The sequence below is a fragment of the Hevea brasiliensis genome, chromosome 3 (assembly GCF_030052815.1).
Source record: "Hevea brasiliensis isolate MT/VB/25A 57/8 chromosome 3, ASM3005281v1, whole genome shotgun sequence".
In the NCBI taxonomy this organism is placed as follows: Eukaryota; Viridiplantae; Streptophyta; class Magnoliopsida; order Malpighiales; family Euphorbiaceae; genus Hevea; species Hevea brasiliensis.
This window is the reverse complement of record NC_079495.1, coordinates 100,928,144-101,000,232: the sequence shown is the minus strand read 5'-3', so window position 1 is coordinate 101,000,232 and position 72,089 is coordinate 100,928,144. Positions and strand designations below refer to the sequence as shown.

At 32.9% G+C, this 72,089-nt stretch overlaps 3 protein-coding genes and 1 non-coding gene across 6 annotated transcripts; 2 read left to right on the top strand and 2 right to left on the bottom strand.

Moving 5' to 3' along the window:
• Positions 1–3,738: 3,738 nt before the first annotated feature.
• LOC110646123 (G-type lectin S-receptor-like serine/threonine-protein kinase SD2-5) lies at positions 3,739–5,868 on the bottom strand. Of its 2 annotated transcripts, XM_021799470.2 has the most exons (3): positions 5,415–5,868; positions 5,022–5,325; positions 3,739–4,932 (listed from the first exon to the last, which is right to left on the bottom strand). In XM_021799470.2, the coding sequence occupies exons 1-3, from the start codon at positions 5,435–5,437 to the stop codon at positions 3,934–3,936; spliced, it is 1,326 nt and encodes a 441-aa protein (XP_021655162.2). In that variant the 5' UTR covers positions 5,438–5,868; the 3' UTR covers positions 3,739–3,933. The 2 variants fall into 2 exon arrangements, with proteins under 2 accessions (XP_021655162.2, XP_021655161.2); XM_021799469.2 differs by having other exon boundaries at positions 5,022–5,868.
• A 34,638-nt stretch (positions 5,869–40,506) lies between these two features.
• LOC110646118 (uncharacterized) lies at positions 40,507–44,706 on the top strand. Of its 2 annotated transcripts, none has more exons than XM_021799463.2 (4): positions 40,507–40,681; positions 40,925–41,518; positions 42,375–42,719; positions 44,259–44,706. In XM_021799463.2, the coding sequence occupies exons 1-4, from the start codon at positions 40,538–40,540 to the stop codon at positions 44,532–44,534; spliced, it is 1,359 nt and encodes a 452-aa protein (XP_021655155.2). In that variant the 5' UTR covers positions 40,507–40,537; the 3' UTR covers positions 44,535–44,706. The 2 variants fall into 2 exon arrangements, with proteins under 2 accessions (XP_021655155.2, XP_021655154.2); XM_021799462.2 differs by having other exon boundaries at positions 40,508–40,681; positions 40,919–41,518.
• Positions 44,707–60,930: 16,224 nt separating this feature from the next.
• On the bottom strand, positions 60,931–62,385 carry LOC131178428 (uncharacterized). Its single transcript, XM_058143383.1, has 4 exons — positions 62,203–62,385; positions 61,822–61,843; positions 61,319–61,538; positions 60,931–61,171 (listed from the first exon to the last, which is right to left on the bottom strand). Exons 1-4 carry the CDS (start codon positions 62,383–62,385, stop codon positions 60,931–60,933), a joined length of 666 nt encoding a protein of 221 aa, XP_057999366.1.
• Positions 62,386–68,911: 6,526 nt separating this feature from the next.
• Positions 68,912–69,018, top strand: LOC131178867 (small nucleolar RNA R71). The gene has a single exon (XR_009147875.1). It is a non-coding gene; the product is annotated as a small nucleolar RNA R71 (small nucleolar RNA).
• The last annotated feature ends 3,071 nt before the right edge of the window (positions 69,019–72,089 follow it).

The window sequence follows — 72,089 nt, the reverse complement described above, 5'->3', positions numbered from 1 at the left end:
ACACTGAAACAGGCAGGAAAAGGTGACAAAAACTCATTAGGATATGATATGATTCGAGCCACGTACCAATGCTACGAAGGTATGATGATCATGCTGTAGGCTCTAGCATAGGAAGCATCAAAAATTCAAAACTGTGGGGCTAAGCGACTCTTTTCCTATCTATTTGTCAACAATGAGAATGTCATTATTGGGTTGTGTTTGGCGCTGGGAATGGAAAAAGAGGAAAAGAATATATGGCTGATTTATGGGTTGGTTTTTTTTCTTTCCCCAATATATATGCTAATGATGAGACACCGAATACAATTATATAATTGGCTGCATTTCCCATGAAAAATTAATGATATGTCTCCTCAATACTCTCCGATGAATAAGAGTAGAAATATATGTCGGCCCAGGCTTAGCCTAGTGGCCAAGATAATGCCCTGAGTTCGAGCTCCCCCAACAAAATGCCAGTTTAAGGTTTTAAAATGCAAAACGCAATCCAAAAAAAGAGTAGAAGTATATGTGTTTTACCTAGCTCCTCGCCTTTCTAGACATTATTTCATAATTAAGGTACAAATCACAAATGAGATGTGAAAACTCTTGAGTTGATTGGACTATGAGTGTTCTACTAAAATATACAGTAAAAGCTCAATATTTCTATATATATATATATATATATATAATTAACAATTGATTGAAATAATTTGACTTAATTCAATGTTAAAAGTATATCATTATTGAGCAGATTTATTTTGAATATTCACTTCTCTATCTCCTTACTAAAAGAGAAAATAAGAAAGAATTGGGAGGATGCTAAGTGAAAGTCATTACCCAAATCACCCAAATAGAAGAATCACTGATCATTTCCATGAGAATAAAGTTGACATTTTTTGAGGGAAGAGGATAAAGTTAAATTTTGTCAAACCAAAAAAATATGAAATGTAACATTTAAATTTTAAATAAATATAATTAAAATTATAAAATTGATTTTTAATATTTAAACTACACTTTATAAAAAAAATAGTGATAAAAAGGAAAAAAATAATTATTGACCATTCAAAACTGACCACATGGCAATTAAATATTTATTTTAAATATTACATTTTTAATAATAAATTTTATAATATTATTTTACCGATAAGAGCTTGACAAGTAAAATAAATAAATAGTAAATGGTTTTGGAAGTAAAATTATAACATATTTTTATTAATTATTATATGTTTATATATTTATATTGAAATTATTATGAAATCCATTCATGAATGAATAATAAAAAAGAATTAGAAAAAAAAATCATTCATTTTCCAATTTTACCCATTTCATTTTCAATTCTAGTTTTGATTCTAAAATTTTTACCAAGGCGTTTATTATAATAATTACAAATTGATGACAATCTTTTATTTACATTAAAAAATACTTTGCAGGATATATATGTTTCTTTTTAAATTTATTAGAGATTTGATAAATTGAATAATAATCAATAGATTATATAATAAAATATAATAATTTTCCTTTTAACTATAAAAATGAATTATCTTAAAATAAGTAATCGATAAAGCTCGAACTAGAGACCTCTCTCTCTTAAAAGTGAAAAAAAAAAAGGCTACGCCTAATTGACGTAGGAGTAGAACACATCATGAATCCATTACATTTTTAATTGTAAATATTTTATTAATTTAATAAAAGATATAAAAGTTTAAATTTTATTAGCAATTGATATGGCATATTTTTATTATAAATTAAAATAATTAACTCTAGCCATTTATTTTGTACTTCTTAGTGAAATTTAGCCTGAAATAATAATAAGAAATTTTCTAATATTTAAATTATTATTATAAGTGATTTTTAATTAACAAATTAAAGTTTAATGACATCTAAATATATACTAATGAGATTTAACTTAATAATATTAGAATCTACTTTAAAATTATAAAATTTTAAATTTAAATTTCAATAAAAGAAAATTATAATAAAACTGTATATTTATAAATGATGGATGATAAATCAAAAGAATTTATAGTCTCGTAATATAATACTAATAAATTAATAAAATAAAAAAGATAAAAATATGTGATTAAATATTTAGTATCTTAATTTTATTTATTTTTCAGGTCTCAAAATATTTTGCAGGTATTGCATAATTTTTCAAATTTTTATGATTTTAAAATATTTAGTGAATATTATTATAAATTTCCCTCCAATGTAGAGAGGAGAGAGTGTGTGACGAAAGAAAGGGAAAGAAGCAAACCTCTCCCCTCTCCCCTTGCATTCCACCGCGCCCATCCCTGTATCCCCCTCCTAGATTAGGGGTAAGTAATATTTGATTTCAATTGAATAAATTAAATCAAATTATTTTTATTCGTAATTTAGTTCAATTTTTATTATAATTCAGTTTGATTTGATTTTATATTCTAAAAATTTTAATTATTTCAGTTTGATTCAGTTTTAGAGAGAAAAAATTGATTAAATCAAACCGAACCTAATTATTTTATTAATTTTTAAATTAATTTATTTATATATAGAATTTATAAATTATATATAAATAAATATAAATATATATATTATTTAATTTTATTGATGAATGATTATTAGATTCAAATCAATATCAAAATCATACTAAATAATTTAATAAATCTAAATTAAAAAATTCATCAAAATTCAAAATTAATCAGTTCAAACCGAATTAAACTGAAATAGAACAATTCGATTTGATTTAATTTTTTATTTATTTTAATTTAATTTTTAAAATATAATAATTTAATTAATTTAATTTTAATTATTTAATTTAATTGATTCAATTTGAAGCCACCAACAGCTTGGAGCAACTTTAAAGAACCCCTAAACGCGACAAGACAGCAGTGACAAAACTATTAATTAATTTATTGTAAAATTTAAAATTTATTATATATTTTTATATCATCCCTCAAATACAAAACTATGTCAAGTTCAATTAAAAGTGCAAGATATTATATTATTATATTCTTATAAAAAAATATTTAAAGAAAAATAGTTAATAATTATTTAAAAAATAAAAAATTAATTTAATTTTTATAAGTATATAATTATTTAAAATTTTAACACAAATTTAAATTTTATATACATATACCTTAAAATATAGCTTAAAAAATAAGTCATATGGCTTCTTAAAAAATCTTCAACTTAATAATAATAATAATAATACATTAATTAACTTATCAACTTATTTTAAAATTTAAAATTAAATAATACATATCTTTATATTATTTATCAAATATATATTATTAAAAATATAAAATATATTATTATTATTATTACATTCTTGTAAATAAATATTTGTAGAAATATAAAATATGTTATGTCAAAACGCAGGAGCAATGACGATTGGTGCTACTCTTATAGCTAAAGGAAAGTTGACAGATAAAAGTTGAATGGAAAATTTGAAAATTATTTAAGAACTGAGATTTCAATTTATAGAGAATTTCGTTGCAATTGAAAAAGTGATAGAAGAGTACAAGTAAATATGTAAATTAAAACCCAAAGCCCAATATATGTAAATTTGGATCCTTGAATTGACAACTGCAAATGCGAAGGGACTCAACCCAAATTAAGGATTGGAAAATTCTCTATAAATTGGGCCAGAATGTTCTGGCTCTGTGCTCGAACTAACATTTCAAACCCAAACACCAAAGACAAATCCAGCATCCTAGTTTCTACTTTAATATTGAGAACCTACAGAGTGTTAAAATATAATTTCATATACACTACAGGAGAAAAGAATTGGCTAAAAACTTGTATTCTTCCTTGCTTAAAAACATAAAATTCGATTTCTGCAATATGAATGATCAAATATAAAATGTAGAAGACATCCAAAATCGTAATCCTTGTCTCTTTAAACAAGGGTATAAAGGAAAAGAAAAGGTAAAATTGCAATTCTCATCGCAGAAACTTAGAATCACACTTCCATAGGCAGTTTTAGGTGGTGTTATCAGCTGTGGTGGCAGTGTTATTTCTTCTCTTTCGAATCAAATAATAGGCAAACCCCCCAAAAACAAGCAAAATAACCAAACTATCAATCAGTCCCACCATAGCCAAAACCCATTTCTTCAATCCAGAATTCTCATGACCAACATGGCTTCCTTTTTGAACCTTTACCATGTAAGTCCATCTTGTTCCCCTCTCCACCTGTTTGACACCCATCACTACTCCATAAAGGTGGCATTCTCTTAACTCCTCAGAGGAGTATAATGCAGCAACACATTTACAGTTTTGCAGGCAAAATTTTGCACAAGCTACCTTGCTAATATTGAGCTTTGTAGGAGCAGCCCTTAGAACGCTGCTAACGCCATATAATTCCCGCATTTCTACCTCACCTCTTCCACAGAACCCACCGGAAAAACCATCGCTACAATCAGAACCCATCCCCTTTTCATTTGTTAGAAATTGGATACATGAACAAGTACCATAGAATGTACAAATACCGTAAGGTTTGCATGATAGAGGAAGATCACATGTGGTGTTTAGCGCTTGAAACGCTGCCTCAAACCTTTGCTTGTCAGGCGAGTAAAAATAGAGCCCCAAGTTTCCTGTTTTATTGCCCAGAGCTAAAAATCCCAGGGGATGGTGAATCCTTTTCGACAACGAGATCTTCGCCATCTTGTGATGGTTATCATTGAATAACGCTAACCCTTTTGAGCCTAATTCAGCAAAGGTGATGTTTCTGTTCTTGGAAGGCTTAAATTCCCAGTAAGAATAGTTCCACCGACCCGAATTCAGGTAGAGAGCAATCTTGTTGTATTGAATTTCCAAGGAATAGAAAGCAGTTGAGTTGGTGGGGAAGGAAGTCAAGCGAGTGGCCACATTCAGTCTCTGTCCCCTTAGCATTACGTCGGTTGGAAAGTTGAAGCTCTGCCACTTTGTAAGGTTCAGGGCATCCACCAGGACTAGATTACCCGTTCCCAGTATCTTTAATATCTGCATCAAAGGGGACAGAGAAAGATTAGTCTCATGGATCTTCAATTTGTTTATGGACTTTTTGCCTATCCTAGGGCTTGTAGTATTACCTCCACACCTTGTCCAGAAGTCCCAGTTCGCCATCCCACTCTCTCTTTCTCTCCCTTCAACTGCAAATCCCCTTGCTTGGTTAGCTCAAGCACGCACCTTTCTGACGTGAAAAATGGAGAGTAATGGCCAGAATTCCAGACCTTCACATCACCAAGAAAAACTTCCAAGGAACACGAATATTTTCCATCAATTGGTTCCACACTCAGTGCAGCCTTAAAATTGGGCTCCATTTGGTTCGTCTCCATCAAAAAAGCTCTCCCAATGAATCCCACGCTGTACTCAACAGGAAAAGCAAGGGCAACTCTGTAGCCAAGGTGAATATCTGATTTGCAATGGGCATGAGCAAACAAAAGAATAAGAAGAAGAAGAAGAAGAAAAGAGAAGAGACACACCTCCATAGCAAAATTAAACACATTCAGCACTACTGTTACTTAGATTTCTTTATGGGGTATGATTATTTTACAAGAAAAAGAAAAAACCAGAAAATCTGGTGGGTAGAAAGTGAGGGACAAAAGTTGGCACGAGTATTGGGAACTTTTGCAGGTTCCACCCCACTCCGGAAAACAAGAAGGGCCTGAGCTTTCAATTAGGTTAATGGAATGGTGTTGCTGTTGAAATTATGGCGAGGAAAGATTATGTTAATTTTGGTAGTCTATTTTATTGCCTAAGCCTAGCTTGATAAGCATTAAAACAAAAGGGAGTTGGGCACAGGCTGTCCATGTGGGTGTTGTGATGATGATAAAAATTGGAATTTGGACAATTGATTGCGTCCCTTTTACCCAGCGCGCAAGCCTTTCAGCTTCCCCCTTCTTCTCCAGTTCTCCTGGCATTAGGAAATTTTATTGTGATATGTGCTTGCCACGTTTAACATTTATATTTAGCCACTTGGTGAAATGGCAAGTGCCGACACAGCTTCCACGCGGGTATGGCATGTCTGTAACCCAATACAAAGGAGTTTAAGCTTTAAAGGATGCTAATGGGCTTAGAAACTAAAATTGGAGTGGCCCAATTTCTTAAACGGCTGCTCCTCTTGGTCGTTGTAATGCAGGCTATGCCACTGCATGGCGCTTCCTTAGTCAGAAAATTCGATTATATGTTGCTGATATTGCTGTGAAATAGCTTTCGTAAATGTATAGATCATAGTATAATTTTAAAAATATTATTTTCATAAAAAATTATGTTTAAATTGAAATAAAAAAATAAGCTAATAAAATATTAAAATTTAAAGATATTGATAATGAAATTTAAAATTATAATTGATATTTAAGGAATTTAAGTCCAATTAAATAATTAATTAAACTAATTAAATTAGATAACTAAAATTCAAATTGAAATCACTAATTATGAAATTGAAAGAATTAATTTAACTTCAATGAAAATTAAAATGATTATAGAGATAGGATTTTCAATATTATTTGTATGTGGTTTATTTCCAATTTAGCCAAACACATGAGAATTAAAATTTTGAGGGAAATCAATTCTTAGTTCTTTGAAACCTTTTTTAAGCATTTCAAAGTTGGTATTCATCAAATCAAACCCTATTTTCACGGTATTTCAAACCTAACAAAAACCTAATTAAAGCTCTATTTGATTTTAAAAGTCCCCTTAATACTCTTAGCTTATCTCTAACACTAAGAAAAACTAAGCTTATTACAAGATTATCTATCCTTAACATTCACTTTTTAGTCTATTTATAAAGGATTAAAACTTAACTTAATGAGGGCCCTTTCATCAAGCAAGGTAACAATGCAACAAATCTCATTTAAATGGCTAAATCAGTTCAAAAATCACAATACAAAACAATATTTATAGACCCATCTCTAGAATCTCATGGATCAACTCACAAATCATGATTTCAAGACAAACCCAAGTATAGAAATAAAGAAGAAATGAAAATCTAAGCTAAGGGAAAGAAAAAACCAGTAAAATGATGAAAAATCTGCTGCTAGAGTGCTGCAGAAGGCGTCATCTGCTGTTGCAAAACTTGATCTCACGTGCTTCTCTTCCTTCTTCTCTCTCTTGTAAAATCTCCATTTTTTTCTCCTTGTGGAAAGAAAGAGAAAAAGGTGTTTATATATGGTGCAGAGGTCTGCCCTAGAATGGGATAAAAAGACAGAAGATTCTAGAGAAAATGATGTATTAAATCAGAAGGACGAAAATGTCACGTCAGCAGTTTTCATTAAACATCACAAGCTGAGTCGGTTGTGTTGCGCCTTGTGTTGCAAGTTGTGTAATTTTCTCTCTGAGAAAAATTTCATATCTGACAACGACACAACCTGTAACATAAGCTGTGTCATAGGTTGTGCAACTTTCTGTTTCTTTAAAACTTAACTTTAAATTTTCTTTTTGAAATTTTACAATTTAACTTTAATTTCCTCCAAATAACTGCTCTGATCAAAATATCACCAAAATTTTCTAAATTTAACCTATAAAGCAAATAAATTCTAAGAATTAAACTAAAAAGTGTAAAAAGACAAAATTAACTAAATATATGCTAATATCTACAGTAATAGCTATAAATAAGGGTAAATTATATGCAAAAATTATACTTAAATGATGATATAAAATGCATGCATCAAATTCCTCCATACTCAAACTCTTGCTTGTCCCCAAGCAAAATTTCATTAAAACTCATTTGGAAGAGAATAGAATCAGTCTTTGAAAACACAAAAATCACTAATTCAAACCACCAACTTACCTCTAGCCACCAACATTCTAAATTCCCAACAGAAAAGCACAAAGAATGAAGCAATCACTCTCAATAATTACAGAATAGCGAAAAATTAACCAATCAACCCAAGCAATAAATACCAATCAGCTATAAGAGTCAATTGTGCCTAAACAAACCTAAAAGAAATAGATAGCCAATGTGTCTTAAATAGATGATGAGTAATGTATGGAGGATTATATTGCCAAACCCAAATGTAAGCATAAAAGATCTAACTCCACTAATATAACAAGCATTTTTCAAAGAATTATTAGGTCTTTTTAAGGGTTGTAATGGGGTCAAATGGGGTAAAATTATGAATAACAAATAAAGGGAATAAGGAAAACAAAATATGAGAATAATACTAATCATGAAACTTAAAGTGCATCCAATATATATATATATATTTTTTATAACTCAAGAGGAAAGAAATTCACAATGAATCTCAAGTGCTATCATAGTGATTATATAAAGGGACTACTTTTTATACTCTTTTGATTTTATACTTATCTTTATTTCATGTCACACCCAAAATTACCTTTGGGATATTTTGGTGACCCTTTTTTTTTAATCAGCTTTTCACAATTACTCTAGCACTTTTCAAGATGTTTCAATCCTCTAAGTTTTTTTATTTTTTTAATCATCTTCAATTTTTTTTATGTGCACTTAATTGCTAAAATATTATTTTCATAAATGGGTGGTTGTCACACCTTACCCCTCTGTAAGGCATAACATGATCCCGTAGTATACCTAATAAATTATCGAGTCCGTCTTTCGATAACCCATTAAATACACTACAAGAGATTTTAAAACAAATTTCTTACTTTTTGAAAATGGTGAGCTTTTCTAGCAGGTATTAAAAACATTTACTTGAAGTTTAAAGATTTGGTAAAATTTTTGTCCATTTTTATTTTTCTGCAAATTTTGGAAAAATTTCAGCAAAGTGTGGGCTGTATTTGAGAAAACTGAAAATTTAACCTATAGAAAACACTTTCAATATAACACTTCATCAACTCACAACCACCATTATAACTCAAATCAGCACAATTTCCTTCAAACTCCACAATTCAATCAATATTTCACAACTCAAAATTTCAATTTAATTATTTTTGAAAATAGTAATAATTAATTTCATACATGTTGCATTAAAGAAAAATTAATTTACATTTATTAGCCCAAAATTTATATAAGAAAATCCAAAATAATATTATTACAAAATCTGTACAACTGTTCATGACCACTTTACAAATGTACATATAGTCAATTACATCAAAATAAACATGTACAATCAGGGTATAAAATTATACCTGACAAAAGGTCCAGAAGTAGCTCTAAAATCCTCAGCAGCTCACTTCGCTGCTCTATTAATCTCTCTATCTGCGATAGCAATAAACAGTCATCGCTGAGTACTATGACTCAGTGGTGCACAACATACTAAAATAAAATTTTATGCATAAATCAAATCACATTTATTCAAGTATGGTACTGAAAATGAAAACAAATATAAAACACAATTTATAATTTTAGTCAAAACAGTCTCATTTCGGAAGTTCCAAAACATATTTCATAAAAACACACAGTTATATCATGCCATCAATACAATGTTCATCTCAATAGCCGGAGTCTTATGAGGAATCTCAAGGCTAGCTAGCTCAAACTATGGGCACCCATTCAATTTCTTCCTCTACAGGCACACACCTCAATACTTCAGCCAGAGAGGGAATTCAAAATTCAAAACTAATTCCTCCCACTAGGCATGCTAGTGTGGCATTCAGATATATGGTCATAACACTGTGGTTTCAAAACTATCTTAACATTTTAGTAAACATTTATTAACAATTCAAACACATATAATTAAATTTCCAACAATTTAAGTCAAAAGTATAATATTCATTTCATTCACAAATTTGAAATAAAAATAAATCATAATTTATTCATCAAAATAAATTGTCAAGAGAATTTACAGAAAAATTTTATGTTGTGCACAAATCTTGTGCGAGTCACCTCTAGGACTTGACTCGATGTCTTGGGTTCTTTCCCGGTATTCTTTTCAACTAAAATACACAATTTTACAATGTTTCAATATCATAACGTATAATAAATTCAATAATAAATTCACAATTATTTATGTCTAGTTCTAATATACTTAATTTAACGTTCTTTGAATTTTGCATTTCGAGGTTACTATTTACGATCTATTCAAGTTAAATTATTGACTTTCTTATGCTTAATAGGTATGAGAATTTTAATTTCACTCACATACCATATTTTGGTTGCTTAATCTGTTGATTTTGGTTGTCCTTTCAATTTTTAGATCTCCTAGGCACAATTTCAAATTTTCATTTTTGATGTCCTGTTTTGCACTGTTCCATTGGTCATATTGCTGTGGGAATTTGACTAAGTGTTCTTCATAGAAAATTTTCCTTATTGTCTTAGCTTTATTCTCCTTTTTGAATCACTCCATTCGAATTTTTTTAGCCCAAGATATGGCCATTTGAACATGGCTGGCCGGATTGGTTTAACCTAGATTTTCTGGGCACCTAATTGGTTCTAGCAGTTTTGGATCTCTACATTTGGATGGAAAAATGACTTAGTTATGGGCAGAATTTGGGTTGGTATTCTTCATAAAAGTTGTAGTGTTATGTCATACCTTTCCAATGCCACAAAAATTAGGTCATTTGGACCTGTCTAGCCCAAGTTATTGCTAAATGAACAAATACTGTTTATTTAGTCATTTTGGTACAATGGCAGTGCACTACACCGGTTTGACCTAATTGTTCACCATGTTAATGTCATTTTCTGGGTATGGTTCCTGAATGAAAAATGTGCTATTATGTATCTATTTTTATTTCCAATTAGTCTCACACCATTTGAGTTGGTAAATTTTCAGTTTTAGTCCCTGAAAAAGACTTAGGTCAAGTTGCTAGAATAGTGTCCCTAACCAATCCGAATTGCAATTTCATTCTATCAATTCATACACATAACAAATGGTCCCAATTGACCATTTCTAACCTCAATTAAGGTCATTTGCCTCAATTTACCATTTCCTTCAATTTTTTCCCAATTTTCAAGATGCTTAAGAACCCTAATTACACAATTATGCAATCTAATGCAATTAAAGTTTATAATTAACCTCTATACACTCAAATCAACTTAACTAATACTTCAATTCCATCAAAATCATGAAATTTCAATCCCCCTTAATGTTGGCCAAATTTCCTATCTAGTCCCTCATAATTGTTTTCTTTTAATTTCTAGGTTAAATGAACTAAAAGCACAAGTATTAAACTAGAATTTCAAATTAAACTACTAACCTCAACTTTGATTTTCCAATCACCAATTTTCTTCACTTTTCCTTCTTGGTTTCTTCTTCAATCTCCTTCTTAAGTTGAGATAACAAGCTTTTATGAAGTAATTAGGGGAAAAATTAGGGTTAAGTGAGAGATTTCAAGCTTTAAACAAGCTTTAATGGAGGTTTGCACATGGAGGAGCTATGCGAGATGGGGCAGCCAAAGTGAGTGGGGAAGAAAGAGTGAAATTTTTTTTAATTTGTTTGTATTTTATGTCTTATTAAATGTTTTTAACTTGGTCAAAAATGTAGAGAAATTAAAATTTCATTTATGATGTCACATATATGAGGTAAGGTGATGTAATAAAGTAGTTTTCCTCACTTTTTCTTTTTCTTTATTTTTCCTTGTTTCTTTAATTTAATTCCCGATTCTGAAATTTTCGTTTCTTCAATTTTATTGGACAGTCAGGTCAGGAGTAAGCTCTAGGGGTGAATTGACCAATTTACCCCTCGCCGGTCTGATCCGGTTTGTTAATTATTCAATATTTCTTCTGGATTCCTAACCTAATTATTTGACCTGCTTAACAATTCTTTTATGTGATTTTCTTTTTTCCACTGTGTTAGCAGTAGTTCTTAGGACCACAGCATCACATTTTCTAGTTCAAAATTAGGGTTTGGATTGACTTCACAGTCACTTTCCGGTAAGGTCACCCATCGCTGTAACCCCTGGCTCATTTAACTTTTTATACATTGTTTTTCTTATTTATACTTAACCATCTGGCAATCACTAATTATTTGCATTCAGGGCTTATCTAGGTATCTTAGATGTGGTTTTAATTCCCTTAATTGTGTGGATCGACACCGATCACTGGAACAGTAAAATATACTAGGCTATGCATATAGGGGTGCTATAATCCCCTCCCTCCCCCCACCTAAAATAAATTTCGTCTCAAAATTTTTACCCGGTATCAGTCTCTAAACAGCTGTGGGTACTGTTTTCTCATGTCCTCCTCTCGTTCCCAAGTAGCTTCTTGGCCCGAATGATGGTTTCACAGCACTTTTGCCAATGGTATCTGCTTGTTTCGTAGCTGTTTTACCTCATAAACCAGAATCTCTATGGGTTCTTCTTCATATGTGAGGTCTAGATTTACTTCAATTTCTTCCACTGGTAACACATGAGATGGGTCAGATCTGTACCTCCTCAACATAGACACATGGAAGACGTTATATATCTTCTCCAACTTTGGAGGTAGTGCCAAATGGTATGCCAAAGGACCCACTCTCTCTAAAACCTCATATGGCTCGATGAAATGAGGACTTAGTTTCCCTTTTCTGCCAAATCTCATAATTTTCTTCCAAGGGGAAACCTTGAGGAACACTTTTTCACCCACTGTATACTCAATATCCCTTCTCTTCATATCAATATAGGACTTCTAACGGTCTGATGCAGCCTTGAGTCGATCTTTAATCACTCAGATCTTCTTCTCTGTTTGCTGAATAATTTTTGGGCCTATCATTTTCCTTTCACCTACTTCATCCCAACACAGGGGAGTTCTGCACTTCCTGCCATACAAAGCTTCATATGGAGGCATCCCAATGCTTGATTGGTAGCTGTTGTTATAAGCAAACTCAATCAGAGGCAAGTGCGTGTCCCAACTACCTTCAAACTCAATTACACAAGCCCGTAGCATGTCCTCCAAGATCTAAATTACCCTCTCAGACTGGCCATCTATCTGTGGGTGGAATGCCGTGCTGAAGTTCAATCTAATTCCTAGGGCTCTCTGAAGACTATCCCATAATCTAGAAGTGAACCTAGGATCTCTGTCAGATACAATGGATACTAGCACTCCATGCAGTCTTACTATCTCATCAATGTACAACTTGGTCAATCTTTCTAAACTATAGTCCATCCGGACAGGCAGAAAGTGAGCAGACTTGGTCAGTCTGTCAACTATGACCATATTGCATTATGACTCTTCTGTGTCCTCTGAAGTCCCATCACAAAATCTATAGTTATCCGTTCCCATTTTCATTCAGGTACTGGCAATGGATGTAACAAACCAGCTGGTACTTGATGCTCTGCCTTTACTTGCTGACAAGTTAGGCATTTGGAGACAAAATCAGCTACATCCCTTCTCATACCCATCCACCAGTAATGCTCCTTTAGCCCTCTGTACATTTTAGTGCCACCAGAGTGCATAGCAAAAGGAGACTTATATGTTTCCTTCATAATGATCTGTCTTAAGTCAACGTTATTAGGAACACACATTCTGTCCTGGTTTAGCAGTAGGCCATCATCTCGCACTGAGAATTCTGGTTTCTTGCCCTGCCGAACTTCTTCTAATAGCTTCTGATATTTCTGATCATTCTGAGCAGCCATTCTGATTTGATCAATCAACACTGACTGTACATGCCATGTAATTGTTGTCTACCCCTCATCATTAATCTCTATGCTGGCATGCAATGCTCTTAACTCATGTATCATAGATAAAGGAGAAACCCTTAGACTTGCCATAGTCTTGTGACTTAAGGCGTCAACCACAACATTAGCTTTCCATGGCTGATAGTCTATCAGACAATCATAGTCTTTAATTAATTCTAATCATCTCCTCTGTCTTAAATTCAACTCTCTTTGAGTGCCCAGATACTTTAAACTTTTATAATCTGTATAAATATAGCACTTCTCCCCATACAAATAGTGTCTCCAGATCTTAAGAGCAAATACAATAGCTGCAAGCTTCAAGTCATGTGTCGGATAGTTCCTCTCATGCGGTTTCAGCTGGCGTGATACATAAGCAATGACATTTCGATCTTGCATCAATACACAGCCTAACCCATTGTGAGAAGCGTCGTTATAAACTGTGTATTCTTTATCCGGTGTAGGTAAAGTAAGGACTGGAGCTTCAGTCAAATATTTTTTTAACTCATCAAAACTCTGCTGGCATTTATTCGTCCACTGAAATTTCACATCTTTTCGAAGTAGCTTGGTCAATGGAGAAGCTAACATAGAGAAACCCTTCACAAATCGACGATAGTATCCAGCTAAACCCAGAAAACTACGAATTTCTGTGACATTCCTGGGTGACTTCCAATTAAGGACGGCTTTTATCTTACTGGGATCTACCTTAATGCCTTCTACCAATACTATATGCCCCAAGAAAGATACTTTCTTTAGCCAAAATTCACACTTTGGCAATTTTACATATAGCTGTTTCTCCCTTAAAGTCTGCAGTACAATCAGCAGATGTCGCTCATGCTCCTCTACACTCCTCGAATAAACTAATATGTCATTAATGAATACCACCATAAACTGATCGAGGTATGGTCTGAAGATAGTGTTCATCAAATCCATAAAAGCAGCTGGAGCATTAGTTAACTCGAATGGCATGACCAAAAACTTATAATGGCCATATCGAGTTCTAAAGGCAGTTTTAGGAATACTCTGCTCTTGCACCTTCAGCTGATAATAACTCGATCTCAGGTTAATTTTGGAGAACACAACTACACCCTTCAACTGATCAAACAAGTCATCAATGCAGGACAATGGGTATCTATTCTTTATTGTTACCTTATTCAACTGTCGATAGTTAATACATAAATGGAGAGTGCTATCTTTCTTCTTAACTAACAGCACTGGCACTCCCCAAAGTGATACACGAGGGCGAATGAAGCCCTTATCAAGCAACTCTTACAACTGTATCTTTAATTCTTTCAATTCTGCTGGTGCCATTCTGTATGGTGTTATGGAGATTGGGTCCACACCAGGCATGACATCAATCTCAAACTGCACCTCTTTTCGGAGGTAATCCTGGAAACTCATCAGGAAATACATCCGAAAAATTACATACTGTAGGGATGTCCCTCAATGCTGGACTTCCCACTTCGATGTCTATCACATGTGCGAAGTATACTTCACACCTCTTTCTGATCATCTTTCTAGCTAGTGCAGCCGAAAATATATTTGATGGCAGTAACTACCTCTCCCCATGTATTACTACGTCACCATACTGAGGGAGACCAAAAGTGACTATCTTTAGTCTACAATCAATCATGGCATGATGCCTGGCTAACCAATCCATGCCCAAGATGATATCATAATCTCTAAAGGGCATTTCAATCAAAATCTCTTAAATAAATTGCATCTTATGCAACTATTTAAAATTTCTTAAAATAATTGCCCCAATGGAGGGCCTATGTTATAATTACTTTAATTATAGCATTTCCAACTTAATCATTTGTTTGGAAGATTTTATGGTCATTCTATTTACTATTAAGGTCTCACTTTGCACATTATCCATTTAGCATGCATATATCATATAATTGCATACATTCCCATACATCTCATGCATTCATGGATAAGCAGTAAATATGGTATGATCATGGACTTTCTAAGGGATTCAATTCTGAGCCACCAAGAATTGAATCAGGGCATTCCTAGGTGCATTTCATTCATTCATTTTACAAGAGTTGCTGAAGGAGTACATAATCAACACTTGATCTTGAATTCCTCCCACTGGTCCCACCAATGCTCTTGACCTCCTTGAACTTCTTTCAATCCAATATTACATAGTAATCCTTGGCATACCAAGGCGAATTTACAAGAACTTAAATAAATGAAATTACAACCCAAAAATTATTACAAACTTAATAATACATGCCCAAAATAAATTAAAATAAATTAATTAATTTACAATCCCAAAGAAACATAAAAGAAATAAATCCAATCACATTGGTCTTTTATAGTCCATGATCATCCATCATGCATATCACTATTTAACAATTAAATAAAACATACATACTTAAATTAAATTGAATATCTCATATTCAACTTAAAAATCCAGATTTGAATATGATTCAAATAAATTTAAAAATTCAGATTTGAATCTCATTCAAACAAATTTAAAAATTCAGATTTGAATCACATTCAAACAACTTCAAAAATTCAGATTTGAATCACATTCAAACATTTTTTAAAAAATCAGATTTGAATCACATTCAAACATTTTTTTAAAAAATCAAATCTGAATTTTATTCAATCAATTTTAAAAAATCAGATTTAAATATGATTCAAACAACTTTAAAAATTTAGATTTGAATCACATTCAAACAACTTTTAAAATTCAGATTTGAATCACATTCAAACAATTTTTAAAATTCTGATTTGAATCATAATTTAATTGTGTGATAAAAACTACTAATTAAACACTTTAATTAGTCAAAGAATAGGCCTTAGATCATACAACAATTGCAGAATTAAAAGCCAAACCTTAAACCACCCATGGAAGCCAAACCATGTGCACCATTGATGGTGTTTTTTCAAGTATGCCGCCAACTTGCTTTGCAACCAGCAATGAACTTTTGATCTCATGATCAAACACACAATTAAATCATATAATCAACAATCTAAATGGCAAATATAGTAGCTCTGATACCAATTGAAGGCAGGCGTGAAAAACACAAGTTTATACCATTAAATTCAAAAATTTTCACCTAGGGTCACATGCATCATGCAAGATTTATTTTTATCTATTTGATTTCAATGATAAACAACATATTAAAACTCTTTTAATATGTTTTTGGATCTGTATTTGCCATTTAAGATTTTAAAATTAATCAGATTAATTTTAGAACCCTAGATTAAATCAAGAACGATTACACTAACCTCTTGATGCACTGCAGCGTGTCTGCGCCTTTGAGATTCGTCTTCAGGACACCAGATGTTGTCCCTCTAGCTTGTCCACACCAAGAACACCTATGGCAGCCCTTGAACAGCTTCTAAAGCCTTTTCTATTAATTAGAAATTCAAGTTCTGCCTTTTAAGAGATTAGAGATGTAAACAGGACACTAGAAACAATTTCTAGTGTTCTTAATTCAAGAGATTGATGGCTAATCTCTTTGAATTGATAAGAGATGAAGAAGAAGAGATAAAAACCCTCAAAGTGGCGTGACAAAGGAGTGTGGCTGCTGGTTGTGTTTTATTTTCTCATAACAACACTTAAATAGCTAGGTTAACACATTAAACCCTTGCCACATGTCACCCTTTGATTAGCTCTAGGTTTAAGTGACCCAATCACATTGTGCTAAGTGTCAAACCTATATTTAATCTTGATTTTAATCATCTTACATGATTAAAAAACATTTGGCAAGCTTATGTGTTATGCCATGTGTCACCATCTCATGGTGCCACGTGTCACACTGTGAAATGACCAAAATGCCCATGTGTCTTAATTTTGAGTTCTCAACCCAAAATAATTATTTTTCTTCTTCTAATTAATTTATATCAAATATAAATTAATTAATTAATCTCTATTAATTAATTTCTCATTAATTAAATTCATATTTAAACACTTTAAATATAAATTTAACTTATATTATACATCTAATAATCTAGATTTGGTTTCAAGTCATGCTAGGGACTTTGCAATCTAATTGCAAACCAAACCTATTTAATTAATCAATTAAACTCTTTAATTAATTAATTAAATCATATTTAATTAGGTGATAACTTGTGTATGTGTGTGACTTACTAGGCTCATCACTAATTGGCAATGAGACATGATATCAATTCTTAATATCATCAGAACTCTTTCTTACCATAAATGATTTCTCTAAATCATTTTATGAACCTCATAGACCATGGTTAACACCTAGCATAGCATGCCATGGCCACCCAATTAGTAATAAAGTTTGCCTTAAATGAACCTATAATCATATGTTACCATGCACTAGAATCTCTCTATTACAAAATCTCAACTCAAGCTGGAGCCATGGTTTATGTCAAACTCCATTTGCTATGAATATTATGTTCTCTTTTAATTCCAGTTCTTGATTAAAAAGATTTTCTCATCAGAAACTCTTTTCTGAATAAATCTATCTGTCCTGGCCAGGAACTTGAAACATCAATAACAATCAAATGAACATAGGATTTTATCTCTATTTACTTAGAGGAACAGATTCCATCTTGATTAACACCTAGCTCTATATATAACTAGTAGGAGCCAACAGATGCCCATATACCCATACATAGTACAAGTATGAAAGCAGTATCAAACTCAAACTACCTATATACAAGATAACTGTGCTATCTCAGGTCTAAAGATTATATGCAATGATATGATTTATGACAAAACATTGACAAGAGTAAACTCCATGTGCTTGTCATAAGTGTCACTGGTTTGGCCTACTTATCATTTATAAGTGCCTATCATGTTTGTTATATGGCATGAGACTCACCATTCCATCTTATTTATATCTCATATAAATAACTTGGGAACAAACATGAATACAATCTTTCTAGATAAGTCATGTCCATATTATGAAGTATCCTCGATTGTGAACCTATTTATGATACTTTGTGCAAGAAATATTGTCACTCATGTTCTTAACAACTTAAGAATAATATTTCTAACAAAATATCAATGGACCTTTTCTATTACACATAAATATATTATGTAAACGGAAAAGTGGAAATGCCTTTTATTAATAAAAATATGTACAAGATACATACTAAATGATATGCTCTAGGGCATACTACTAAAAATCTCCCACTAGCACTAGAGCCATTCATTACAATATCTTAGACCTATCTTCTCAAGATGTCGGTCTAACTGAGTCTGTGACATAGGCTTAGTGAATGGATCAGCTGGATTTTTTCAGCTGATGTTATTTTTTCTGCATGGCTATATCGCCTTGCCCAACTATATCTCTGATAATGTGGTAGCGCCTTTCTATGTGTTTGCATTTCTGGTGAGACCTTAGTTCCTTAGCCTGTGTGACTGCTCCATTGTTGTCACAGTGAAATGGAACTGTTGACTCAATGGAAGGAACTACTGTAAGTTCTGTCACGAACTTCTTTATCCAAACAGCTTCCTTTGCGACATCGATGCAAAGAATATACTCGACCTCTGTAGTGGAATCTGCGATCGTGCTCTGTTTGGAACTCTTCCAAGATCGCACCTCCATTACAAATGAACACATATGCAGAGGTAGACTTTCTATCATCGATATCCGATTGGAAATCGTAATCGGTATAACCATCCGATTGCAAGTCTCCACCTCCATAAATCAAGAATAAATCCTTAGTTCTTCTCAAGTACTTAAGGATATTCTTGTGACTATCGATGTTCCAAACTCGGATTGGATTGATACCGCTAGTCAAACTAACAAAGATATGCGATATCAGGCCTAGTACACAACATTGCATACATTAAACTTCCAATAGCGAAGCATATGGAATCACGCCATCTTATCTCTTTCTTCAGGTGTCTTTGGAGACATCTCTTTAGAAAGATGGATACCATGTCTCACTGGTAACAATCCTCTCTTGGAATCAAGCATGTTAAACCTCTTTAACACCTTTTCCAAGTATAGACTTTGGGATAAACCAATTATTCTTTCGCTCTATATCTATAGATGCGAATCCCAAGAATATAGGTTGCCTCCCTAAGTCTTTCATGGAGAATGTATTTGACAACCATACCTTTATAGTCGTCAACATACGTGTCATTACCCATCAACGATGTCATCCACATATAAGACAAGGAAAGTGATAGCACTTGTCACTAACCTTCTTATATACACATGGCTCATCCTCATTTTTGATAAAACCAAAGGATTTAATGGCTTCATCAAAGCGGATGTTCCAACTCCTCGAAGCTTGTTTTAACCCATAAATGGATCGCTTTAGCTTGCATACCTTGGAACCATCTTGGGATTCAAATCCCTAGGTTGTTCCATGAAAATGTTTTCTTCAATGTATCCATTGAGAAAAGTCGCTTTGACATCCATCCGCCAAATCTCATAATCATAGTATACACTATTGCTAGTAAAATCCTAATTGATTTAAGCATGGCAACAAAGTAGAAAGTCTCCTCATAGTCGATTCCTTGCCTTTGGCGAAACCCTTTCGCTACTAGCCTTGCCTTATAGGTCTCTACCTTTCCATCAGAACCAATTTTCTTCTTGAAAACCCATTTGTTCCCTATAGGTATAATACCTTCAGGTGGGTCAACAAGATCCCAAACTTGATTCTTATACATGGAATCAATCTCGGATTTCATAGCATCAATCCATTTTGAAGAGTCTATATCTGATATAGCTTCTTCATAGGTAAGTGGATCATCTCCATGATCTACTTCTTCATGAGTAGACAACTCTTGTTCTTCTTCATGAAGAAAACCATATCTCACTGGTGGGTGAGATACCCTGGTTGTTCTACGAGGAACAGCTGTAGATGTTTCATCAACGGGTATTGGTTGACTAGATGGATCTATATCCATTTGATTTGTTGGTTGGTCAGAATTCTCCAATTCTAACTCTATTTGCCTTCCTTTGCCTCCTTCTTGAACAAACTGTTGTTCAAGAAATATGGCATCTCTACTTATCACAACCTTTGTGAAGTAGGAAAATAAAATAATATCCAAAACTATCTTTTGGATATCCAACAAATCGACCTTTTTCTGATCTGGTCTCCAATTTATCAGTGTTCAGCTTTTTGATATAAGCTGGACAACCCCAAATCTTAACATGCTTAAGACTTGGTTTTCTTCCATGCCATATCTCATAAGGTGTGGAAGAAACTGATTTTGATGGAATCCTATTCAGAATATACAAAGCTGATTCTAATGCAAATCCTCAAAAGGAGATTGGCATATCAGTATAGCTCATCATACTACGTACCATATCCAATAAGGTACGATTTCTCCTTTCAGATACACCATTCAGCTGTGGCGTTCCTGGAGGAGTCAGCTGAGAAACAATGCTATGCTCTCTCAAGTATTCATCAAATTCAGTACTCAAATATTCACCTCCACGATCTGATCGAAGAGCTTTAATATTCTTTCCTGTTTGATTTTCTACTTCAGATTTAAATTCTTTGAACTTTTCAAAAGATTCATGTTTGTATTTCATCAAATACAAATACCCAAACCTTGATTTATCATCGATAAAGGTAATAAAATAATGAAAACCCCTCTAGCCATTTCTTTAAATGGACCACATACATCACTATGTATTAGCTCCAAAATATTTTCACTCTTAGCCCTTGTCCAACAAAGGGTGATCTAGTCATTTTGCCACTGAAGGCAAGATTCATAAGTTGGAGTAGGCTCGAGCCCAATGAGGATAGAATCCCCATTTTCTCCGGTTTGCAATCCTATCTTCTGCAACATGACATAACCTTAAGTGCCAAATATATTTTGAACTTGAGTTGGTTTTCCCCATGGCATTGCATTCATTTAGATTGCTATACTCTGGCTAATGGAAACACTTTCCTATTGGCAATGGAAACACTTTCCTGTTGGCAGTGGAAACACTTTCCTTTGCCTTCATCAGCTTTAGTCTTCCTTTTCTGTTTAGCTATTTTCTTAGAAGGACCAGGAATCTGAGGTTTCTTTTTCTTATTGCCCTTCTTCTTGTTGGACTTTCCAGCAGAAGAAGATGCAACCAAAGCTACCTCTTTTCCTTTATTGCCTGGCATATTCTTTTGGGCAATAACCAGCATGTTGAGTAAACCAGCTAAGGTGCATTCCTGTTGAGTCATATGGAAATTTGTCACAAAATTCCCAAAAGACTCAGGAAGGGACTGAAGGATCAAATCCGTCTGTAGTTGGAAATCCATGTTGAAGTCAAGATGTTCCAACTGCTCAATCAGCCGAATCATCTTGTGGACATGATCCCCAAAATTTTGTCTCTCAGACATCCTCATACGGAATAGCTGTCTAGATATCTCATACCTAGCATTCCTACTGTGCTCACCATACAACTCTTGTAGTTGAAGGAGGATCTCACTCGCACTCTGCATGTTCTCATGTTGCTTCTGTAACTCATTACTCATGGAAGCAAGCATGCAACACTTAGCTCTCATATCATGCTCCTTCCACTTGCCAAAAGTTTCATGTTCCTCTTGAGTGGCCTCTGGAGGTAAGGGACTAGGAACATTTGAATCTAGAACATATCCTATATGTTCAAGGTTCAGGACAAGTTTCAAATTTCTTAGCCAATCGCATATTAGGTCCTGTCAACCTATTGAGATCAAGTATGCTTGCAATGATATTGGATGGTGGGTGTTGTTATTTGCTCATTATTATCAGAAAATTAATTGCAGAAAATAACCAGATTAATTAGTAAATGTATCATGTAATTAACCAAAATGATTATGGTCTTTTAATCAAATTGGTCCTCCCACTAACTTAGCGAATCCTACACTTCCAAAGTAGAAAACGGAAATCCTAGTTGGATGGATTTCTAGTGGGTGATTGAATTCTTATAATTCTATTGATCATCCTCAGGTACATCCATTATTGGAATTACAATAAACTATAAGTGAGCAACTCCTTGCCCATCACATCTCATGTGAGGTTCAATCCTTTACCTAGCCCCTAATGCTCAAAATCTCAGGTACATCCATTATTGACTTATCTTTCATTAGTTAAGTTGATCCCATTGAGTCAGTAATTATGCAAATAATTTTAATGTCCTCAGGTACATCCAATATTGGCCACTAAACCATTTACATATTTACAACATCTCATGCTTAACAATTATTCTTAAGAAAATCTCTTAAATAAATTGCATCTTATGCAACTATTTAAAATTTCTTAAAATAATTGCCCCATTGGAGGGCCTATGTTATAATTACTTTAATTATAGCATTTCCAACTTAATCATTTGTTTGGAAGATTTTATAGTCATTCTATTTACTATTAAGGTCTCACTTTGCACATTATCCATTTAGCATGCATATATCATATAATTGCATACATTCCCATACATCTCATGCATTCATGGATAAGCGATAAATATGGTATGATCATGGACTTTCTAAGGGATTCAATTCTGAGCCACCAAGAATTGAATCAGGGCATTCCTAGGTGCATTTCATTCATTCATTTTACAAGAGTTGCTGAAGGAGTACATAATCAACACTTGATCTTGAATTCCTCCCACTGGTCCCACCAATGCTCTTGACCTCCTTGAACTTCTTGCAATCCAATATTACATAGTAATCCTTGGCATACCAAGGCGAATTTACAAGAACTTAAATAAATGAAATTACAACCCAAAAATTATTACAAACTTAATAATACATGCCCAAAATAAATTAAAATAAATTAATTAATTTACAATCCCAAAGAAACATAAAAGAAATAAATCCAATCACATTGGTCTTTTATAGTCCATGATCATCCATCATGCATATCACTATTTAACAATTAAATAAAACATACATACTTAAATTAAATTGAATATCTCATATTCAACTTAAAAATCCAGATTTGAATATGATTCAAATAAATTTAAAAATTCAGATTTGAATCTCATTCAAACAAATTTAAAAATTCAGATTTGAATCACATTCAAACAACTTCAAAAATTCAGATTTGAATCACATTCAAACAACTTCAAAAATTCAGATCTGAATCACATTCAAACATTTTTTAAAAAATCAGATTTGAATCACATTCAAACATTTTTTTAAAAAATCAGATCTAAATTTTATTCAATCAATTTTAAAAAATCAGATTTAAATATGATTCAAACAACTTTAAAAATTTAGATTTGAATCACATTCAAACAACTTTTAAAATTCAGATTTGAATCACATTTAAACAATTTTTTAAAATTATGATTTGAATCATAATTTAATTGTGTGATAAAAACTACTAATTAAACACTTTAATTAGTCAAAGAATAGGCCTTAGATCATACAACAATTGCAGAATTAAAAGCCAAACCTTAAACCACCCATGGAAGCCAAACCATGTGTACCATTGATGGTGTTTTTTCAAGTATGCCGCCAACTTGCTTTGCAACCAGCAATGAACTTTTGATCTCATGATCAAACACACAATTAAATCATATAATCAAAAATCTAAATGGCAAATATAGTGGCTCTGATACCAATTGAAGGCAGGCGTGAAAAAGAAAAGTTTATACCATTGAATTCAAAAAATTTCACCTAGGGTCACATGCATCATGCAAGATTTATTTTTATCTATTTGATTTCAATGATAAACAACATATTAAAACTCTTTTAATATGTTTTTGGATCTGTATTTGCCATTTAAGATTTTAAAATTAATCAGATTAATTTTAGAACCCTAGATTAAATCAAGAACGATTACACTAACCTCTTGATGCACTGCAGCGTGTCTGCGCCTTTGAGATTCGTCTTGAGGACACCAGATGTTGTCCCTCTAGCTTGTCCACACCAAGAACACCTATGGCAGCCCTTGAACAGCTTCTAAAGCCTTTTCTATTAATTAGAAATTCAAGTTCTGCCTTTTAAGAGATTAGAGATGTAAACAGGACACTAGAAACAATTTCTAATGTTCTTAATTCAACAGATTGATGGCTAATCTCTTTGAATTGATAAGAGATGAAGAAGAAGAGATAAAAACCCTCAAAGTGGCGTGACAAAGGAGTGTGGCTGCTGGTTGTATTTTATTTTCTCATAACAACACTTAAATAGCTAGGTTAACACATTAAACCCTTGCCACATGTCACCCTTTGATTAGCTCTAGGTTTAAGTGACCCAATCACATTGTGCCAAGTGTCAAACCTATATTTAATCTTGATTTTAATCATCTTACATGATTAAAAAACATTTGGCAAGCTTATGTGTTATGCCATGTGTCACCATCTCATGGTGCCACGTGTCACACTGTGAAATGACCAAAATGCCCATGTGTCTTAATTTTGAGTTCTCAACCCAAAATAATTATTTTTCTTCTTCTAATTAATTTATATCAAATATAAATTAATTAATTAATCTCTATTAATTAATTTCTCATTAATTAAATTTATATTTAAACACTTTAAATATAAATTTAACTTATATTATACATTTAATAATCTAGATTTGGTTTCAAGTCATGCTAGGGACTTTGCAATCTAATTGCAAACCAAACCTATTTAATTAATCAATTAAACTCTTTAATTAATTAATTAAATTATATTTAATTAGGTGATAACTTGTGTATGTGTGTGACTTACTAGGCTCATCACTAATTGGCAATGAGACATGATATCAATTCTTAATATCATCAGAACTCTTTCTTACCATAAATGATTTCTCTAAATCATTTTATGAACCTCATAGACCATGGTTAACACCTAGCATAGCATGCCATGGCCACCAAATTAGTAATAAGGTTTACCTTAAATGAACCTATAATCATATGTTACCATGCACTAGAATCTCTCTGTTACAAAATCCCAACTCAAGCTGGAGCCATGGTTTATGTCAAACTCCATTTGCTATGAATATTATGTTCTCTTTTAATTCCAGTTCTTGATTAAAAGATTTTCTCATCAGAAACTCTTTTCTGAATAAATCTATCTGTTCTGGCCAGGAACTTGAAACATCAAGAACAATCAAATGAACATAGGATTTTATCTCTATTTACTTAGAGGAACAGATTCCATCTTGATCAACACCTACCTCCATATATAACTAGTAGGAGCCAATAGATGCCCATATACCCATACATAGTACAAGTATGAAAGCAGTATCAAACTCAAACTACCTATATACAAGATAACTGTGCTATCTCAGGTCTAAAGATTATATGCAATGATATGATTTATGACAAAACATTGACAAGAGTAAACTCCATGTGCTTGTCATAAGTGTCACTGGTTCGGCCTACTTATCATTTATAAGTACCTATCATGTTTGTTATATGGCATGAGACTCACCATTCCATCTTATTTATATCTCATATAAATAACTTGGGAACAAACATGAATACAATCTTTCTAGATAAGTCATGTCCATATTATGAAGTATCCTCGATTGTGAACCTATTTATGATACTTTGTGCAAGAAATATTGTCACTCATATTCTTAACAACTTAAGAATAATATTTCTAACAAAATATCAATGGACCTTTTCTATTACACATAAATATATTATGTAAACGGAAAAGTGGAAATGCCTTTTATTAATAAAAATATGTACAAGATACATACTAAATGATATGCTCTAGGGCATACTACTAACACCGGCCACAATGCTAGAAGTTTTAGCTTCTTCCCTCTATCTCATTGTGTAGACTCTGGCCGAAGCACTCCCTTGTTCTGATAGGTTAACGGTACCCTGACTGCCAGAAGTGCTACCTTTACCTCTGCCTCTTCCTCTACTAACCGATTGTGAACCTCTAGTAGCTGAACTCTGGATGGATCCTTCCGCAGCAGTAGGAGGTGGCCTAAATCTACGAGCACTGGTACAATCCTTAACTAGATGCCCCGTACCCCCGCAGTTAAACAAGCTCCTGTAGCCCAATAAAATATCCCACTATAGGTATTGCCACATGTCTTACAAGGGCGGGGAGGGTGAGAACTCCTAGATGTCTGCTGACTATACCAAGGGGGTCTCTGCCCAGAAAATCTACTCTACCAGATCTTTCACCTCTGCCTGATCCCCCAAATTTCTTTCATTTTCCAGTATTGCCACTGGAACTTTGATCCACTGCTTTTCTGCTTTTCTCTTTTTCTGATTTCTATGTCTTCTCTGTTTTTTCTTTCACTGGTGCCCTTTCTGACTTAATTCTTTTTAACTCAAGTGCTTGAGAGATGAGCTCAGAGAAGTTATTATGTCTGAATCCAACCACTTACATCCTCAGACTGGGTTTTAAACTGATTTTAAAGCTCTTACATCTTTCTCTGCTGGTAGATAGGAGACTCCCTGCATAGTGGCTTAAGCGGGAGAACTCCCTTTCATACTCTGCCACAGACCGATTCCCTTGTTTCAGACTTAAAAATTCTTGTAGCTTCTAGTCCACATATGCTTCTGGGACATATTTCTGTCTGAACTCTATGATGACGTCATCCCAGGTCAATACTGGAGGTTCCACCAAGCTTTGGGGGATAGTCTTCCACCAATCACAGGCATCCCCTTGCAGAAAAGATACTGAATACTCAAACTTCAATTGATCCAGGCAGTGCAGTTTCTTGAATACTCTATTCATTCTCTCCAGCCACTGCTCTGCCTCTAAAGAGTCTACTGTACCCTTGAATTCTGTAGCCCCATATTTCAATAGCTTATCATATTGTCTAGCTGGAGCTTGAAGTTGCACCACTAGTGACTGAAGTGGAGCTTGAGCAAGCATACTTCGAGCCATCTGTGGGAACATTGCAGCCATCTGCTGGGCAAATTGTGCAGAAAACTGTGGCATTTGTGGGGTTGGTGCCACTGAACCACTGACATTTTGGAGAGCTGGGGCTTCCTCTTGTGCCTCAGCCTCTACGGATTGCTCAATTGAGTGGTCTCCTTATTCTATTACAATTTAGGGTAAGATATCTCCTGAACAAATAACACAAGGAGATTTTTCTCCGTTAGTTTATATTTATAATGTAATGCACTGTATGTAACAAATAAGGACATTGAACAGTTGTACTTATCAAATAAATAGACAAATTCACAAGTCAAAACATACTTTAAAAACTTGCTCTGATACTACTAAAACATGTTACACCTTATTCCTCTATAAGGCATAATATGATCCCGTAGTATACCTAATGAATTACCGACTCCGTCTTCCGATAACCCATTAAATACACTACAAGGGATTTCAAAATAATTTTCTTATTTTTTGAAAGTGGTGAGCTTTTCTAGCAGGTATTAAAAATATTTACTTAAAGTTTAAAGATTTGGTAAAATTTTTGTCCATTTTTAATTTTTTACAAATTTTAGAAAAATTTCGACAGAGTGTCGGCTGTATTTGAGAAAACCGAAAATTTTACCTGTAGAAAACACTTTCAATATAACACTTCATCAACTCACAACCACCATTATAATTTAAATCAGCACAATTTCTTCCAAACTCCACAATTCAATCAATATTTCACAACTCAAAATTTCAATTCAATTATTTCCAAAAATAGTAATAATTAATTTCATACACGTTTCATTAAAGAAAAAATTAAGTTACATTTATCAGTTCAAATTTTACATCAGAAAATCCAAATAATATTATTACAAAATCTGTACAACTGCTCATGACCACTTTACAAATGTATATACAGTCAATTACATCAAAATAAACATGTACAATCAGGGTATAAAATTATACCCGACAAAAGGTCCAGAAGTAACTCTGAAATCCTTAGCAGCTCACTCCGCTGCTCTACTAGTCTCTCTATCTGCGATAGCAATAAACAGTCATTGCTAAGTTGTGACACTCCTTACCCGTCTACAGTGTAGCCGAGCAAGATATGCCACATAGTGTGTCGGAGCACCAAATCATATTTCAATTCAATTTACCCTTTTTACTTATTTATTTACAATTTTTTATTAATCTGAATTTTCCATAAATTTTAATGAAAATCTGGCAGAGTGCCAGCTGTAAATTGGAAAAAAAGAGTTCTTCTGAACCTATTTAAAAGACACTTTCAATATAGTTTTCAAATCCAAAACTCCAATATACACACATCTCAACTCAATCTCCAAATTTACATACTATTTTCAATATTTTTGTTCACATCACTATTCAAATCACATTCATGTATATTTCTCAACATTTCATTTTTTAACATAATATACAGAAAATTTCAATAACATAAAATTTCATATATTTACATTATCAAATAATTTCAAGAGTTTATAGTTACAATCCAAAACTAATACAAAATACAAAATGCCACCCAAAGTCCTAATGTCCTACCAAGTACACTGCAGATGTGAGGTGACTCTGGACTCGATGTCGACTACGAAAGTTCACCTGTTCGATGTCTGCTGGCTCCCGACTATGTTTCCAAGACTGCGTGGCAAAGCGACGCTAAGCAATTCTGCTTAGTGGTGACAATATAAAATAAAATAACTAAAATAAAGTAAGTATGCAGAATATATTTTTACATTTTTGGTAGACTTAATTTCTGATATTTATTGCAGTATTATTCGATTAAAATTTGGTAAGATTTACTATCTTGCCCGAGTAACCCCTACTAGTCGACTGGACTGGATAAACAAGTAAACTAGCACTGGGTACTAAGTATCTCAGACCATCACACTATCGGTCACATTGTGTCTCCCAGTGTGCAACAGAACAGCTAATAAGCTATAATAATTATCAGGGATAAAACACGAGTATAACAACTCAATCAACATAGCCAAAGGCTATTATGTCACAGAATGGCACGTGAGGCCATAAAACACAGAATGGCATGAAGCCATATGCAGTACTGCTAACAGAATCCTATTGGCATGCCAACCTATCCAAATCAATCTTGCTAGGTATACTAGGGCATGTTACACTCTTAATTTATACAATTCTTTAAATTTAAGTTTAGGTGTTACTATTCATTTTATTAGTCAACTAAAATGTTGACTTTTGCATAGACAATAGGTAAATTGGTTTTAATACTCCCAACATACCACATTTTGCCTTCTAAAATTGTTGGTATTGGTTGCCAATACCATTTCTAAGCTTAATGTTAATTGTTCAAAATTTTCAGATTTCAAGTTTTGTGTTTACTGTTCAATTAGTCATTTTTGCAGTAGGAATTTGGCAAAGTGGTCAACATGAAAGTTGTTCCTTATTTTGTCTAGTTACATTTATTTCTTTGAATCACTCCATTTGGAGTTTTTTAACTCAAGTTATGGCCCAAAAATTACAATTGGCCGGATTACAAATTTTTCAAATTTTTTGGACTAACCAAATCTACAGTATTTTGAGCAGTGACTGCAGGTCACTTTTTGAATATGTTATGGTCATAATTTGAGTTAGGTTTCTTCATGAAAGTTGTAGTTCTATATCTCAGCTTATTTTTGGTAAACTTTCAAGTCAATTGGATCTTTCTGCTCTGAGTTATGACCAAATGACTAAACATTGTTCATTTGGTCATTTTACCCAGGCAGATTGCAGGTCACCTGGATTATGGTAATCTTTAGGTCAACTTGGTTTAGTTTTCTAGGCATGGTTTCTTCACCAAAGTTGTGTTATTATGTGTCTAGTTTCATATCCACTTGGCCTTGCACCAATTGAACCTTTACAACTCCAATTATTGCTACCTAAACCTGTTGGACTCATGCTCAGTCCTGTAGGTCACCAAAGGCAGCCACACTAACCTCAGTTCCCACTACACAAAACACTTCATTTCTTGTTTACACATAACCAAATGGTCACTAATTGACCATTAAAACTCACTTTCACCATTACATGATCAAAGTCTCAATTTTATACCCAAACCCTAACCCTAACATCTCAACTCATGCATTTAACTTGCATTTCATCATTTCATTTAAGAGACTAATGTTAAGGTAGCCATACTACCATTTCTAGTTCCATAAAATCCTCAAAACCTCACCATATCCAAGGCTACTGAAATTATAGGATGGGCATACACATGATATTTATTAAATTTCTTTGCAAATTTACACTTATTCATACTCCTTCAACATGAATTGAAAGAGAAAAGCAAGTTAAGTCACTAAACTCTAATGGAGTGAAATTCAAACTTACTAAGGTTCTTCTTTTTCACCTCTTTTTGCTCTCAAAAGATTCACCAAGATAAAAGAACAAGTTTTGTATTGGGAAACTTAGGCTTTAATGGGTGAGAACCAAGAAAATTAAGCTTTGTAAAGCTTGGCCATGGTAGACATGGGAGAGAGGTTTCGGCTTGAAGAAGGAGATAAGAAGCTTTTGATTTTTTTTTTCTTCATTTTTCTACCCATTAAGTCTTTTTAAATAAATTTGTGCCATGTGTCAACACTTGATTGGGTGGGAGGATTATAATGACATCATTATGATGTCATAAGTCCAATTTCTCTCATTTTCCACCCTTTTCTTGCCTATTTAATTCCAATTAAATTTTTAACAATATTTATTCATATTTTATGTCATATAAATTATTTATTTAACTGGATAAGTTGGCCAAAAATCATCTCTAAAGACGAAATGACCAAAATGCCCTCCATTTGGCTTAACAGACTAAAATTGTCTGTACCGATTGATTAAATTTTCCTGGTGTTTTCTTAACATTCTATTATCATGGGAACCCCAATAATCCTTTCCTAAGGTCCCAAAAATTATTTTATGAAGTTTTCTCCGGGTCTAGGGTTGCTAACGGCCTTCACTGTCACTTCCCTTTCAGGTTACTTATCCTTGGGGTTCCGGCTCGTTTAACCTTAGTGTATTTCATTCTTATAAATTTTCCTTGATTTTTATGAGCATTATTCGGCTTATTTATAACTCCTCACTCTAGTCTATTTATAATTTCAAATATTCTAGCTGACGGGACCGACATTGGTCACCATAACAATAGACTGTACGGACTAGCTAAAGTGAGGATGTTAAATGAGTACTATGACTCAGTGGTGCATAATATACTAAAATAAAATTTTATGAATAAATCAAATCACATTTATTCAAATATAGTACTGAAAATGAAAACAAATACAAAAAACAATTTATAATTTTAGTCAAAACAGTCTCATTTTGGAAGTCCCAAAACAGATTTCATAAAAACACACAGTTATATCATGTCATCAGTACAATGTTCATCTCAATAGCCGGAGGCTTATGAGGACTCTCAAGGCTAGCTAGCTCAAACTATGGATACCCATTCAATTTCTTCCTCTACTGGAACACACCTCAACACTTCAGCCAGAGAGGGAATTCAAAATTCAAAACTAATTCCTTCCACTAGGCATGCTAGTGAGGCATTTAGATATATGGTCATGACACTATGATTTCAAAATTATCTTAACATTTTACTAAACATTTATTGACAATTCAAACACATACAATTAAATTTCCAACAATTTAAGTTAAAAGTATAATATTCATTTCATTCACAAATTTGCAATAAAAATGAATCATAATTTATTCATCAAAACAAATTGTCAAGAGAATTTACAGAAAAATTTTATGTTGTGCACAAATCTTGTGCGAGTCGCCTCTAGGCCTTGACTTGATGTCTTGCGTTCTTTCACGGCATTCTTTTCAACTGAAACACACAATTTTATAGTATTTCAATATCATAACGTATAATAAATTTACAAATACTTATGTCTAGCTCTAATATGCTTAATTTAACGTTCTTTGAATTTTGCATTTTGAGGTTACTATTTACGATACTATTCAAGTCAAATTGTTGACTTTCTTATGCTTAATAGGCATGAGAATTTCAATTTCACCCACATATCACATTTTGGTTGCTTAATTTGTTGATTTTGGTTGCCCCTTTAATTTTTAGGTCTCCTAGGCATAATTTCAAAATTTCAGTTTTGATATCCTATTTTGCACTGTTCTATTGATCATGTTTCTGTGGGAATTAGGCTAAGTATTCTTCATATAAGTTGTTCCTTATTGTCTTAGCTTTGTTCCCCTTTTTGAATCACTCTATTCAGAGTTTTGTAGCCCAAGATATGGTCATTTGAACATGGCTGGCCGAATTGGTTTAACCCAGATTTTCCTGGCACTTAATTAGTTCTGGTAGTTTTGGATCTCTAACTTTGGGTGGAAAAATGACTTAGTTATGGGTAGAATTTGGGTTGGTGTTCTCCATGAAAGTTGTAGTGTTATGTCATGCCTTTCCAATGCCATAAAAATCAGGTCATTTGGACCTGTCTATCCCAAGTTATGGCCAAATGAACTGTTCATTTGGTCATTTTGGTACAGTGGCAGTGCACTACACCCGGGTTTGACCTAATTGTTTACTATGTTAATGTCATTTTCTGGGCATGGTTCCTGAATGAAAAATGTGTCATTATGTGTCTATTTTCATTCTCAATTAGTCTCTCACCATTTGCGTTGGTAAATTTTCAGTTTTAGTCCCTGAAAAAGATCTAGGTCAAGCTACCAGAATAGTGTTCCTAACCAATCCGAATTGCAATTTCATTCTATCAATCCATACACATAACAAACGGTCCCAATTGATTATTTCTAACCTCAATTAAGGTCATTTGCCTAAATTTACCATTTCCTTCAATTTTCTCCCAATTTTCAAGATGCTTAAGAACCCTAATTACACAATTATGCAATCTAATGCAATTAAAGTTTATAATTAACCTCTATACACTCAAATCAACTTAACTAATACTTCAATTCCATCAGAATCATGAAATTTCAATACCACTTAATGTTGGCTGAATTTCCTATCTAGTCCCCCATAATTATTTTCTTTTAATTTTAAGTTAATTTCTAGGTTAAATGAACTAAAAGCACAAGTATTAAACTAGAATTTCAAATTAAACTACTAACCTCAACTTTGATTTTTCAATCACCAATTTTCTTCATTTTTCCTTCTTGGTTTCTTCTTCAATCTCCTTCTTAAGTTGAGATAACAAGCTTTTATGAAGTAATTAGGGGAAAAATTAGGGTTAAGTGAGGGATTTCAAGCTTGAAACAAGTTTTAATGGAGGTTTGCACATGGAGGAGCTATGGGAGATGGGGCGGCCGAAGTGAGTGGGGAAGAAAGAGTGAAATTTCTTTTAATTTGTTTGTATTTTATGTCTTGTTAAATGTTTTTGACTTGGTAAAAAATGTAGAGAAATTAAAATTTCATTTATGATGTCACATATATGAGGTAAGGTGATGTAATAAAGTAGTTTTCCTCACTTTTTCTTTTTCTTTATTTTTCCTTGTTTCTTTAATTTAATTCCCGATTATGAAATTTTTGTTTCTCTGATTTTATTGGATAGTTAGGTTAGGAGTAAGCTCTAGGGGTGAATTGACCAATTTGCCCCTCGCCGGTCTAATCCGGTTTGTTAGTTATTCAATATTTTTTCTGGATTTATGACCTAATTATTTGACCTGCTTAAAAATTCTTTTATATGATTTTCTCTTTTTCATTGTGTTCGCAGTAGTCCTTAGGACCGCGACGTCACATTTTCCGGTTCAAAATTAGGGTTTGGACTGACCTTACAATCACTTCCCAGTAAGGTCACTCATCGCTGTAACCCCTGGCTCATTTAACTTTTTATACATTGTTTTTCTTATTTATACTTAACCTTCTGGCAATCACTAATTATTTGCATTCATGGCTTATCTAGGTGTCTTAGATGTGGTTCTAATTCCCTTAATTATGCGAACTGACACCAGTCACCGGAACAGTAAAATATACCAGGCTATACATATAGGGGTGTTACAGTCGTAGTGTTTAGGTTTATGGCTTGGTAAATGATTTGGGTTCTAAAGAAATTAGGGAATTAAGGTTCAAGGGGGTTTGTAAGGGTTGAAATGAAATTAAGGTAGAATAAGGCTAAATATGAGTTTTAAAAAATGAAGGAATGCCTAAATCATATTCTTATCAAATGCAAGTTAAAAATTTCACTTTGAAAGATCTAAGATGTTTGTTCTAGGAATGGTGAGACAGTAATGACCATTTTCTTCCTTAAAAGCTTATTCAGACACTCAAGAACTCAAGATAACTAATCAGAATCTACATACCTAGATGAATGTATTAATTTTTAGCTATTAAATAAGAGAAAGAATAATGCTTAAGACTTTGTACCTAGCTGGAAACTTTCATTCCACTAACCATCTAGAGGCAAGTTAGTTTACTTGAATAAGCAACTTCTGAAATTCAAAGATTGGTTTAAAATCCATTTTTTTTTTTGAATAAATGAAATGCATGAATGTATGAATGTATAATGAACCTATATGCACTAAGTATGTATAACAAAATGTATGAAACTATATGTAGTGTATATGTATGAATATGTACCAGTATGAATTAATGAATGAGTATTTCACTATATGCAAATGAAAAGGAAAAATAATTTTTGCAAAAAATTTACCCTCTCCCCCATACTCAGAATGGACATTGTCCTCAATGTTAAAAGATTGCAAGGAATGAGATAATTTGGCTATAAATTCAATGGGCTCACTTAAATACTATGCAGGAAATATGTGGCTAATATGTGCATAAAAAAAAATGGATAAGTAAGCCTAATGAACTTAAAAGAAAGTGGATAGATGTTACCCTTCTAACACCCTAGGCAAATCACACATCGGTAAAACACGGGAGATGTGCTAGGTTTATAAGTTGGTGGTTCGTAACTCCTAGTAACGCGTTTTAAAATCAAAGATAATAGATAGAAATGAGAAGGAGGCTGTATATGAGATGAAAGAAGATGAGTACAGAACTGGTTGAGGAAAAAAAAAAGAGTTAGTCTATTGGGATATACCGTGGTAACTATGCAATGCTCTTGATGTTTGTATTGTAAGCTGCATATTACAGTACCAACTTAAGACTATTGTGTAGAGCTACGTATTTCCAATAGTAAATCGAGATAAGGATAAGATTTTAGAACTATGATTAATAAGATAGGCTAAAGAAAAAGTAAAATATTATAACACAAAAAGGCGAAAAGACGAGGAGACAGCGATCCCTCGATTATTTACACTGTGTAAAATTTGAGGACGAAATTTTATTTAGAGGGGAAGAATTGTAACACCCTAGGCAAATCTCACATCGGCAAAACACGGGAGAGATGCTGGATATATAAGTTGGTGATTCGTAACCCCTAGTGATGCGTTTTAAAACCGTGAGGGCTTCGGCCCAGAGCAGACAATATCACTAGTGGGCCACGCCGTTACAACCCTGTTGCATAAATAGTGGCAAATTGTTACCTCATTGAAGATGCAGCTAATTTAATTAAAGAAATTTTTTTGAGCTGCTACTATACTTTACAAAAAGAAAAACAGGGTCCATGAAATCAATTAAGTACAAAATGAAATATAGAAGTAAGAATGTAATCAAGATATAGCCATTCAACAAGAAAAATTCCAAATGAACATATGAAAAACAAGTAAAGCATTAAAGAGTCAAAATAAAAAGAAAAATGTACTGGCAAATAGCTAAAAATACTAAATAAGCAACTATCTCAAATAAAAACACAAACAAAATATTAACTAAATAAGCTAACAAGCTATGAGAGGATAAAGCTAACTAAACAAGTAACTAAAATAACTAACTAAATAAACACCTAAATAGAAACATGAAATATAAATGCTGCAAATAAAACTGTCTAGCTAAGAATAACAACTCCTCTGCCCTTGCCATCTGGTGGAGGAGGTGGTGGTGGTTTTGGCTCAAGGAAAATCTTATGCATGCAAAGTGTTGGGCTAATTCCCTTTATATCATCAATTGTAAATCCCAAAACTCTCCTATATTCTCTCAAAACTCTCAATAATTTGTCAATCTCAAAATCAGTCAAAGATGCATTAATTATAATAGGATATGTTCCATTGGGTCCAAGAAAAGCATACCTGAGGTTGGAAGGAAGAGGTTTAAGATCTACCTTTGGGGCATCCTATAACTTTAATAATGGTGATTTAATCTCCAAAGTTTGCACTTCTTCAAGCTGAAAAATTATAGCTTCAGGATGTGGTGGTGAGTTCTCCAAGTGTTGTGCAAAAGTAGCTATGTGAGGATTGTCATCATCAATACTCCTACCATGGACTAGACAATTTTCCAGTGGGTCTTATAGATAGCTTTTTCTGAAATGCTCTTGAACAATCTCATCTATGATGTCTACCAGCAAACAAGACTCAACTTCTTCATGTTTTCTCTTCATGGTTGGATTGATGTTGAATATCATTTTATCATCTCTCACTCTAAGTGTCAATTTCTCACCCTTTACATCAATTAAAGCACCAACTGTTGCCAAAAATGGTCTTCCCAACAAGATAGGAATTTTTGTGTCTTCTTTCATATATAAAATGACAAAGTCCACCGGAATGTAGAATTTTCCAACCTTGATAGGCACATTTTCTAGAATGCCTTCTAGATACTTAATTGAATGGTCAGCCAATAAAAGATACATATTGGTGGGCTTCAACTCTTCCATATTCAACTTCTCATATATTGAAAGAGGCATTAGGCTGATGCTAGCTCCAAGGTCACATAAGGCATTTGCCACACAATTATTACCTATATGACAATGAATGGAAAACACACCCGGATCCTTAAATTTGGGAGGTAACTTATTCTGAATTATAGCACTACATTGCTCTCCCATGTTAATGGTATCATAATCCTCTAGCCTTCTCTTGTTGGTAAGAATCTCCTTAAAAAACTTGGCATAACTTGGCATTTGGGATAGTGCCTCAGTGAATGGCACATTGATATACAACTTCTTCAGCACTTCAAGGAATTTGCCAAATTGTTTGTCTAGTTTATGCTTGATGAATCTTTGAGGGTAGGGAAGAGTGGGCTTATAAGGCTCAGGTGGAATGTATGGTTTCTCTCCCTCATCTTGCTCACTTTTGCTTTCTTCTTCTTTTTTATTTTTCTTGCTCTCAACTGATTTTTCTTCTTTTGCACTCTCTTTTTCTTCTTTCTTGTTTTCACTCTCTTGACCAACTTTCTTACCACTTCTCAAGGTCACAACCTTACATTGTTCATGAGCTGTGGTTGGCTAGGTAGTTTGCCATAGGATTTACTTCCTGATGAGCTTACTTGTTGAGCCAATTGAATCTCCAACATACGGTTATGCGCCTGTAATTGATCTATGGTTTGTTTCATGTATTGCATTTCTTCCTCCAATTTGCTATTCATCTTGCTTTGTTCAGCAAAAAAATTGTCCATCATGCTTTTCAAGGTTGGCTTTGGTTCAGATGGTGGAAGAGATTGTTGTGCTCTTGATTGATATCCAAGTTATGGCTACCTTGTGGGCTGAAATTGAGGCTGAAACTAAGGCCTATTCTGCTGCATATACTGTTGGTTATGAGCATAGTTTGAGCTTTGACCTTGTTAACCAAAAATTGCTTGTGGTCTCCATGTTGAGTTATTCACATTAGAATAAGCATTTCCCATAGGTTTCTATTGATAATCTCCTGCATAAGCAGCTTTTTCTTGCAAATAATCATCACCATAAGAAGAGTAATCAACTCCACAACTTTGGGTTTCATCTGTGTAGGCAACTTGTTGCATAGTTGTAGGAGTTGAAACTGTTGCCTTTGTGCAAAATTCACTAAGAAGTTGAGTTAACTGATCAAATCTTGCATTCATATAGCTAACTCAGTCAAGTTCATAGATCCCAGCCTTCTTTAGCTCAATTGCTCTTGGATTTCCCCACAAATGGGTATTATGAGCAATCTTCTCTAATAGATCATAGCATTCTTCACTTCTCATGCTCATGAAATCTCTTTCTGCTTGTGAATCAATTGTATTTCTTATGGCTGCAGTAACTCTGGTGTAGAAATTTTAAACAATCATCCATTTGGGTATTTCATGATAAGGACACTGCCTTTCAAGCTCCTTAAATCTCATTCAAGATTCATACAAAGTTTCATCATCCCTTGGTTTAAAAGCTACCATCAAATTCCTCAAAAGAGTGGTCTTCCCAGGTGGGAAAAACTGAGATAGAAAAGCTTGAGATAGCTGCTCCCAAGTAGCTATAGTAGCTTATGGAAGTGAGTCATACCACTCTAATGCTGAATCCCGAAGAGAGAATGGGAATAAGGTGAGCCGAATCACTTCATCTGAAACTCCAGGCTATCTTTGAGTGCCACATATCATCAAAAATTTCTTCAAATGAAAATGGAGATTCTCAAGTGAGCTGCCTCCAAATTGTGAATTCTGGACCATTTGAATGAGACTAGTCTTTAACTCAAATTGCTTAGCTCCAATGATAGGTCTGTTATCTCTCACATCTACACATCTAGGAAAAGCGTAATCTAACATGGACATTCTCTGAGGATCATTTTGGTTAACAATTTCATTATGCCTATTTTGCTCACTTCCTCTATTATTTCCATCAATAGCTCTATTTTGATTCTCCATATTTTCAAATTTCTCCTCTTGCTCAAACCTTTGTTGTTCTTTTTTTCTACTTCCTTTCTCCTCTTAGATTCCTTTTTGTTGGCTCGACAGAATTTTTCAATTTCAGGATTGAACAACAATTGAGTATCACTTGTGCTTTTCAATCATCTCATAAAAAAGAAAAGTACCTGAAAAACACAAGGAATAGCAATGAAAATAAAAGAAAATAAAAATTCTAATTAGCTTAAAATAATTAAAATCCAACTTAAAACAAACAATTCCCTGGCAACGGCTTCAAAAACTTTATGTTGCTGTGAAATAGCTGCTGCAAGTGCACGGGGCACAGTAGTATAGTTTTAAAAATATCATTCCCACAGAGAATTGTGCTTAAATTGGAAATAAAAGAATAAGCTAATTAGAATGTTAAAATTCAAAGATATTGATAATGAAATTTAAAATTATTATTGGTATTTGAGGAATTTAAGCCAAATCAAACAATTAATTAAACTAATTAAACTAGATGACTAAAATTCAAATTGAAATCACTAATTATGAAATTGGGAAGAATTAAATTTAACTTTAATGAAAATTAAAATGATTCTAGAGATAGGGTTTTCAATATTATTTGCATGTGGTTTATCCCCAATTTAGCCAAACATATGAGAATTGAAATTTTGAGGGAAATCAATTCTTATTTCTTTGAAACCTTTTTCAAGCATTTCAAAGTTGGTATTCATCAAATCAAACCCTATTTTCACGGTATTTCAAACCTGACAAAAATTCAATTAAAGTTCTATTTGATTTTAAAAGTCCCCTTAATTCTCTTAGTTTATCTCTAACACCAAGAAAATTAAGTTTATTGTAAGATTATCTATCCTAAACATTCACTTTTCAGTCCATCTGTAAAGGATTAAAACTTAACTTAATGAGGGTCCTTTCATCAAGCAAGGCAACAAGCTCACAAGCAATAAATTAAAATGCAACAAATCTCATTTAAATAACTAAATCAGTTCAAAAATCACAATACAAAATAATATTTACAGACCCATCTCTAGAATCTCAAGGATTTGCTCACAAATCATGATTTCAAGACAAACCCAAGTATAGAAATGAAGAAGAATTGAAAATCTAAGCTAAAGGAAAGAAAAACACAGTAAAATGATGAAGAATCTGCTGCTAAAGTATTGCAGAAGGCGTCCTTTGCTGCTACAAAACTTGATCTCACGTGCTCCTCTTCCTTCTTCTCTTTCTTGTATCCCTTTTTTTCTTCTTGTGGAAAGAAAGAGAAAAATGTGTTTATATATGGTACAGAGGTCTGCCCTAGAATGGGTTAAGAAGATAGAAGATTCTGGAAAAAATAATATATTAAATCAGAGGGACGAAAGTGCCACATCAACAGTTTTCATTAAAACGTCACAAGCGAGTCGGTTATGTTGCACCTTGTGTTGCAAGTTGTGTAATTTTCTGTCTGAAAAAAAATTCATATCTGACAATGACACAACTTGTGATATAAGTTGTGTCACAGGTTGTGTAATTTTTTGTTTCTTTAAAACTCAATTTAAAATTTTCTTTTTTAAATTTTATAATTTAGCTCTAATTTCCTCCAAATAGCTGCTTTGATCAAAATATCACTAAAATTCTTTAAATTTAACTTATAAAATAAATAAATTTTAAGAATTAAATTAAAAATTATAAAAAAATAAAATTAATTAAATATATGTTAATATCTACGATAATAACTATAAATAATGATAAATTACGTGTAAAAATTATAGCACTTATCGCTCCAATTGGGTTTTATGTCATGTTCCGTACACTTAAACTCCATCCTGGTCTACTATCAAAAGTTCACGGCACCCTCCGCTTAATTTCGACTCGGTATTGCTCGATGGAGACTGATAAAGGCACAGATCGAGGTTCAAGCCCTGGTGGCTATTCCGTGTTCTCTGTGAGTTTTTTAATCATTTTTAATCAATCATATTTGTTCTTCATTTAAGATAGCAATATAAGTACTGGCATCATCTTGATTATGGGTTTGATAAAAAAAAATGATGCTTTTTCATGGTAAAAGGTATAAATTCATCGTAATTTATAATAAACCAGAACGTTGGTTGTTCGATTTGACTATTTCGTCCATGAAATTGGGAATTCAATCACTTTTATTGCTCAATTCAACTTTACATAGAAGCAGGGCTCTTCTTCACCTGGCAAAAACGATTCTTCTTCTCATGCTGAAAGAAATAAACTAGGGAATTGCTCAGCAAAAACAACTCCCAAGAAGTTCAACGTTTCTGAGTCTAGGGCTGCGCCTGATCGTATCTATAGAAAAGAGCATTCCGCACACACTAGTACCAGCACTGATTTGAGCTCTAATCATGGATATTTGAATAGAAGAAGAACTAGAGTTGATCTTGGATCACAGGAGTGGAATGTGGATATCAACTCATCCCAAATTGGGATGTCCCCCATGGCAAATTGTATAAGTGACCAATGCAAATTTTCTCTGTCCACTCAATTTGGGAAGAAGAGCACAACAGCTCATGCTAAAAGATCCAAGACTCACCAAAGCTATTTCATGTGTCATGTAAATGAGGATTTTCCGAAGGCTAAACCATTTGATGTGTGCTTTCCCAAAAGAAGAAATGCTAGTGTCTTGGAAGCTTCATTGTATGAAATGCATGAAGAAAACCGGAAAAAGGTAGGGTGCACCATTCAAGGGACTAAACAAGGAGTTTTGCGACCTGGGATGGTTCTGCTAAAGCATTACATCCCCCACAATTGCCAGGTGCTGCTTACTTAATAGTCAATGCTTACTCTTCTACTGTGTGAACTACTTTCAAAAGCAAGTTGTAATTGGTAGTGCAAAATTACTATGCTATATATAATACTCAATTGAGGACGTGATAATACTTATAGCGAGAAGTTTAATGAGACCTATGTTTTGGACAATTAGGTGTATTGGTGAACATTTTGTCACTTTGGTGCTTCTCCTTATAAGCCAGTGGACCAATGAATATAAATTTCACTGTTAGCTGTCATTTGCAAGTGGAACATTTTAAATCAGAATCCTAATTGATGTTACCCATTCTTTAGGAGTTGAGAAAACTAATTATGTTTTTGGAGTTTTCTATTATCAAGCATCATTTCTTATTTTTGCATCTGATGACAACCTAATCAAATGGCTGAACAGGTGAGCAACCAAACAACTGAATAGATGAGTAGCCGAAGACAATTAATTATTCAAATAGAAACAAGCTGTCCTACATACAGAGTGCAAATTTGCACAAAGCTATGGCTTAAGGATATATTCTTAGTTCATGGGTAACTACATAGGATAGAGTTCTCCAACTAAGATAAGGATAGACTTTACGAAAGACGGTTCTATAAAACTATGCTAGATTTCAAGGCATAACTAAATATGTATAGAATCTCTCAAGATAGTCAATAAGCTTTAAAATCCTCCATTATTCATTATTCATTAACTTGAGAGCTAACTTAGCCATTGCGTGGACTCCCTATCAGAGCTGGGATTCCTCGTTCACCTATTCTTATTGCAATTTGAAATTTGCCCTGCTTAGAGATCGTTAGCCATCTCTTGTAATTGTCCTTTGTTTGACTCCCTACCCATCATAATGTTTCAGGTGAAAATAGTGAAGACTTGCCGAGAACTTGGTCTAGGCCCTGGGGGATTTTATAGGCCTAGTTACCGAGATGGGGCAAAACTTCATCTACAAATGATGTGTCTTGGTCTGAACTGGGATCCTGAGACAAGAAAATATGAAGATCGGCGAAGGGTTGATGGTTGTGAGCCACCTGGTATTCCTTGTGAATTTAATCTATTGGTTAAAAGAGCAATTCAAGATGCACATGCCCTTATTAGAACAAATTGCAACTTAAGCAATGCTGAAGAAGTAATTCCTGTAATATCTCCAAATATATGTATTGTGAACTTCTATACAACCAGTGGACGACTTGGGCTCCATCAAGTATGTAGTAAACCATCCTTTTGTTACTCTATCCTTCCTATTCTATATTTTTTGTTTTCCAGTTTTTTTTTTTCTTGGCTTAAATAAATGATGGATTCTTGGCTATAGCATTTACAGTTGTCTTGGCTTGTCAGGAAAAATAGTTTATGGAAAGGAAAAATAGTTTATGGAATTGAAGGCCTGAAATAGTCATTTGTTTTGCAGTGTGAATTTTGGGAAGTTTGCATCACCATTTTTGCATTGCATATGCTTGCAAGTAATGAGGGATTTTTTGGTTTTTTCTTTTTTTTTTCCCTTTTTTGAACACTTAAAAGAATGCCCTCAAAATGAAATTTGCTTGTCAGATTCCCTCACTTTTTTTGGTTTTATTTTATAAGCGCCCTGTTATCCATGCTTCTTCACAAAATATCCACTTAGGGTCGGTGTAGGGGTGAGTAGATTTTGGTCTTAACTGAAAAATCAAATCAAACCAATTTTAATTGGTTTTTTTAGTTTCTCAATTTAGTTTTGGTTTTCTTTTCTAAAAATTTTTTATTTTTAGTTTGGTTCAATTAATTCAATAAAAAAAAAAAAAAGCAAGATCCAACTCCCTTCCTCTTGGCTTTCGATCTTGCATCTCATTCCGGCTCTGTGAGGTTGTGACGAGAAATCATCTCCTTGATTTCATTTGACAAACCTCCTTGATTTCATTCCTCTGCCGCCTAACAAGAAGATCTATAGATGGTCTTCTCACTTCATTCCTTGAGGCAAAGACGAGAAAGTAATGGTGTGTTTGAGTTTTTTGTTTTGGTATTTTTTTTTTTATTGTTGAATATTAATTGATTAAGTTTGTTTGGATTTGTTCGCTATTTGATTGTTGATTGTTGAAGCAGAGACAAAATATTGGATTGTGTTTGAGTTTGTTCATCATCTAAATGATTGTTGAATTTACTTGCTCATTGTATAAATGATTGTTGATTTTATTTTTATTTTTTTTTTGCAAGGATTTACTGATTTTCCACTTTTTGGAATAATTTTGTTGGAACTGTTTAGTTGTTGAAAATTTTATTTGTGTTCATCTCGAATTCCCTGTGTTAGCAAATTTAGATCAATTTTTGAGTTTTTTTTTTTTTTTTTTTTTGAATTTGGGATTTGAGAAAAAAATTGTGAATTCTGTAGTAGTTTTGGTCCTTTTGAATAAAGCCCTAAACCAATGAAGCAAATCAATTTTGATTCAATTATATCCTTTTTACAGTTCGACTTGGTTTTCATTTTCAAGAAATTTGATAATTCAATTAATTCCGTTCGATTTGGTTTGGAATCAAACTGACTGAATGCTCAATCCTAGGTAGGTGTTTGATTTCACTGGTAAACATTAGGAAGGAGAAACACTGTGAGAGACTATAGCATGAAATAAAGTGCCTTTTTGCAATTGTAAGTGCTGATAAACACTAAATGCAACAAATCTTAACTACACATGCATGCCTCGGTGCATTGTCAGTAAAGAAATGGCTTCTAGCTAGTAATTTTCCATACTCACCTTTAGCTAAACTCTTTTAGGATCGTGATGAAAGCACAGAAAGTCTTCGCAAAGGATTACCTGTTGTGTCTATCTCCGTCGGTGACTCTGCAGAATTCCTGTATGGGGATCAGAGGGATGTGGACAAAGCACAGAAAGTTGTACTGGAATCAGGAGATGTATTAATCTTTGGTGGTAAGTCTAGACATATATTTCATGGTGTGACATCTATCATCCCAAATTCCGCTCCCAAGGCTCTATTAGAAGAAACTGGACTTCGTTCCGGCCGTCTCAACCTTACTTTCAGACAGTTCTGAAAAGCCTTTGATGTAGTTGTTTATCTAGATATGCAGCTGATTGAGGTCATATGCATTGTGAGCACAGTTCATAATTGTTCTAGTGTATGTTCTGGATAATTGATTGTTTCTGCAGCTATGATTTTTTAATTTTAGTAATGAAGAGAAATGAACAATTATGGTAGGCATGCCAGGTTATCTTGCCAAAAATTGTTGACAAAATGATCAGGTATGATATTCGAGTAGGAGCTACATGTTATTGGAATTATCTCTGAAGTTAGGAGATTTTGAATTTAAAACATAGTAAATGAAGCGATTAAAAAAAAAAAATGTTGGAGCTACAGAATCAAAACTACTTGGGAATTGAATGCAAGAAAAGAATTCAAAAAGTTCTCATCTAAGATTTTTATTTTTTTTAAATAATTATTTTTTAAAATTAAAATAATCGATTTTTTTTTATTTTAACTATCAAATTAAATTTTTATAAAATTATAATTATAATTTTCAAAAGTGAATTATGAATTCATTTACTCAAGTGTGCAAATATTTGAATTAGAGTGCATTATATTCATATTTGTATTTTTTTAGGGTATTTTCTAGTTGGTTTTTGTCTATGGAAGTTAACTCTTTGTTTGGATTCTTAAATGTGTAGGCAAATGAAGAGAAATTAAATGTGAAAAATGAAGAGAAAAGAAAAAAAAATAATTTAGCATCGTTTAAGATAAATTATTAGAATAAAAAAATATATAATTTTTCACTAAAAAAAAGAAATAATTATCACACACTTATTTTTTTTTCTTACGTTTATTAGATTATATAAAAATATTTAAATATTTTAAAATAAATGATATACATTTCTCTTTATTTTTCATCTATTTAAATTGAAATATTTTAAATTAATTACAAAAAATTGAAAATAAAATTTCTCTTCATTTCTCTCCTCTCCTCTATTTTATTTTCAAACGAGAAGAAATTTTTATCTCTTCTCTTAATTTCTCTCCACCAAAATAAAGATAAGTCTCCTCATGCAATTTTATAGAAAGACTTTCACAAATCAATATAATATATTCAAGATATATAATTAGGTAAATTATAAGTTAATTTTAGGGGTATGTCAAAATTACATGAAGTTTGATTTCGTGGCTATATTATTTCCTAGTATACAAATTCATTCAATTTGAAAAAAATTTATTTATTAACAAATTTTATATTTAAATTATTATTTGTTTTTATATTTAAATAATTATACATTTAAATACTTAAATATTTTTTACAATTATATTATTTAAATATAAATTTATAATCATTTAAATATAGATTATTTAAAAGCTTTTAAATATTTTTTTAATTGTACATGTAAATTTTAGTTAAATCTAAAAAAATATACAAGAAAGTTTATTTTTCATGTAGAATAAAATATAATATAATTTTCAAGAAATTAATTTAAAATTTTAATATAAAATGTAACTTTTTAAGAGTATTAATAAATTATAAAAAAAATTATATCTTTAAATGATTTGTGTATGATAATTATACAGATCATATAAAAATGAATATTTTTATATAATTTCGTCTTATTAAAAGAATTTTCATAATTATTTATTTGTTGAAAAAAAAATACCTTAAATAAAATTATTTTTTATAAAATTTAGAGCATAATGTAAAAAATAAAGAATTTAGTAAAATATATTTTCTATTATTAATTATTTTTTTACTATTTGAAAAAACATATTTTTACCTAATTAAATATTTTTACTATTTTATATTAAAATAATTATAATTATAACAAATATTTAAAATTTATAAAATACGTAATTATTTTACTTAAACATTTTTTAGTAGAACAATTACTAAATATAAAATCTAAATATAAAAGTGTATTTTTCAATAAATAAAATTTTAAAACAAAATTATTTCAAATTGAAAAAAAAAAAACATCCTTTAATTTGGGGTTAAGAGACTAATATGTTAATAAAATTAAATTTTATAAATTATTATAAAAAATATAAAAGCATATTATCTGAGATATTTTATATTGTTTTGTCAGACTTCAGGATAAGATAAGCGATGCATAAAAAAAATAAATAAATAAAACATTCGGGGGCCACGTATGCTTGGCGTCAACAGAGTTGGCCGGATAAGATGCTCTCCATCATACATTGTCTGGAACGTAGCGCCAGCCATCTTGATCATCAATTATCAATCCTCCGTCCATTAAATATTTATTTTGTAATAACAAAATTAATTAATAAACTTTAAAATTTTCAAATTTTAAACTCTAATTAAAATTCAATTAATAAAAAAAATAAAAACTCAAATTTTCATAATCCTCTTTTAAAGTATTTATATACTATAGGATGTAATTTTAAATTAATACAATTGATAAATTAATTTATTCTTTATTTTATCAATTAAATTGTAAATTACAGGGATTGAAATTCCTATCAAAAATTTCTTTCTGCTTGGTTGTTTATTCTTCTGAGCGCTTCGTTGCTAACTTGTGGCCTCCTCTGCCCCCTATGGACAGGGGGACCTCCACCTCCGTTCAAGAGTGGATCTTCTCTCACCCTCTTTTATGTCGTTTATATATAGAGATTTTATTTTTGGCAAGTCCAAAACTTGTATTGGTGAGGGGATTTGATTGTCCTGAACAGCCTTGAAGTGTAGGTTGTTGGTATGTTTTCTAGGTTTGTGATAGACATGGAAGCTTTCTCTGTCGGTGGGTGCTAATATGTTTATGCATGGTACAGAAACAGTCTGTATTGCATGGTGGTGGTTATTCCAGAGTGCAATCAAAAGGGTTGGCCCCGAGGGTGTGAATGGGACGCTAAAGAACCCTCAATCACTATTCTCTACTTGGTTGGGTGCTGACATGAAGCTTTTATGATAGTCTGCGTAAGTGAGAGTTATTAGGCTTTGGGGTTGTGCTGCAATGGTGGGGATATGGAGAAGGTGAATCCTTAGGGTAGAAGTGCTAGCAATTCTTTGATGGATTATGGCTACCCCCTCCAATTAGAAGAGAGTGAGACCCCAATATAGCTCTCTTTTTTCTTATTTGTTTCTTCCCCCTCGAGTCCTCATGGCTTTGTATTGCTATAGTCTTGTGCTTAAATGGTTATTTGAAAAGACCGTAGCATCTAAACTTGTTGTAATGTGTAATAATTTAACCATTTGTAGTCTGTGAACCTCTCACTGTATTGAGCTCCAAGCTCTGTTTTAAATGAATTTAATCTATATTTCGGCAAAAAAAAATGTAAATTATATTATATACATATATAAAAAAAAAAAAAGGGTAATTTTCAACATAAGGATTTGCTTTCACGGTGCAAACTACAAACCCGATATTCTTAAGGCTTTAAGAGAAGAATTCGGCACTCGGTAGGTTGCTATCTGCATGTTAGTGAAAGAAAGAATGGCATCCTAAACCATTCCATTTTTATGGTGAATATATTAGACTACAAGAAAAAAAATTGGAATTTTAGAACCATGTTCTTTCTTTGACAAAAATGATTGAGCTACTGATTTAAGTATTATATATTCCTCCTAATCCTATTTACTTTATTTTTTATTATTTAATGAGATATACTTAACATCTTACTCTATGGAGTCATAACTCTACTCCTTATTTTATTATTTGAAACAGCTTTACGAAATTATCCTATCTTTAACCATTTATGTATATCCATCAAATTGCTTTTTTTATGAATATATATATATATATATATATATATATATATATATATATATATATATATAAAATTCCCTTAAAAAATCTTTATGAAATTGGCATAAATTCAATAATGGGTTTCGTATTTTAATTAAATTGAATACAGATCTCAAAATGATTATTTTGTGTGTGGGTAATTTTTACATATTATCATTAATTTTGAAGATTGTTTCACTTTCATTTCTTAATTTTAATTTATTATTAAAAAAAATTATTTTTTAATTTTATTTTAGATAATTTTCTTTAATTTACAATTGTAAATTTTCAAGTAAAACAAATAAAATTACTCTTTTATCTAAATTTTCAAGTAAAAAAAAATTAAAATTACTCTTTTATCTAATAGCCATTAGCTATTTTCATAATTATTAGCCGTTAACCGTAAGATATTAGCTATAAGTGATTAATTATTTATATAATAATTTAAAAAAATATTTCATTAATCAAATCACTTCCTCGACATAAAAAAATTAAAAGGGATAATTTTTATAAATAATTTTTTCAATCTCTAAATATTAATATAAATATTATATTATTTAATAATATAAATAAAAATATAATATTTTAATTAAAATATTAAATATTATCTTAAAAATTATTATCAAATAAGACTTAAATATATTAAATACATATACATTACTTCTCACGTAATCCTTCTTGTATTAACAATGTGCACGAGAGTATTCTATTTTATAATCTTCCTGCGATAATTGTCTTATCCAAGCCACATTCCTGCAGCAATTGTCTCGTGCATCTGATTCAAAAAAAAAAAATGTAGGCCTTTAAGTGGAAGGCTAATATAAGAACTTACCTGTATTATTGTGATATTTACTTTTTTAGTGCAGCACCAAAAGCATACAGACAAAAGATATGTGGAAATCCCACACGGCAAATATATACACGAGATGTCTCCATCTAATCAACATGGGATGTCGAAAGATGCTTTTCTTTTCCTTCTTTTTTCTTGAAAACAAAGTGAAGTGTTTTTAGAGTTCCAATGGTTTTTAACTTATTCATTAGCATTGCATTATTGCTATGCTGACTCCAAAACACGACCACATATTTTGCATTGCGTTGTATCATTTTGATTCTTTATACCTTCTTCAACAATAATATGGCTATTTTTTAAATACCATAGAGGAAGTTTATTAAGTTGCTCCGAAAGATGGTTAGATACATCAAAACTCAGCATTTAGCTTTCATCTATCCCTAATTTTTGACAAGATTCATTTAGCTGAGCATTAAATTTTGTATAAACCTCTTCTAATTATTATTATCCCAGGAAGGATGACGACATTCATATGCTTCTCCATCAAATTTTTGGTGGAGACTCCTATATATGTCTCAAAATCTAGACCATAAACCATCACTAGTCTACTACCCTTTGACTTGGTTACTGTATATTTACCATCTACTCAAAGGTGGCAAATTTTAATATGAACCGTCAATTCATTCCAAATGATATACAAAATTAAAAGTGTAAATGATAATTAATTCAATGATATGATTTGCAATGATATTTTTTACGGAGATGGTTTGGCTTGATAATTATATTAATAAAAATTGATTTATCTGATAAAAATTAATATTTTGATATGAAATGACTTAGAAACAATCCAAACTTGACCTAGAGTCCTTTTTATATAATAACTCGATGAAAAATTGAAATCAAACCTGTAATCCAAAATAATCTAGCTCAATCCATTAGAATAAAAGATGATATATGTTACTTAAAAAAACTCAAATGTACAACTCAATTCAACTCAACTAAACTTTTATTCTAAAAATTTGGGATCGGCTATATGGATTTGCTTTCTCCACTCTAAATGATTTTGGGTTAAATCCTCAGAAATGTGTAATATTTCTAGGTCATGTTATACTACTCTCCTCCAAGTCAATTTAGGTCTACCTCTTTTTTTCTTTCTATCCTCTAACCTAATGTGCTCTACTTGTCTAACTGAAGCCTCCGTATGTCTACGCTTCACATGACCAAATCACCTCAATCTCCCTTCTCTCAACTTATCCTCAATTGACACCACTCCTACCTTTTCTCTAACACTCTCATTATGGACTTTATCTAGTCTAGTATGGCCACTCATCTACCTTAACATTCTCATCTCTGTAACTCTTATCTTAGACACATACGACTCCTTCAGTGCCCAATACTCACAACCATATAACATAGCCGGTTATATGGCTGTACAGTAAAATTTTCCTTTCAACTTATTGGGAATCTTGCGATCACATAAAACTCCCGTGGCACATCTCCACTTTAACCATCCGGCTTTAATCCTATAACTAACATCCTCCTCACATCCCCCATCTACTTGAAGGACTGAGCCGAGATATTTAAAGTGATTACTTTGGGACAGTACCATTCTATCCAAACTAACTTATTCCCTATCACCAGTTTGGCCTTCACTAAACTTGCAATACATGTATTCTGTCTTCGTTCTACTTAACTTAAAGCCCTTTGTGTGACACCCCTTACCCGTCTACAGTGTAGCCGAGCAAGTTATGCCACTCAGTGTGCCGGAGCACCAATTTATGTTTCTATTACAATTTATCCCTTTATAATTCATTTATTTTCAATTTTGATAAATCTGAATTTTTTCGCAAATTTTATAGAAAATCCGGTAGAGTGACAGCTGTAAATTGGAAAAACAGTTCTTCTGAACCTGTTTAAAAACACTTCCAAAATAATTTTCAAATCTAAACTCCATTATACACATTCAAGTCAATCTCAAAATTTCAACATTTTATTATTCAACATACATAATGCAGAAAACCCCATTAATATGAAATTTCATATATTTACATTAATACATAATTACAGGAGTTTATAGTTACAATCCAAACTAATACAAAATACAAAATACAAAAGGGCCACCTATAGTCCTAATGTCCTACCATATGCAGTGCAGATGTGAGGTGACTCTGGACCCCGGAAACAACTCTGAAAGCTCACTCTGTCTGATGTCTGCTGGGCTCCCCAGCTAGGTCTCCAGTACCTGCGCGTGGCAAAAGCAACGCGCTAAGCAATTTTGCTTAGTGGTGACAATATAAAATAATATAAAATAACATAAAATGAAACGAATATGCAGAATATGTGTTTACATTTTTGGTAGACTTAACTTCTAATATTAATTTCATTATTATTTGATTAAACTTTGGTAAGGTTTATTATCATTGCCCGAGTAATCCATACTAGTTGACTGGACTGGATAAACGGGTAAATTGGTACTGGATACTAAGTACCTCGGACCATCACACCATCGGTCACATTGTGTCTCCCGGTATGCAACAGAATAGCTAATAAGCTGTAATAATGATCAAGGTTAAAACCCAAGTATATCAACTCAAATAACATAGCCAAAGGCTATTATTTCTCAGAATGGCATGGGAAAGCCATGATACACAGAATGGCATGAAGCCATATGCAGTACTGCTAACAGAATCCTATTGGCATGCCAAGCTATCCAAACTAATCTTGTTAGGTATACTAGGGCATTTTACACTTTTAAGTTTCATAATTTTTGAATTTCAAGTTTTGGTGTTACTATTCACTTCATTAGTCAACCAAAATGTTGACTTTTGCATAGGCAATAGGTACATTGATTCTAATATCACCAACATACCACATTTTGCATTTTAAACTTGTTGGTTTTGATTGCCAAAACCATTTCTAAGCTTAATATTAATTGAGCATAATTTTCAATTTTCATACCTTATTTTTACTGTTCCATTAGTCAATTTTGCAATGGGAATTTGGCAAAATGATCAACATGAAAGTTGTTCCTTATTTTGTCTAGTTGAATTTTCTTTTTGGAATCACTCTATTTGGAGTTTTGTAGCTCAAGTTATGGTCCAAAAACCATAACTGGCTGGATTGAAATTTTTCTGAACTGACCATATCTACAGTGCAATGAACAGTGACTGCAACTCACTTGTTGGATAGATTCTGGTCATAATTTTGGTTAGGTTCCTTCATGAAAGTTGTTGGTCTATATCTCAGCTTGTTGTTGGTAAAATTTCAGGTTAATTGGATCTTTCTACATTGAGTTATGGCTAAATGAATAATCACTGTTCATTTGGTCATTCTGCAGAAACAGACTGCAGGTCACCCGAATTAAGGCAAGCTTTTGGTCCACTTGGTTTGGTTTTATGGGCATGGTTTCTTCACCAAAGTTGTGCTATTATGTGTCTAGTTTCATGTCCAATTGGCCTTGCACCAATTGAACCTCTACAATTTAAGTTATGGCTGCCCAAACCTGCTGGACTCAAGTCCAATTCTGCAGGTCACTCATTCTGCAGGTCACTTTCATGGCAGCCACACCAAACCCAATCCCATCACTCAACACACTTCATTTTTAATTTAAACAGAACTAAATGGTCACTAATTGACCATTAAAACCTATTTTCATCATCACATGGTCAAAATCCCATTTTTCCACCCCAAACCCTAACTCACACATTACCCTTCATGCATTTTCATTGCATTTCTTCAATCCACTTAGTAAATACATATTATGGGCAGCCATGATAGTCTTTTAATTTCATTAAACTCAACACAATCAAACCCTAACCATGGCTACCAAAAATCTAGGGTTTCCATCCCAATGGTATTCAACAATTTTTTTTCTTTGCAATTTACACATTCAAAGTTCTTAACATGAATTTAAAGAAAAATTCATGGTTGGGTCACTAACCTCAAAGGAGTGAGATTTTCCCACTTGCTAAAGCTCTTGTTTTTCTCTTCTTTTTGCTCTCAAGAGAATCACCAAGGTGTAAGAGCAAGTTTTTGTGTTGAGAAATTTAAGTTTTAATGGATAGAAACCCAAGAAATCAAGCTTGGTTATGAAGGGCAATGGTGGAGGTTTTACGTTAAGAAGAAGAAGAGAGAGGAGGTCTGATTTTTCTTCTTCACTTTCTGCCCATTTAGTCTCTTTTATATACCTTGGTGACATGTGTCAACACTTGATTGGGTTGGAGACTTTTAATGACATCCTTATGATGTCATAATTTCAATTTCTTTCATTTTTCCATCCTTTTCTTGTCCAATTAATTTCAATTAAATTTTTAACAACATTTAATCATATTTTATGTTATATAAATTATTTATTTAACTGGACAAGTTGGCCCAAAAATCATCTATGAAGACGAAATGACCAAAATGCCCTCCGTTTAGCTTAACGGGCCAAAATTGTCTTTACAATTGAAAAATTTTTCTAAGTATTTTCTTGGCATTCTAATGCCACAAGAACCTTAATAACCCTTCTTTGAAGTCTCAAAAATTATTTTATAATTTTTTCCTAAATTTTTTTCTTATTAATTATTTGAGTTAATTTTTAGTTCCTCACTTTAATTTAAATATTTTTCCGAACGTTCTAGCTGTCCGGATCGACATTGGTCACCGGAACAGTAGACTGTACGGACTAGCTAAAATGAGGATGTTATACTTTGACTCTAGAGTACTTCTCCAAAGCTCTAGCTTTCTATTGACTCCTTCTCTCATCTCATCTATCAGAACAATATCATCTGCAAATATCATACACCAAGGAATACTCTCTTGTATATGTTTCGTCAATTCATCTAAAATTAACGTAAAAAGGTAAGGGTTTATAGTTGATCCTTGGTGTAATCCAATTGAGATCGAAAAATCTCGTGTCCCCTCCCACTATACCTATAATAGTAGTTGCTCCTTCATACATATCTTTCAACACTTATATATACCTAATAGATACCCTCTTTTATTCTAACACACTCCATAAGACATCTCTTGGAATACTATCATAAGCCTTCTTTAAATCAATAAAAACCATGTGTAAATCTTTCTTCATATCTCTATATTTCTCCATCAAGCTTCTAATGAGAAAGATCGCTTCCATAGTTGAACTATCGAGCACGAAGCCAAATTGATTGAGAGAGATAGAAGTATCATGACGTAGTCGATCCTCCACAACTCTCTCCCACAACTTCATAGCATGGCTCATGAGTTTAATTCCCTTATAGTTTGAGCAACTCTGTATGTCTCCCTTATTTTTAAAAATAGGTACTAAAATACTTCTCCTCCATTCATCAGGCATTTTCTTTGAGTTTAAAATCTTATTAAATAATTTAGTTAACCATGCCACTCTCATATCTCCCAAATACTTCAATACTTCAATTGGTATTTCATCGGGTCCACAGGCTTTACCCACTTTCATTCTCTTAAGTGCTTCTTTTTCTTCTAAAATCTAATCCTTCTAGTATAATTCACATTCTTTTCTATTATTCTATAGTCTATATTCACGCTATTACCATTTTGACTATTATTAAAGAGATCATTAAAATAATTTCTCCATCATTTTTTAATATCCTCATCTTTCACCAACACTTTTCCTTCTTTATCCTTAATGCACCTAACTTGATTGAGATCTTGACATTTCCTTTTTCTCCTCCTTGCTAATCTATAAATATCTTTCTCCCCTTCTTTAGTTCCAAGTTTATCATATAACTTTTCAAAGGCCTGTGCTCTTACTTGACTAACTGTCTTTTTTGCCTCTTTCTTTGTTATCTTGTACTGTTCATATGCCTCATTATTATCGCATTTAGGTAATTTCTTATACCATTCCCTTTTTCTCTTCATTGCCTTTTGTACTTCCTCATTCCACCTCTACTTGTTTTTGTTTCAGGAAAATCAATGATTAATTGCATTTCTAAGTTATGTTCTGTAATATTAGTTATTTTAATAACTGTTAGTTATTCTAATAGCTGTCAACTATTTTATTAGCTGTTATCTATTATATATTAGTTGGTTGTACAGTAAGTGCTCAGTGAAAATAATTACTGGATTAATTGTCAACTATAAAAATAGTAATATTATCTTTGTAACCCTACTTAAAACACACCATCAATTTCTAAAAGCTATGTAAAGTAATTTTTTGTGAATCACTTCTTCAAGATCTAAATATTAATATAAAAACTATGTTATTTTAAAAATTATTACCAAACAGAGCCTGCCTTTACTTGTTAAATGAAACAATTCTATTAGTATAAATAGATGTCAAATCACTAAAAAAAAATAGCATTTCAAATTTATATCATGTTAAATGATGCGTTAAGATATTAGATTTAAAATTCATTAGATCACTACAAAAAAAAGGAGATTAGAAACCGAAAATTCTATTTCAAAACATTGAAAATCGGTTTCTAATTTCAATTAGAAACCGATTTGAAACCGAAATATTCAGTTTACAATTCATTGGTTTCTAAATAAATTAGAAATCGAATATGATGTTCATTTCTAACTCTGAAACTAATTTGAAATCGAAATTTCTGTTTCAAAATTAGAAATGGAATTTATTTTGTTTCTAAATCCGTTTCCAGTTAGAAACCAATTTATTTCGGTTTCTAGTCATCTAAAATGGATTTCTATTTCAAATCGGTTTCCAATGTGTAAAATAAATAAGATAAAAATAAAGCACTTTCTGAAACCGATATATATTCAGTTTCTAAATAGAAATTGAATTTCCATTTCAAATCTGCTTCTAAATATAGTAAAATATAAATTAAATTCCTTTTTATTTGAAACCAAATGCTTTTATTTATTTATTTAATACATTATTACCTATATTGAAGCATATATTATATTATTAATTTTAAATGCTCAACATCACAATATTTATGATATTAAGCTATCAAATATCAATAAATATTAATATAGATATCATAGTGAAGGGTTACGATAATAATGTATTGCGATTATCATAAAAACAAAAGAACAAGCTAATCGTCCTTAACAATGTCATCACCACCATCGGTATCTCTAGCATCATCCTGATGAGTAGCATGCAAAGCTTGGGCTATAGACTGTGTCCAACATCTGCTCACATTGTTGGTCTCTCTCATCCATTGTAGCCAGACTATTCTTTAGAGTCGTGATAGTCTGGCAATAGTCTGGCAATAGTCTGGTACAATTGTTGAATCTCTTCCTCCACTACCTTCAACTGAGCTCATTGGGATGTAGTACTAAATGATGCATGTGATGCGCTAGGATAGAAAACTAATGCATGGAGTTCCTACCAAAATCATCATAAAAAATCTCAATTGGTCTTTTAACCTCTAAATAAAACACCATTCATTTATGGAGCAAATAACCATATCATACTTGAATATTGCTACTCCATTTATAATAAGCCAAATGACAAAACTAAATAAATAAAATAGCTAATAAAGGTATTTAATATGAATATAATAATATTAAAAAAATATAGCATCAAGTTTTACCCACAAATGAAATCATTTGTATGAAAAACTATATATGCATCAAGTTTAGAAACTGAAATTACTTAAAAGAGTAGCCTAACTTTTCAAATCCTCAGGAATGAAGTTCTACAAATTGATTTCTCATATGTACTCTTGCTCAAGTATGATTAGAGTTAGATTAGCAATTCCATCAAATTTTGGCCAAAAAGATCAAAAACTGTAAACCAACTTGATTATTTAAATACCTCTGTATAATGTACCAATCTAAGCACACAAAAAACCTGAAAATCACCTATCTTATTTTTGTAGCATATGTTTCCCTTTGTTTTAAGGTAAATGTAGCATAGTACTAAAATCAACTTAGGCCTTTCCATTATGAAAAAGAATTTCAAAATTTTATAATTGATAGTCATATACAACACATGCCTTGCATTTTGTTATTTTTCATTTTTTTGCCAATTTACCATAAAAAGCACTTAGAAATACCCAGCGAGGTTTGATTTGAATTCACCATGTTCTGACAATAACAGTAATCACACCAACTATGGCTTTGAATATTACATCTATAGAGACTAACTATCAACAAAGTTATTAGGAAGAGGGGAAAATAGCAACAAGGCATGAATTCAAAGTATATTTTTAGCTACCTAGATTTTTTCTTCCATACCATATAATAATCTACCAGTAAGAAACCATCTTGAATATGTTCAGTTTATTAATTGACAATTGATGTGGCCCAACCGCAAGTGCACGGATCGTACAAGTAATATAGAAAAGATATCATTCCCACGAGGAGTTGTGTTAATGATCGAATTTTTGATATAAAAATTGACTAATTTGAACTATTTTTGAAATTAAAGCAATAAAGTGATAGATATTGAAGTGTGAAATCCATATGTGCAAAATTAATAATCTATTCAACAAAGTAATGATTTAACTAAATTTGCATCAAATTAAAATAACAAATTGAAATATGGCAAGATATAAAATGGCAAGTAATTAAATTTAATTAGAAATTAACAATGATAAAAAGGACGATTCCGGAGTTCGGGAGTTCTTATTCAAGCTATTTTGGGATTTTTAAATTGGTTATCCAATCTTATGGATCTTATGGGTTTTAAGGAGATTAATTCTTAAATCCATTGAATACCCTTTCGAGTTGGACAAAGAGTGCCTTAATCAATCTAATCCTACTTTCATGGAGTTAAAATTAATCAAGACCCATTAAGTTCCTGAATTAATCTGTAAATCTTCTTAATTATTAGTCTATTTCTAGATCTAAGTTAATTAAGTCCAATTTCTTGATTATCTATCACAAGGTTTTCTCCTTTCGATGCATCAATCATGGATTAAGAACAACACTTAATGGGATCCTACACTTAGCATGTCATTAAGCACACAAGAAATGTATAAAACTCATTAAAACCACAAAATATGGATTACCCAATCAAAATCCACAAAATATCTCAAATATTACATCCCAACTCCAAAATCTAATGAAACTACTCACTATCCATAATATTTACAAGAAATTCTGAGTTAATAGGGAAATAAATCTTTAATCTAAGCTAAGAACTAAGAAACCCAATACAAAAAAGGTAGGAAATATGCAAGAAAGGAAGAAAACTCCAAATCTGGTATAGAAATGGAGAGGTGACGTTTTGCTCTCTATTTTTTACTCTTCCCCTACTGCTGCTCCCTTTTATGTCTCCTCCCCCTTTCTAAAATGAGATAAGTGCCAATTTATATCTTTTTCTGAAAAGTAGCCCTAAAATGGTGTGTTTGAGGTATGTTTTCATGTGGGAATCTTCTGCCAGCTCATTATGAAGACTCTATAAAACTACATTAGTGGACTGCATAAGTTATGCAGTTTTCGGCAGATTTCTGGGCTCTCTGTGTGAAGCTGCATAAGCAAGGAGTAAGTCTGCATAAGTCATGCAGTGACTTATGTAGATTTCGGCAGGAATGGAAAAATTACTTCTTCTCCCTGTGCAGAACTGCACAACTTATGTGGCAAGTTATGCGCAATTTGGCCACTGCACAATTCAACTTTCAAACTTGTTTTTGATATCTTTGGCTGTAGAAATCACTCCTCACTGGCATAATTTCTTTTTAGTCCCTCAAAAATACTATTTTTCCTGTAAAATAAAGTAAAATTACAAATTAATCCAAAAATTGGCAATCATAAAAAACTATCTAAATAACTAATAAAATTAGCTAAAAGTGACTAACAATCAAATAAAATGGCCATGAAATTAAACCTAAACGACTATGCAAAATGCATGTATCAAATACCCCCAAACTCAAGTCTTTGCTTGTCCTCAAGCAAACTTTAAAACATAATGTAATTTCTAGGGGTGCCTTGTCCAAAAGAGCTATGAAAATCACTTATTAAAGTAACTTAACATACCTTTAGCCATACCAACAATCCATATACCCATCCTTCAAAATGCAAAGAATTTAATGCTTATCCAAGCTTTCACCACTTAGCCATCAAGTTAAATATCATCCAAAATTCCCAAACCAACCAATCAAAAGAGAGAGTTATGCTCAAAAGGAATTCTAGAATAATCAATAGCCAAAGTGTCTCTATATAGAATGGTGGAATTTAATGAGTGAATGAATAAATTTCCAATCCCATAGGCAAATTCCCTACTCCTATCTCCACTAATGTAGCAAGTACTATCAAGAGATCAAAGGTCTTTTTAGGAATGTAATGGAGCCATGGGGTTCAAAATGAGGCTAAGAAGAAAAAGGATAAAAAGGATTCAAAGCATGAGAATATTTTCAATCTTTAAAGCATAAGGTACACTTCTTATTACTCTTTTTTTTTTTTTTGAATATATATATAAAGAGAAGAGAAATACACAATGAGAATTTTTAAGTGCTAGCATATTTTACAAAATACATAAAATGGAGGGACACTTTGATACTTTAAACTTGTATCTTGTATTTTCTCTTGATGATTGTCCCTAAAAATGCCACCCCCAAACTCATTTCCTTTAATTGCTTTGGATGGATTTCTTTCAATTTGAATGACAATAATGAAAAGCACATATACTAGCACTTTTACAAGATGACAAGCATTTTTTTTCTCCCTTTCATTATTATATATTTTTTCTCTTTTTTTCTTTTTTTTTATATGAATATAAAGTGTACCTAATATTATAAATAATTATTCTCATGAAAAGGGTTGGAGTGTTTGGTTCATTGGCTAGGTAGCAATAAGTGTTTCAAGAAAAATTAGGAATAAAAAGGCTCAAAGGGGTTTGCAAGGGTTAATTTTAATTAGGAAAAAAGGTCAAAGGTTTAAATGAGAAAGTTTAAATCAAAAAATGCCTAATCATCTCTCTTTTCAAGTACAAGCTGTTATTTCGTCTTGAAAGGTTTAGAAAATTTGTTCTAAGATTGGTGAGACATCACTTGACTACCTTATATCCAATAATTCCCTCTAAACACTCCAATCTCTAAAGGACTAGTTGGGTGGCTTTTTGGCTAAGACATAGGCAAGGGATAAACACTTCAAAACTTTGCACCTCTTAGGAAACTTTTAATCCACAAACCCAACTTAAGGTAAGTCAAATCACTCTCATAGGCAACTTTTCAATACTCAAGGGATTTGACAAAAGATTTTATTTCATGATGCATGATTCCTAAAAATGAGCAATGCATTAACTAAATGGAGGAAATCTATTTGTGTGCAATGTGTACAACTTCTAAGTGATGTATAATGTGTATGTGAATGTGTTATGTATATGTATGTATGGATGTGTATGTAAAATATTTACAATATATATGTAAATGGAATGGGATGAGATGTTTCTATACTCAAAATGCAAAAAATGTAGCAAAAATCAAAATTCACACCCCCAAACTCAAGATTGGACATTGTCCTCAATGTCTAAGGCAGTGAAGCATGAAAACTCAAATCAAAGAGGAATAACCAGGAATAGTTAAATTTAAAAGCAAAAAGAAAGAATTACTTGGTATAGAGCAGTATTTTAACATCTAAAATATGAATTCAAAAGATGATGGTGATGCATAAGAAAGCTGCACAGGTTATGTAGAATAAATACTTTGTAGAACGGGCGCATAAGGAGAGTGCATAAGCTGTGCAGTATGGCATGAGTTGCATAAGGGACTACACAGGTTATACAGAACATTTGCATAAGGAGTTTCACAGCCTGTGCAGTATATTGAAAAGTTGCAGCATAATGATATATCAAGGAAAAACTTGCAAACACCAGCAGAAGTATGTAAATATATACAGTGTATTGACAAGTATGCACAAAGGGCCAGCAAAGGCAATAAAAAAAAAACAATGAAGAACCAATGGAATAGCCATCAAACTGTATTCCAAGAATATAGAATTCAAGACAGACTAAAATTGTTTCAGCACATCTAAAAAGAAAAGTTCCTAGAAGTTGAACAAAAGCAAGATAAAAATTAATCTAATTCTATGGTTTTGCCCTTGTCCAAAGGTGCTACTAGAGGACTGGATGGAGCTGGTTGCTGCTGAAGGGGTGGTTTTGGAGGAGGTGATGGAGGTGGAGGTGGCATACCCAGAAAAGCCATGAGTTGCTTCATCATCTCTTTTAACTCTTTCTGCTTGTCTTTGGTTTCCATAACAAGATCAAAGAGTTGATCATGACGATCCTTAAGGGTATCAAGACTAGATTCAAGCTTCCTATCCACAAAATATACATCATCACTAAGCCTCTCAAAATAGGTGAATAAGGCTTTTGTGTTGAAGGGAGGAGGTGCTGTGGAGGAAGAAGGTTCAGCTGCAGATGGTGTTGGTTGTGCCGATTCTGCTGGGGTATCTTGTGCAGACTGAGTAGGTGGTACAGGTTCAGCAGAATGCTGTTGGACTGCTGGTGCAGGTTGTGCCTCTGGTTGTGCAGTGTCAGATGGTGGCAAACTGAAACCAGTCTTGGATAAGTGAGTAGCATCAAAATATAGAGTGTCTGAAAGTTCTGGTAGAGGACGCTCTTCCGGATCAAAACCAAAATGTTTAGCTATAACAGTTATAAGCCCACCCATGACTATATCACCTACAGATTTGGTAGCAATATGTAACACATGCTCATAGAAGAAGTAACCAAGAGATATTTTGACTTTGTGAAAAGCACACCATAGCATGAACAAGTAAGATTTTCCAATAATACCAGAACTAGTCCCTCGACCCAATATAGTGCTAGTAATAAGCCTATGGATAAATCTAAGTGCTGGGTCTATTATTTGGGAGGTCTTGGATCTGCCAACATAAAAACTCTGATATTGGTTTGTAATACTTCTCCAAAACTGAACAGCATTCCAAACACCTTTATTTGCTACCTTTATGCCTGTATATGGGACCCTAAACAATCCATTAATAGCAAACCCAAAAATACTGTGAAATTGGTCTAATGATAGCTCTTTATTTTGCCCCAAGCACCTAAATTTCATAGTTGGCTTGTAATCTATCTCATGCAATTTCAGAGTAGCAAAAAATGAGGAAATAAATTCCAAAACTAGGGCTGGATAAACTAATTCTTGTTAATGCACAAATTCCATCCAACCTAGTCCATCAAGGTAGGCAACAACATTATCAAATAAACCAACTGATTAGAGGGCATTTGCAGAAATGTACCTAGTGGGTTATACTTTTCTGTCCTTTAGCCTCTTAAAAGTTGCCTTATGGGTTGCATCAGGAAGAGGCCAAGGTAGTTTGGATACCTGTGTTGCCGCTGATGAAGGTTGTTTCTTGCTAGAGTAGGGTGATTTGGCTTGTGGGGTAGAGGTAGAAATGCCAATCCTCTGTCGTATGGAAGCTGAAGTTTTGGGGTTTTTGGGTGTAGGTTCTGAAAGTGGAGTAGTAGGTGGGTCTTTTCGTTTTGCAAGAGGTGGTGCAGAGGCCATGGGTCAGGTTGATTTCGACCGGATTCTCCTCTTATAGGTGGATGTAGGAGGAGGTGGAGGGGTTTATTGTGGAGGAGAATTGGGATTGGGGGCTTGCATTGCTAGGGGCATGACTTAGAGAGGAGAGCCTTGAGGGGAAGGGATTTCCATGGTGGTAGTCAACGATGGTGGGAATGGAGGAGGGAAGAAGAAAGTGAAAGGGATATTAGGGTTTTGGTCGGTGAAAAAGGGGTGTGGGGAGAAGGATTAATGCCGAGAAAAATGAACAGGAGGGAGATTGTGAATAGAAATGACGAAAAGTGGGAGGTGGGAAAGTGGGGTGCCAAAAATTTTGATTTGCACAGGACATGCGATTTTTTACATAAGGGGAGAATGGAAGTGCATAAGCTATGCACTCTCTTATACAAGTTTCGGCAGAAATTAAAAGTGTGAAAAGTTGGTCGTGCAAAAGTGCATAACTTATACACTCTCTTATGCAAGTTTCGGCAGAAAATGGGAAGTCTAAAAAATTGGTTATGCAAAAGTGCATGACTTATGCACTCTCTAATGCAAGTTTCGGCAGAAATTGAGATCACAAAAAATTTGGTTATGCAAAAGTGCATAAGCTGTACACTTGGTCATGGAGATTTCGACAGAAATGAAAATGCAGGATTTGAAGTTATGCAAGAGTGCATAAGTTATGCACACACTTATGCAAGTTTCAACAAAAATGAAAATTGGCAAAAATGTGGCGGTGCAGAATTGCATAAGTTATGCACACCCTTATGCAGATTTTGGTAAGAAATGAAATGGCAAAAATTTGGTTATGCAAGATTGCATAAGTTATGCAAGAGCTTATGCAGGTTTTGGCAGAAAAGAAAAATGGCAAAAAATGAGACTTGAAAGCTACATAAGTTATGCAGTTACTTATGCACATTTCAACAAGATTCAGATTATAATAAAAATGCTTTGCAAGTTTGAAAAATACACAAGAATGAAGAAATGTAACCCTGTGAAGTATAAATCATGAGAAATTATCATAAAAAACACATCAATATATGCAAAATCCATCACAATTGCATCATACAAGCTTGTATAAGTAAGTTCTGGATAAGAGACATATGTGAATTATGTCATTTCAACTCAAACCCTGCAAATTAACATTCTAGCACATTAAAGCTCAATAAAAATCTTGACAAAGTTGCACTTATCCACAAAAGAAAATAGACTCTCAAAGTTATACTAAGAAAATGCAATATGTGCACATTGAATCACACAACCCAATTAAGTTCAAAACTACTAAAATGACCCACTTACCATCATATTAACATGATAAGCACAATTACATAAAAGTTATACACCCAACCTCAACAAAAAAGCAAATACCATATACTACAGACCCTTTTTGCTAAAAATTTTCTGCATAAGCCAAGAAGGGGTCCTTCACAGGTTATGCAATGAAAATAAACCAATCTTGGGAGAGTTAATGGATAAAATATCAGATTAAGAGTTATTCCCCAGTAGTGCAACAACCTTCATCCATTAAAAAACATCTACAAAGGACAAGATTCCACAATGTCAAAAATTGAATTTGGGAAGATTTAAGACAAAAACAAAAGTAATGAAAATAAAAGAACTTGGGGTGCCTCCCAAGAGAGCTAATTTATAGTCCTTAGCTGGACTCTTCATGCATCTCACTAAAAAGGAGGTGAGGGATCAGAGAGCTTGTAACAGCTTGCTCCTTTTATTGGGTCTCCAGTTATGTAATGTTTCAATCTATGCCCATTGACCTTAAAATTCTCAGATTTTTTACTTCAAATTTCAATTGCTCCATAAGGGAAAACTTTAGAAACTCTATATGGACCAGTCCACCTTAATTTAAGTTTTCCTATGAACAATTTCAATCTTGAGTTGAACAACAAAACTGAATCACCTTCTTTAAATTTTTTTTTCCTAAGATGTTTATCATGCTAAACTTTAGTTTTTTCTTTATAAATACGGGCACTTTCATAGGCATCCATACTCAATTCTTCAAGCTCATTAAGTTGCAATAGCCTCTTCTCACCAGCTTGCTTGAGATCAAAATTCAAGGTCAGAATGGCCCAATATGCTCTATGCTCTAGCTCCACAGGTAAATGACAAGACTTACCATACACCAACCTAAAGGGAGTAGTTCCTATAGGGGTTTTGTAAGCAGTCCTATATGCCTACAAAGCATCATCTAGTTCGACAGACTAATCTTTCCGAGAATTGCTCACTGTTTTCTCCAAGATATGTTTGAGTTCCCTATTAGAAATTTCAATTTGTCCTGAAGTTTGAGGATGGTATGGGGTAGCTATCTTGTGCACTACACCATACTTCCTCATTAAGCTCTCAAATTGCTTATTACAAAAATGTGAACCCCCATCACTAATTACAGCCCTTGGAGCTCCAAATCTACTCAAGACAAATTTCTTCAAGAATTTCACTACCACCTTAGCATCATTAGTTGGAGTTGCAATAGCTTCTACCCATTTTGATACATAGTCAACTCCAACTAGAATGTATTTATTATCATATGAAGGAGGAAATGGGACCATAAAATCTATTCCCTATACGTCGAATAATTCTACCTCAAGAATATTATTTAGGGGCATTTCATCTCTTTTTGACAGATTTCCATTCCTTTGACATTTATCGCATTCTAACACAAATTTCCTCACATCCTTAAAAAGGTTTAGACAAAAGAAACCAGCCTGCAGAATTTTACTAGCTGTTTTAGAGATTCCAAAGTGTGCTCCATAATCAAAAGCATGGCAATGATGCATAACACTCTGTATCTCCTCATCATGAATACATCTTCTTATTAAACCGTCACAACATCTCCTAAAGAGTAAAGGATCATCCCATCTATAAAATTTTGCCTCATACAAAAACTTTTTCTTTTGTTGCCATGTCATTCCTAGAGGTAAAACTCCACAAGATAGATAATTCACTAAGTCTGCATACCAAGGTAGTTTAACAACAAAAGAGAAAAGTTGTTCATCCAAGAAAAACTCATCAATAGGGACTTCATCCATTTCTTTATCATCCAATTTCAACCTACTAAGATTATCCGTAACTACATTTTCAGCTCCCTTCTTATCTCTAATTTCTAAATTAAACTCTTGTAGCATCAGAATCCACCTAATGAGCCTAGGTTTAGCCTCCTTTTTACGAAGTAAATACCTAATATCAGCATGATCTGAAAATATAACTACCTTTGAGTCAATAATGTAAGGTCTGAACTTTTCCAATGTAAAGACAATTGCTAAGAATTCCTTTTCAGTTGTTACCTAATTTGTTTGAGCCTCATCCAGTGTTCTACTAGCATAATAAATAGCATAAGCCCTTTTGTCCTTTCTTTGACCAAGAACAGTTCCAATTGCATAGTTACTAGCATCACACATAATTTCAAAAGGTAGGCTCCAATCAAGCGATTGCATAATTGGTGCAGTGATAAGAGCTTGCTTCAACCTACAAAAGGCATCCAAACACTCTTGGTCAAATACAAATGGTATGTCATGACTTAACAAATTAGACAAAGGTTTGGCTATTTTAGAAAAATCCTTGATAAAGCATCTGTAGAACCTGGCATATCCTAAAAAACTTCGAATTCCTTTGACATTGGTAGGAGGAGCCATCTTCTCTATCACTTCAACTTTGACTTTATCAACCTCTATTCCTCTGTTAGACACCAAATGTCCAAGCACTATCCCTTCCTGAACCATGAAATGACATTTTTCCCAGTTTAACACAAGGTTAGTATCTGCACAGCTGCAAAACTTTAGAAAGGTTAGCCAAGCATATGTCAAATGAAGATCCATAAACAGAAAAGTCATCCATAAAAACCTCCATTATATCTTCAATGAAATCTGAGAAGATTGCCATCATGCACCTTTGAAAAGTGGTTGGTGCATTACACAACCCAAATGGCATCCTCCTATAAGCAAAGGTTCCATATGAACAAGTAAAAGTAGTTTTCTCTTGATCATTTGGATGGATAGGGATTTGGAAAAATCCTAAATACCCATCTAAATAGCAAAAATAAGAATGCCTAGCCAATCTTTCTAACATTTAATCAATGAAGGGAAGTGGAAAATGATCTTTTCTAGTGGCAATATTTAATTTTTTGTAATCTATGCACATTTGCCAACTAGTCACTGTTCTGGTGGGAATTAATTCGTTATTTTCATTTTTTACTACTGTCATTCCACCTTTTTTAGGGACATGTACTGGACTCACCCAAGTACTGTCTGAGATAGGATATATGATCCCTGCATCAAGAAACTTCAAAATTTCTTTTTTAACAACTTCTTTCATATTTGGGTTCAACCTCCTCTGATGTTCAATAGATGGCTTACAATTTTCTTCCAAAATAATTCTGTGCATGCAAAAGTGTGGACTTATTCCCTTAATGTCTTCTATGGTGTATCCTAAAACTTTCCTAAATTATCTCAACACTCTTAACAACTTATCAACCTCTAAAGTGCTCAAGTTTGCATTTACAATTACTGGATAAGTGTTATTGGGGCCAAGAAATTCATACCTGAGCTGGGAAGAAAGTTGCTTAAGTTCTACCTTAGGTGCATCTTCTTCCTTGAATGACGGTTGCTTAGATTCGACTTTTTCCTTTTGTGTGAGTTGAAAAAATAGAGCAGAAATGAATGGTGGACTACCCTCTAAATGTTGAGCATATGCAGCCACATGAGGGTTGTCATAGTCTATGCTTCCTCCATGAACCATGCAATTTTCAAGTGAATCTTCCGGATATTTCTTTCTGAAGTGTTCTTCAACTAGCTCATCAATGATATCAATTCTCAAATAAGTATCAGCTTCAGAATGATGCTTCTTCATGGTGTTATTAATATAGAAAACCAATTGATCTTCACCGATTCTAAGAGTCAATTTTTCTCCCTTAACATCAATCAATGCTCCTGCTGTAGCTAGAAAGGGCCTTCCCAAGATAATTAGGATATTAGAATCCTCTTCCATGTCTAAGATGATAAAGTCAATAGGTATATAGAACTTCCTAACCTTCAGAGGCACATTCTCCAAAATCCCTTCAGGATATTTAATTGATCTGTCAGCTAACTGAAGAGATATGTGGATTGGTTTAAGATCTCCCATATTGAGCTTCTCATAAATGGAGAGGGGCATAAGGCTAACACTAGCCCCTAAATCACATAAAGCTTTTATAGAACATGATTCCCCAATATGACATGGAATTGAAAAACTTCCAAGGTCTTTAAGCTTTGGAGGAAGTTTCCTTTGGAGGATAGCACTGCATTCTTCTGTCAAAGCTACAGTTTCATGGTCTTCAAGTTTCCTTTTGTTTGAGAGAATTTCTTTTAAAAATTTTGCATAAGAGGGCATTTGTGAAAGAGCATCAATAAAAGGCACATTTATGTATAGCTTCTTCAAAACCTCTAAAAACTTCCCAAATTGCTTATCAAGCTTGGCTTTTTGAAATCTTCGTGGAAAGGGAAGTTGTGGTTTGTAAGGCTTTGGAGGTATATACTTCTCTTCCTTCTCTTCAATTTTCTCTTTATCTTTTTCTGCACTTTTTTTCTCACTTTCTTGTTTTTCACTCTCATCAATTTCTTTCCCATTTTCTCTCTTCTCACTATTTTCACTTTTCACATTTTTTTCACTCTTCTCATTGTTTACAACCTTCCCACTTCTTAAAGTAATAGCTTGACACTGCTCTCTTGGGTTTTCCAGTTGACTTGGAAGTTTTTCAAAAGACTTGGTACCTGAGGAAGATGCTTGTTGTGCAATCTGATTTTCCAACATTCTATTATGTGTTTGCATCTGTTCTAGCCTTGTTTTCATCTCTCTCATCTCTTCATCATGCTTAGTTTGGTTAGCAAGAATCTGTTGTAATAAAGTTTTTGTGGTGGAACCTTGTTCTTGCTATTTGGTTGAAGGTGCAGGATTCATGTTTCTCTGCCGAAAATTAGGCAGTAGTTGCCTATTTTGCTGATATGGAATTCCTTGTTGCTGTTGTGGCTGAAGATTCTGATTTGGGGCTTGATTTTGCTGATTTTCCCATGAAAAGTTAGGATGATTCCTCCAAGTTAGATTATGAGTTTGAGAGTAAGGATTCCCCATTTGTTTGTTTCCATAATTACCAACAAATGCAGCTTGCTCTCTATAGTCTACTCCACAGCTGGTAGTTCCTTATGCATAAGCAACTTGTTGTGAAATTCCAGATTATGATGATGAACTCACCAACATACTTAAATCTTCCATCTCCTTAGCCAGAACAATTGTAAATGCATCAAACTTTGCATTAATCATGTTGAATGGATCAAGGTCATACATTCCAGCAGCTTGTCTCTTTTGAGTTGGAGCTGGTCCTTTTAGACTACTCCAAAGATGAGTATTATTTGCAATTTTCTCCAATAGCTCATAAGCTTCATCTTCATGCTTCATAATAAATTCTCCTCCTGTCTGAGCATCAATAATCCCTCTAATTGCAAGAGTAACATTGGTGTAAAAATTCTGATTTATCATCCATTTTGGAATGGCATGATGTGGGCATTGTCTCTCTAATTCCTTCCATCTCATCCATGATTCATAGAGAGTTTTATTTTCCCTTGGTTTGAAGGCTGTCATTTGATTCCTCAATTTTTGAGTTTTACCAGGTGGAAAATATTGTGCAAGAAATGCATCAATGAGTTGCTCCCAATTTGTAATGGAGTTATGAGGTAAAGAATCAAGCCAATCCAATGCTCTAACCTTCAAAGAGAATGGGAATAGCTTCAATCTTGCTACATCATCAGATACTCCAGATTGTTTTTGCATATCACAAATCATTGCAAACTTCTTTAGATGTGTGTGTGGATTTTCAGAAGGATGTCCACCAAATTGGGAATTTTGAATCATTTGAAGAACTCCAAAATCCACCTTGTAGCTATTTGCATCAATTCTTGGTCTTGCTATACTCTCTCTCAAATCATCAAAACGAGGAAATGCATGATCCATCATACTTCCCCTAGGCACATTAGCATTTACAACCTCTTGACCTTGGGCTGCATTTTCATTATTTCGATCATTTCCAGCATTACCACCACCAATTCTAATTCTTTCATCAGCCATGTCTGCTTCAATTTCAGTTGCTTTCAAGGCTTCTTTCCTTTTTCTGGTTTCTTTCTTGTTGGCTCTACAAAATTTCTCAATTTCAGGATTAAACAATAAGGATGTGTCACTTGTGCTTCTAGCTCTTCTCATAAAAGATTAAAAGTACCTAAAAAAAAAACAAACACAAAATGAAAAGATAACAAAGATAAAACTATAAACAACTAAAATAATCAAGAATTCAATCTTAAACAAACAACTCCCCGACAACGGCGCTAAAAACTTGATGTGGCCCAACCGCAAGTGCACGAATTGTACAAGTAATATAAAAAAGATATCGTTCCCATGAAGAGTTGTGTTAATGATCGAATTTTTGATATGAAAATTGACTAATTTGAACTATTTTTGAAATTAAAGCAATAAATTGATAGATATTAAAGTGTGAAATCCATATGTACAAAATTAATAATCTATTCAACAAAGTAATAATTTAACTAAATTTGCATCAAATTAAAATAACAAATTGAAATATGGCAAGATATAAAATGGCAAGTAATTAAATTCAATTAGAAATTAACAATGATAAAAAGGGCGATTCCGGAGTTTGGGAGTTCTTATTCAAGCTATTTTGGTATTTTTAAATTGGTTATCCAATCTTATGGATCTTACGGGTTTTAAAGAGATTAATTCTTAAATCCTTTGAATACCCTTTCGAGTGGGACAAAGAGTGCCTTAATCAATCTAATCCTACTTTCGTGGAGTTAAAATTAATCAAGACTCATTAAGTTCCTTAATTAATTTGTAAATCCTCTTAATCCTTAGTCTATTTCTAGATCTAAGTTAATTAAGTCCAATTTCTTGATTATCTATCACAAGGTTTTCTCCTTTCGGTGCTTCAACCATGGACTAAGAATAACACTTAATGGGATCCTATAATAAGCATGTCATTGAGCACACAAGAAATGAATAAAACTCATTAAAACCATAAAATATGGATTACCCAATCAAAATCCATAAAATATCTCAAATATTACATCCCAACTCCAGAATCTAATGAAACTACTCACTATCCATAATATTTACAAGAAATTCTGAGTTAATATGGAAATAAATCTTTAATCTAAGCTAAGAACTAAGAAACCCAATACAAGAAAGGTAGGAAATATGCAAGAAAGGAAGAAAACTCCAAATCTGGTCTAGAAATGGAGAGGTGACATTTTGCTCTCTATTTTTTACTCTTCCCCTGCTGCTGCTCCCTTTTATGTCTCCTCCCCCTTTCTAAAATGAGATAAGGGCCTATTTATATCTTTTTCTGACAAGTAGCCCTAAAATAGTGTGTTTGAGGTGTGTTTTCATGTGGGAATCTTCTGCCAGCTCATTATGAAGACTCTATAAAACTGCATAAGTGGACTGCATAAGTTATGCAGTCCCTTATGCGATTTCAGTTTCTGGGCCCTCTGTGTGAAGCTGCATAAGCAAGGAGTAAGTCTGCATAAGTCATGCAGTGACTTATGCAGATTTTGGCAGGAATTGAAAAATTGCTTCTTCTGCCTGTGCAGAACCACACAACTTATGTGACAAGTTATGCGCAATTTGGCCACTGCATAATTCAACTTTCAAACTTATTTTTGATATCTTTGGCTGTAGAAATCACTCCTCACTGGCATAATTTCTTTTTAGTCCCTCAAAAACACCATTTTTCCTACAAAATAAAGTAAAATTATAAATTAATCCAAAAATTGACAATCATGAAAAACTATCTAAATAACTAATAAAATTAGCTAAAAGTGACTAACAATCAAATAAAATGGCCATGAAATTAAACCTAAATGACTATGCAAAATGCATGTATCAACAATTATAAAAAAAAAAATAAATGGTGTTAAAATTGTATTTAAAACTATGAGATTTTAAATTTAAATCAATTCTATAAAAAAAAAATCAAATAGTTTATCATTTGGAGGAAAGTTCTATATGCCATCTATCACCAACCTATGCCAAGATGCAAGTAAAACTAACTCTGCAAAGAAAAAATAGGCAAAAAAGGTTTATTTAAAGTAAAATTCAATAGTTCATCTCACAAATTGCATATCTTCAACTCTAAAGCAGAAAAAAAAAATTAATGAAAGAAAACAAAACAATAGAAATATTTTTTAATTTGCTTTTCAAGTTTCCTTAAAATCTTTTATAACCAAAATTCTTACATACAAAATTACAATCTCTCCGTCAAATGAGTGAATAAATGGGTGTGATAAAATCTAATATTCAGGTCTAGCGTCAAATGAGTTGCTAGTGCAGGAGGATGTTGCACTGATTCTGCTTATATGGAGGCATTGGTGATGTGCCACATAATGACATGACATACGAGGGTCGATTAACTAGGTCTAAAAGTAAGCTCATTACTTTGCTTGCTTATATTCAGAATTAAAGAAGTTGGGCTGGACTTGGCAAGTCCATGGGACATGTGAGATGGGTGCAAACTAAAATGTTTGGGCTTAAGTTAAAATAAAGATAATGGGTTGATTATGAAGAAAACAAGCCCACATGTGTGTAAAAAGCCCCTATTTGCTATTCGGAATTGACCAAGTCAAAGAAATCAGAAGGAGATTGAAATATCTTTCAAT

Bases quoted from the DNA above. Each gene is read 5' to 3' on its own strand.
- LOC110646123 (XM_021799469.2), bottom strand. From the start codon at position 5,420: ATGGAGGTGTGTCTCTTCTCTTTTCTTCTTCTTCTTCTTCTTATTCTT. The intron at 4,933-5,021 runs GTAATACTACAA...CCTTTGATGCAG, and splicing joins CTTCTGGACAAGGTGTGGAG to ATATTAAAGATACTGGGAAC.
- LOC131178428 (XM_058143383.1), bottom strand. From the start codon at position 62,385: ATGGCCTCTGCACCACCTCTTGCAAAACGAAAAGACCCACCTACTACT. The intron at 61,539-61,821 runs GTAGCAAATAAA...CCAAATCTGTAG, and splicing joins TCCCATATACAGGCATAAAG to GTGATATAGTCATGGGTGGG. The intron at 61,172-61,318 runs GTCTGCACAAGA...TTTTGTGGATAG, and splicing joins GAACCTGTACCACCTACTCA to GAAGCTTGAATCTAGTCTTG.
- LOC110646118 (XM_021799462.2), top strand. From the start codon at position 40,538: ATGTTCCGTACACTTAAACTCCATCCTGGTCTACTATCAAAAGTTCAC. The intron at 40,682-40,918 runs GTGAGTTTTTTA...AACTTTACATAG, and splicing joins GTGGCTATTCCGTGTTCTCT to AAGCAGGGCTCTTCTTCACC. The intron at 41,519-42,374 runs GTGCTGCTTACT...ATAATGTTTCAG, and splicing joins ACATCCCCCACAATTGCCAG to GTGAAAATAGTGAAGACTTG.